The 72,089-nt window shown below is 42.4% G+C and overlaps 1 protein-coding gene across 1 annotated transcript; it reads left to right on the top strand.

The window, feature by feature from the left end:
* Positions 1-62,600: 62,600 nt before the first annotated feature.
* LOC147884711 (kiwellin-like) lies at positions 62,601-69,246 on the top strand. Its single transcript, XM_087397206.1, has 3 exons — positions 62,601-62,658; positions 65,068-65,127; positions 68,633-69,246. The coding sequence occupies exons 1-3, from the start codon at positions 62,601-62,603 to the stop codon at positions 69,244-69,246; spliced, it is 732 nt and encodes a 243-aa protein (XP_087253332.1).
* The last annotated feature ends 2,843 nt before the right edge of the window (positions 69,247-72,089 follow it).

Raw genomic sequence — 72,089 nt, 5'->3', positions numbered from 1 at the left:
CCATAGCATCCTTGTACGACTTGCATCTTACCAATATTATCAGCAAACAATCAGAATTTAAATATTGTAATGAAGTTACAGTGGTTTACCTCGATCTAGATGCAGACCACAAGCAGGGGGCCTAGTCAGATAAGTAGCACGGGGACCTTAGCTTTGGATGTTGCAGTTAAAGGTATTCTAGAGGTGATGGATGATTCTTGTAGTGTGGAGAGAGATCTTGTTCATGACAAGGGGGGATTGGCTAGTGAATGTGGAGACATAGAGGGGCCTGAACCCACATAGAAGGATAGCTTTGTGAGTGCTAACTTGGAAGTCAACAAGGAGAAGGTGTTGCATTAGCCTTATCACAAGCAAGGTCCATTCACTATTAATCTCTAACACCCAGCGACCCAAGTCATAGTTGTAGATCATCGACCTACGCGAGCAGCAGCTGCTTGTAGCCCTCAACTCAACAGCCAAACAGTGGGGACATTTGAGCTAACTCTAACACCCCCCCTCATCAATGTTCACCCGAAGATGAACTACGTGTTCGGCCCAATGCCGAGTCGATGTAGATGCCGCAACAATAAATCACTCCCAAGAGCCTTTGTGAAGATGTCTGTGCAATTGTCCTCTGTGGGACAATACTCCAGCTCTATGACTCCATCCTCGATGAGCTCTCGTACATAGTGATACTGGATCTCTATGTGCTTTGTACGCGCATGGAACACAGGATTCTTTGCGATGGCCATGCAACTCTGATTGTCGCATTTTAGAACCGTCGCATCTTTGATTGGAACTCCTATGTCTTGCAGGATCCTCCTTAGCCAAAACTGCTTCACAAGCAGCAATGCATGCTGCCTTGTACTCAGCTTCCGTCGAAGATAGTGCCACTGTTGGTTGCTTCTTGCTAATCCAAGAGAACACTCCTGAACCAAGTGAGAAACAATATCCAGAAACTGACTTTCTAGAATCACAATCTCCCGCCCAATCTGAGTCACAGTAACCCGCCAAGGTCTTCCCTGCTTTGTAGGTAATGCCATACTCCAGTGTACCTTTCACGTACTTTAGCACATGCATCCCTGCTTTCCAATGGTTCTCTCGAGGTTGATTTGAGAACCTACTAAGTACACCAACTGCAAAGCTGATATCAGGTCTAGTGTTGCACAGAAAAATGAGACTCCCCACAAGTTTCCTATACTCCTTGATGTCGACAAGTGGTGATGCATCCTCCACTGAGAGCTTACCATTCACCTCCATGGGAGAGACCACGTCCTTACACTCGGTCATATCGAATGCCTTCAAGATCTCGCGAGCATATCTCTGCTGAGAGATGAAAATCCTGCCAGGTTTTTGCTAAACCTCAATGCCGAGGCAAAAGTGCATGAGCCCCAAATCTGTCATCTCAAACTCGGAACTCAACCACTCCCTCAACTGTTGCAGCATCTTCTCATGATCTCCTCTGATGATCAAGTCATCCACGTAAAGGACTATTACCACATACTTGCCATCCTGCTTACAAACATACAGGTTAGCATCAGAAGCACTTTTTGAGAAACCAATAGATATGAGAAAGCTATCAATCCATTGGTACCATGCCCTTGGGGCCTGTTTCAGCCCGTACAATGCCTTCTTTAGTCTGCAAACCTTGTTCTCTGAATTGGGCACCTCAAATCCTGGTGGCTGGAACACATATACCTCCTCCTTGAGATGTCCATTCAAGAACGCAGATTTCACATCCATTTGAAACACCGGCCACTGCTTATGAGCAACCAAGGCAAGTACCACCCGAATAGTTGTCATCCTTGCTGTAGGAGCAAAGGAATCCTCAAAATCAAAGCCTTCAACTTGAGAGTATCCTTGTGCAACAAGCCTAGCCTTGTACTTTTCCAAAGATCCATCAGATTTGTACTTGGCCTTCCATACCCATTTGGTACCAATGATCTTCCTTTTTACTGGACGATCAACCAAGTCCCAAGTCTGATTCTTCATGATGCTGTCATACTCCTCTTGCATGGCAGCTTTCCAATTTGGATCGTCCATTGCCTCATCCAAATTCGTAGGCTCTTGAACTTTCATAATCTCAGCCATCAAGGCCATATTGACTATGTGTTCAGAAGCCCTTTTCTGCTCCTCTATCCTCTTTGATCGTCGAAGTCCATCTGCAGATGACTCCGCCAAGTCTGGAACCAGATTCTTCTCATCAAAGAGCTGCCTTGCCCACTTTGGAAGTGGCTTACCTTGTGGAGCCAAGGCATGTTGTGGTGTTGGTGGAGTCTGTTCCTCGAAGTACTCCTCCTCATTCTGCAACTCTGCTTTAGATACGGGCACAAGGTGAGTTACTTTTACGGCTGATGATAAAGTGGAAGGGCATACCTCCTCCTCCACTGTATGTGGCTGTTCCCAAAACACCACATCACGACTGACCACGATCTTCTTTGCCTCTGGATCATATAGCCGGTACGCCTTTGACTCCTGGCTATAGCCCATGAAGATACACTTTCTGCTCTTTGGATCTAATTTCTTTCTAGTGCTATCTGGAACATGAACAAAGCACTCACATGATCATCGTTCACCCCAGTATGTGCAGTCGTGAGTTGGCACTTAATGCCATTCTCATGCAAGTATGTGTCAAACAGTGATGAACTACGTGTTCGGACCAATGCCGAGTCGATGTAGATGCCGCAACAATAAATCACTCCCAAGAGCCTTCGTGAAGATGTCTGCGCAATTGTCCTCTGTGGGACAATACTCCAGCTCTATGACTCCATCCTCGATGAGCTCTCGTACGTAGTGATACTGGATCTCTATGTGCTTTGTACGAGCATGGAACACAGGATTCTTTGCGATGGCCATGCAACTCTGATTGTCGCATTTTAGAACCGTCGCATCTTCGATTGGAACTCCTATGTCTTACAGGATCCTTCTTAGCCAAACTGCTTCACAAGCAGCAATGCATGCTGCCTTGTACTCAGCTTCCGTCGAAGATAGTGCCACTGTTGGTTGCTTCTTGCTAATCCAAGAGAACACTCCAGAACCAAGTGAGAAACAATATCCAGAAACTGACTTTCTAGAATCACAATCTCCCGCCCAATCTGAGTCACAGTAACCCACCAAGGTCTTCCCTGCTCTGTAGGTAATGCCATACTCCAGTGTACCTTTCACGTACTTTAGCACACGCATCCCTGCTTTACAATGGTTCTCTCGAGGTTGATTTGAGAACCTACTAAGTACACCAACTGCAAAGCTGATATCAGGTCTAGTGTTGCACAGAAAAATGAGACTCCCCACAAGTTTCCTATACTCCTTGATGTCGACAAGTGGTGATGCATCCTCCACTGAGAGCTTACCATTCACCTCCATGGGAGAGACCACGTCCTTACACTCGGTCATATCGAATGCCTTCAAGATCTCGCGAGCATATCTCTACCGAGAGATGAAAATCCTGCCAGGTTTTTGCCAAACCTCAATGCCGAGGCAAAAGTGCATGAGCCCCAAATCTGTCATCTCAAACTTGGAACTCAACGACTCCCTCAACTGTTGCAGCATCTTCTCATGATCTCCTCTGATGATCAAGTCATCCACGTAAAGGACTATTACCACATACTTGCCATCCTGCTTACAAACATACAGGTTAGCATCAGAAGCACTTTTTGAGAAACCAATAGATATGAGAAAGCTATCAATCCGTTGGTACCATGCCCTTGGGGCCTGTTTCAGCCCGTACAATGCCTTCTTTAGTCTGCAAACCTTGTTCTCTGAATTGGGCACCTCAAATCCTGGTGGCTGGAACACATATACCTCCTCCTTGAGATGTCCATTCAAGAACACAGATTTCACATCCATTTGAAACACCGGCCACTGCTTATGAGCAACCAAGGCAAGTACCACCCGAATAGTTGTCATCCTTGCTGTAGGAGCAAAGGAATCCTCAAAATCAAAGCCTTCAACTTGAGAGTATCCTTGTGCAACAAGCCTAGCCTTGTACTTTTCCAAAGATCCATCAGATTTGTACTTGGCCTTCCATACCCATTTGGTACCAATGATCTTCCTTTTTACTGGACGATCAACCAAGTCCCAAGTCTGATTCTTCATGATGCTGTCATACTCCTCTTGCATGGCAGCTTTCCAATTTGGATCGTCCATTGCCTCATCCAAATTCGTAGGCTCTTGAACTTTCATAATCTCAGCCATCAAGGCCATATTGACTATGTGTTCAGAAGCCCTTTTCTGCTCCTCTATCCTCTTTGATCGTCGAAGTCCATCTGCAGATGACTCCGCCAATTCTGGAACCGGATTCTTCTCATCAAAGAGCTGCCTTGCCCACTTTGGAAGTGGCTTACCTTGTGGAGCCAAGGCATGTTGTGGTGTTGGTGGAGTCTGTTCCTCGAAGTACTCCTCCTCATTTTGCAACTCTGCTTTAGATACGGGCACAAGGTGAGTTACTTTTACGGCTGATGATAAAGTGCAAGGGCATACCTCCTCCTCCACTGTATGTGGCTGTTCCCAAAACACCACATCACGACTGACCACGATCTTCTTTGCCTCTAGATCATATAGCCGGTACGCCTTTGACTCCTGGCTATAGCCCATGAAGATACACTTTCTGCTCTTTGGATCTAATTTCTTTCTGGTGCTATCTAGAACATGAACAAAGCACTCACATCCAAATGTTCTGAAATGAGAAGCGGAAGGCTTTTTACCTGAGTAGGCCTCCAAAGGTGTTTTGCCCATCAAGGCCTTTGTGAAGCTTCAATTGAGGATGTAGACTGCTGTATTGACTGCCTCAGCCCAAAAAGACTTAGGCAATCCTTTACCTAGTTCCATGCATCGTGCCATCTCCATGACAGTACGATTGCGTCGCTCTACAACACCATTTTGTTGCGGAGTATGTGCAGTCGTGAGTTGGCGCTTAATGCCATTCTCGTGCAAGTATGTGTCGAACTCTTTTGACAGGAACTCTCCTCCTCGATCCGTGCGAAGCTTCTTTACCTTCAGCCCACTTTCATTTTCCACCATCTTTTGCCACTGTTTGAATTTTCCAAGAGCTTCAGCCTTATCTCGTAGAAAATACACCCACATGTATCTACTGTAGTCGTCGACGATAAGCATATAGTAGTTACATCCCCCCAAAGCTTGAGTCGGGAGCTTTCCCACTGAGATCAGCATGAACCAATTGTAGAGGAGCCTTTGCCCGATAGCCGCTCTCATGTGGAAAAGCCTTCCTTTGTTGCTTGCCCATCATACAAGCTTCACAAGGTTCCTGCACCTTTGAGAGTGCAGGCAAGTGTGCTACCATCCCAGTTTTCTACATTTCCAAAACAATAGGATAACTAAGATGACCAAATCTTTCATGCCATACCTTACTGATGCCCACTCTTGAAGAGACTGTTAGTGCCGTCAGCTCGTAGAGATTGTTCTTCCTTACTGCCTTGCCGACCACCTTGCCCGCTGCATTAAGGATTTCTGCTCCGGTCCTCTTGAAACGCACCTCCAAGTTGCGATCAGTTATTGCAGCAACCGAAAGCAAGTTCTTCTTTAGCTGAGGAACTAGTAATACATCAGAAAGCTCTTTAGTTTCACCCTCTTGAATGGAAAGAGAGATAGTACCTGTACCTTCCACAGGGCATTTTGCATTATTACCGACCGTCACGTTCATGGGCTCTTGTAGAGGCTTGAAAGAGCTATACCAGTCCTTCTTTCTGGTCATGTGACGGGACGCTCCACTATCAAGGAGCCACGAATCATTCGTTGTTGAAACTTCTGTTGAGGAGCATAATTCTTCAATTGCAACCCATAGCTCCAACTCAGTTTCAACTGTGTTGGCAGATTCCTTGCCTTTCGAAGAAGACTGTGTAGTGCCATTCTTTTCGTCCTGCTGCTTCTTTCTGCAATCCTTGATCATGTGACCGCTTTTGTTGCAGTAGTGGCACTTACCTGAAAACTTCTTCTTCTTACCATTCTTCTTCTCTCCACCCTTCCCTTTGGATGTGGTTGAGAATGCTGCATCACTTCCGCCATCGCGGGTCTTCATTCGCATCTCCTCCTCTAGAAGCATTGCGCTGAACTCTTCAAAAGTGAGGGGTGGATTTCTTACCTACGTGTTGAGTGTCGTGACCAACACATCGTACTTTTGTGGAAGGATCCGAATGCACCTTCTGGCCAACTCTTCGCTGGTCTTTGTAATCCCAATTGCCGCCATCTGATCACATAGATTCTTGATCCGTGTGATGAATGTCTCAGCTGATTCTCCATCAGAGCACCTCTCTGCAGCAAGCATATTCTCCAGATTTTGAATTCTGGTCTGATTCCGCGTTTCATACTGACCTTTCAGTATGTTCCAAGCCTCACTTGCCTTGTCTGTATGCTGAATCAGAGTCAAAACAGAATCACTTGAACTGGTAACAAGAGCGCAGAGTGCATCTGCGTTCCTTCGTTTCCATGCCCGAAGAAGATCTACATTCGGTGGCGTTATGACGTTGGGGTTGTTTGGATTCGGTGATCCAACCGGTTTTGGATCCAATCCCAGAATAGTATCCAGAAGCTCGTATGAATCCAAGATCGCGCTGATCTTGAATTTCCACAAAGTATAATTCGTCCCATCGAGCTTGCCTTCATTGAAGGCAGGTGGACGAATTCGCAACGGGGTTGGTGCAGCCATCACTCCTAGTAGCCTTTGCTAACAAAGCTCGTTGAACTTGCAATAAAGTCATTACTTAGATAGCCTGAGCTCTGATACCATGTAAGAAAATAGTACGCAGCGGAAGATAACAACAAAACGCAAGTACACGATGGAAAGCTGGAGAGAATACAAAAATTTTAATATACCAAACTGCTGATACAACTGATGGTTGGCTATCCACCCGTGCGCTCTACAGACAGAGCTTCGATGGTGATCTAGACAGATGCTGGACGGAGGACTATGAGCGTGAAGAACTGGTGATCTGATGATAGGGGATGGCCACTTATATAGTGTAAGTGGTTGACGGTCGGCCCTGTAATAGGCAGTCGGCCTAATAGATAGTCGGCCTGGAAGACCAGCCGACCCTTCAGAAAACATGCCGACGGGCAGATGAAGGATCGCGCATAGGTCATACCGTCGGGCCTGGGGCTACCGGCAGCCCCCGGACCCTGCCGCTGGGGGCTTTGCCCCCAGACCCCCACCGGGGGCCTGCGCAAGTTTCAACAACAAAACGCAAGTACACATCACGACCGTCACGTTCATCGTTCTGGAACCTCGTTGCTAACTCTAACAATTTGCATGGTCATCATGATCATATCCTTTATGTTTACACTCTTGAATATGTTGGTGAATCAAGAATGCCGTTAGCAGGCATAATGATAGATTGGGGATTGTTTCATGCACTGGCAGCTTGGTGTGAAGAAGAGTTGAGTCTTTGGGTCGTTTTTGACTATAACAATGGAGTGGTGATTCTCAATGCTTTCAACTTCTTTTGCTATGCAAATGATGAAAAGTATAATATCTTGAAGTTGTTATGTGCACTTCCAACTATGACAAGGGTGATTCTTGAATGCATGTATACACAATGTTTTCATGGCACTGGTTGGTCACTTATTTTTGAAGATTTTGTTAAGGATCACATTGTGTAGGGTTTTCAACAAGTGGTTATGCATAATAAGTTGGTCTTGGTATACTAAGGCTCTGTGGGACCTTGCTTGGATCTTGTTTGGGATATTATTTAGATCTTGGTGTTTCCTTTTTGTGTTTCATCATGGTGACAATTCCAGTGTTTTGAGGGACCCAAGGGGAAGACCCGGAGTCTTAGCTTTAGGATTTTGTTCAAAGATGCCATCTTTTTGGATGGTCCATGAAGGATCGGGTAGAGATTTTACTTGATTTTCTTGAAGGTGTAGCCTTGAGTTAGCATGAGGCCTTGCCGAACTCTACCAAGGAGGACTGGGACCAAGTGGTGGCTACAATGAACTTGCAGAGATTTGGAGCAATGGAGTCGCCAAATGCTTTGATGTTGCAGTTGGACCAGTTCTATCAACAAGAGAGGGTGAGATGGTCTCTGCGTTGGCTATCTGATATGAAACTTTATGGACAAAGTATGAAAGGGTAGCTTTGCGAGCGATGGCATCTACATCATCAGCCCCTCAAAGTCTCATAGGGATGGAGCACTTAAAGATGAGCAAATTTGTTATGGATTTGGAGCCTCATATTTGCTCAAAACTAATGAGTAAGGATCCAACAACATACATGGAGACACTTCGCATTGCGACCAAGAAAGAAGCTTCTCTAAAGATCGAGTCCTCTTTTGTGTATTCTTAATAGCTTCAACTTCTAAGGTGGAGGTAATGGGCACTCCTCAAGTACCAAAGTCCTTTGAGATCATAATATCTCCCAATTGATGGTAGAGTTTGTTGATTTGAAATTGCATTTGGTTAATGCACGACGATTTAGAGCACCAAATAATGAAGATAGGCCTCGAGATAAGAGTAGGGTCACTTGCTATGAATGTAATGAAAAAGGTCACTATCACCCCGAGTGTCCTAGATTGAGAAAGAAAGAAGAAAAACAAGTATCCTTGTTAGAAGCTTCTTCAGGGGATGAGGAAAGAGGGGTAATGATGGCTAAACAGGGGCATGGTAAAGCAAAAGAAGAAGAAGAAAGCGAGGAAGAAGTAGATGAGGAACATCAAGAAGAGGAATGCTGTATTAAGAAAAAGAGGGCATCTAGAAGGAGAATTAGCTAGTTAGAGAAAAGGAAGCTCATATCACCTTTGGTCAATTACTTACTTTGTCTCCAAAACTAAAAAAAGAATGGGGAAAGCTAGCGAGCACAAGAGTGTCAAAGAAGAAAAAGAAGAAAAGTGCTATCCCTATTGTTAAAAAGGTAGATATAGATGTTGCTGATGATGTACCTATGGTTGATGTAATCATTGATGGTCAATTGATTTCTAAAGCTTACATTGATGGAGGTGCATCGATTAATGTCATGAGTGAGAAGACCATGATAGATGTTGATTTAAAATACTCTAGTACTACCTCTCCTTATCGCATCAAATTGGCTGACAACACTAGGGTAAAGACCTTGGGAGTTGTGAAGAATCTAGAAATGGATGTGTGTGGAATTTCTATGCTGACTACTTTTCAAGTGATCCCTACCAAGCCACATGCATGTGCCTATCCATTGATTTTGGGAAGGCCTTAGCTATGCAAGGTGAAGACTCTTCAAAAGTGGGATACTGGAGAATTGATTTTGCAGGGAAATGATAAGAAGGTGCGCTACAACATCAGAAGTTGCAAAAAGGAAGTTGTCAAGGAGGAGTCTTCAACATCAGAGAGTTTGACCTCTAACTTAACTGATGAAGAAGAAGAGATAGGGTGTAGCTCCGAGGAGTCTAGCTCAGAGGGTGAGGTGGAAGGAGTGGCCTTTGGTCTTTGTCTTAGTGCTGATTGAGATGAGTCAGGAGGGAACAAGGTGGTGGTACAAGAAGATCCTATAGAGACACTTCATGTGGAGGATGTGGAGCACACTAGACGATGCCAATGCAATGAAGAGCTTCTTGGTGATTCTCTATCAGGTAGTGAGAATCTCTAGTACTTGGATCTACTAAATGATTTTCTATCAGGTAGTGAGAATCTCTAGTACTTGGATCTACTAAATGATTTTCCATGTCTCTTTGCAACAAGCTATTCATAGCTTCGACGAGTCTCTCTTGTGGAGCACAAGATTGAGTTGAAGCTAGAAGGTAAGCCAGTTGTGCAACGCTTATGGCGATTTGGGGTGATCCAAGCTGAGGCACTAAAGAAAGAGGTAACACAACTACTTGAGACGGGATTCATCTTTCCTATTGATGATTCAGAATGGATATCTCCTGTAGTTGTCACACCAAAGAAAGGAAATAAGTGGCAGGTTTGCATGGACTTTTGTCCTTTGAATGCATGCACTAAGAGGGATCATTTTCTTTTGCCATTTCAAGATGAAATACTAGACCAAGTAGCAGGGCATGAGATGTATTCTGTATGTGATGGGTATTCTGGGTAGTTTCAAATTTGTATTCGGGAGGAAGATCAAAAGAAAACATCATTTGTCACACCTTGGGGAGTTTTTGCTTATAGAGTGATGCCTTTTGGGTTGACCAATGCACTAGCTACATTTCAAAGGTTCATGAGTCAAGTGCTCGAGCCTTACTTGGGAAAGTTCATAAGGGTGTTTTTGGATGATTTTTGCATTTATTCTCAGTGCATAGATCACATGGAGAAGTTAAAGATGGCATTAGCTAGGATTGATGAAGCAAAAGGGTGTCTAAATCCTACCAAGTGTCATTTGGCTCAAACAAAAGTAGTCTTATTGGGGCATATTGTGTCTAAAGAAGGCGTGCAAATGGATCCTGACAAGGTTCAAGCAAGCATGGCATTGCTAAGTCTTGAGAGTGTCACTGGTGTTCGCAAAATTCTAGGAAAGAGCAAGTATTATCAATGCTTTTGTCATGATTTCATAGAGTTAGTGCATCCCATGAACTTGTTGACAAGAAAAGGAGTTTCTTTCCAATGGGGTGTGGAGCAACAAGAGTCTTTTCAGCAACTTAAGGAGGCCATGAGTAAGGGCCCAATATTGAAGCCCCCTGATTAGTGGTCTCAAGACTTTTATGTAAATCCAAGTATATCTTTGCATTCAGTTGGTGCTATATTGCTAGAAAAAGGAGAAGCGGGTAGAATGCAACCCATCTATTGCTATAACTCTAGTCTCCTCAAGCCTCTTGCATGAGCCTTCTCCCCCTCTTGTAGATATTCTCTTATGGAGACTCTTGAGTCCATCTCTCTCTAGTTCATTCTCTCTCTATGAGTAGTCATGGAGCTTCTACTCCCTCTTGTACATGTGAAACCTCTTCTTCTCCCTTGTGTTTATAGTATTTTCAATTGCATTGGAGTGGAGTCTCACTCTATTGGTAATGAAGGTCACTTTAGGTTCTCTCTCTTGAGTGTCTCTTTTCTTTTTCCATTGTTTTCTCTTCCAAAGTGCTCAAAAGTATTGTCTATTCGACCGCTCATTGTGCATACATGGTTTATCTATTTCCCAAGCCACAAAGAGAGCTCTTCCTTCCCTCCTAGGCAACCTCTATGGGACTTGGATCGTTGATGAAGTCTAAGCATGGAGGTAGTATTCTCCCAAGTCAGCACTAGTAGAAGGAGTAGGTGTTTTTCATGATAGTTTAACCCTCAGTATTTTGCTCATAACGTTTTGCTCCGTTGTCCAATTTAGACGAAACTTATATCAACAAAAAGCTCTCTTCAAGGAGCATCTCCTATGTCTTTAGTTATTGTAGTAGATTTCATATCAAAAATCTATGACTCTCTGTGTGTGACGGGATCATCGAGGAGCAAACAAACATTCTTCCCACTTGAAGAATGCTCAAACATATGAGCACACTCTTTGCTATGCATCCTATCCTCACTGATATCCTCATTCTCTAAATAGTCATAAGAAGTACATATTTTCTTGTCATTACCAACCACAGGAAAAATTCATGAGAGTATCATTAAGTAAAGCATCTAGCTTATCATCAACCACACTATCACTACCATCCTGCTCAATGTGCATATTGGTGTTTACATTCTTTTTCAAAGAGATCAATGCTAACATATCATCAAGTGCATCATCAAGAATGCAATCTAGCTCATCATCTAAATCACCATCATCCTGCAAACACTGAATCTTAACCTCATCATACACATCAAAGTCTGCATGCACACAATTAACACTTGTTGGTCCCACCCAAACTAAGAGTTTTAACTGCAGGTCTTTTACTTTATCATCAGTAATAGCCACATCAGCTTCATCATTGTCAGACATGATTGAGCTCTCATCTTCAGTGCTAGTTTCACACCTCTCTTCCTCACTTGTTGAATCTAAAATCTCAGCCCCTTCAATATGCACAATCATAGTGTCAACCATGAACTGATTCCCTTTAGCCATGTACTCCTTCCAAGCCTTGTATTCAAGTGGCTAAATATCTGCTGCAACATGACCAGCCAGCATATGCACATCATCACATGGAATTGGAGCATGACCACCATCTACTACTACACATACAAACTCATCTTTAACTGCCATTAATGGGCTCTCAACCTTTCTTCCATCTATGGTAGCAACCCCTTCATTCGGGCTCTCCTCTACCACTTCACATAGATCTAGCTAAGCAACACCCTCCTCCATAGCAATTGACAAGCCTCCATCCATAATAAGTGTAATGATTTTTAGCTCCCCTATATCATCACTATATGCATCCGGTTTCTTTAACAATGAAGACAACTGACTCTCTTCCTTTGATGAGATGCTCTCTTCCTCTGTCTCACTCTATGTATCTTCGTCTGTGACTGCCTCCTCAGGTTCCTCTTCCAATTCCAGCCTATAGCTCATATTACACTGCATGGGTACAGACATAATCTTTGGTATGGTCTCCGTTCTGATCAGACTTATTGCCTTTCCTTTCCCTTTATCCTCCCATTTCACACCACTGGTAGAGAGCTGATTCAGATCTTTCACCTCCATACTGTAGTCACTTGATCTATCATTTGTTCTCTACTGCTCAGGATAGACATCTCCCCCTACCCTTGCTGGCTTATCACAGTGAGGGATGATATGTCCCCACTCCCCACAATTCCAACATTGGACATTGCTGATATATCCCCCTCCTCTACCTATTCTAGCTGAACCTCCTCCTCTAGCCATAGCTTCTCTCTTGTTATTCTGACCTTTGCCTCTTCCTGTAGTCTCCATCCAATTTAGGCTGAGTGTTTTCATCAGCTCCACAGCTTCATGCAAATCCTTTTCCGAGGAATCATCCTACACAAGAACAGACACCGGTTCTCTCTCTGCATATGCCTTGATCATTTCTAGGCTACTAACCAGGGTTTTGGGCTCTTCATTCATGCCCAACTGCCTTAATCTCTTCACATTCCACTCCTTCTCCCTGGCCACTCTGACTGCATCCTTGAAGCTATTGATATTCCTCGGCTTCACCTTCATATGGAGTGAAGGCTTCAGGCTTGAAATGAAGCAGTCTCTCTTAATCATCTGAGGAGGCACCTCTAGTACAAGAGCTTCACATCAAAGACTCCATAATATCCCAAACTAAATCAAGTATTGGTCAACCTCCTACTCCTCCTCCTATCTCACTTTGAACAGCTCTTTCCAAACTTCATTAGGGCTCTTGGATTGTGCAAACCATGCAAGCCGCTCTCACCACTGTATACTCCGTATTTTGCTGCTGAGGATGAGTAGTCTTGAAGGTAGCCACTTGAGTTTGTAGCCATGCTTTTGCATCTCCCTGCAAGCAATAATTCATGATCTAAAACAAAATCTCACGGGTTGCCCTATCTTTCATAAGTGCTTTAAATTCCATCCTTTTTAAGAATCTGGTTGCATTTTCATATGGCAGAACCCAAAACTCTGGAAAGTCTTGTGCCATCTCTCTTAGCTCTTCAACACTACAACTGATTGCACAGCTTCACACTTATAAACTGAAGTGCATAGTCCTCCATGGAGGCACCCAAACATGGATGCAAAAAACACAGTAGAGCTATATATACCTTTATAGTCTATCACGTCCATAGTTCACATTTATTGAAGCCACCCAACAACATACAAAATGTACTTTTATTCCAAATCCTCATCTTTACATAATCCTATATAAAACTTCCTTAGGAATATTCTCTTGATCTGTGGCAAACTCATATCAATCCACTCTTCATCATTTACATGCAATATTAGATGCCGTGTATCTCCTGACACAACTGATAAGTGCACCTCATATTGAAAATTCCACAACTCACAAAACAACCACCCACAAAGTGACCATGGTCAAAAATCTTATTTTATCTTTCCCAAGATTATCAATCAAGCACTAGAAATGATGTAGCCCATCTCCTTCACATGATCATCCATAACTACAATTTCCCTTCCACTCACACACCACTACCCATAAGGACTCAGATACCTTCTAACAATGTCCCACTGCCTTAGAGAATTACAATAAACTCAATGTAAAGGCAAGATGCCATCCGCCTTGCTCTGATAAATTACGGCCTTCTCTATCAAAGCATCAAAATTCCTTATCCACTCTACAGTCCATAGTCCTATTGCCTCCACCAAGGCCTCTTCCCTTGTTCAACAATGAGCACCTTACTCGCTACAACCAACTGCCTCCAAGCTCCTATCGGTTTCACATAGTCTGTGATGAGCTATGCTCCCATGATGTAGTCCACCATCTCTGCAATTCCCAACAGCCGACATTTGCAGCTACAACTGAGCACCCACCTCGCACCTACCATCCCTCTTTACATGCTACATAACAACAATGTCATAGCTCCTATGACATCATCTCTTTGAAGTGCCAGAAGCAAGATAACTCAATTACACCCGGAAAACACCTGCTTTGCATGCAACTATCCACCATGAATCCAACGTACAATTACCCAAAGGTATCCCCTTGAGCTACAAACAAACCGTTTCCATGAAATGTACATAGAGATACTCCTTTGAAACATCGAAGAGACTGTGCAAGCAACCCGACTACTATCATTGCAATACCATATTTACACAATAAGCCACGACTCTTTACAAGACTAATCTATTGGGGAGCTGCCTCTTCACCTTGCTTTAACTTCGATCATAGACAATGGCAAGCTGTTTGTAACTTTGTCTACCGCCCACGAGCTCCCACTATCTAGCAAAGTAGCATCAAGATTCTCCTAATATAACCCATGAACTATTGGAATATCCTAAGCTTCCCTTATCAACTCGGCCATCTTGTAGAACTGATGGCACAACTCACAATCACGTGATGATAGCTTCCTTGCAGCTCCTCTCCCAAATAGTCATCAAGACACTCCTTCATGAAGCCCCCTCCAAAAGCTATAGTTGACCTCTCCAACCAGATCCCCAAGTCTCCCTCATTCTTTCATGTGAAGATAGTTGTCTCATAGTTGCTCTGCTGCTCATAGAGCAACTGTGTCGCCATGGTCCTCCAAGAATTCACGAAGATAGTCATAGCGACGCCCATCCTCCTCTAGCCACCATTAACTCCTTCTCCTTCCAAGACTCTCCAAGCTCTCACAACCACAACCCTTCATACCAGGATCATTCTCTTGCACAGTCATCCTCCTCCTCTAACAAGAGCCTCGGCCCTTTCCTCTATCATCATACCCACAACCAAGTCCTTCAACTCCCACACAAGCAACTGTCCCTCGTCTCCCTTCTTCACATCCCTCTTCTCTGTTCACGGAGCTCCCGTTGCCTATGGTTCTCTCGAACTCCATTATCGAGACCCCCCTCTCACTTAGCTCTCGAAGCCCATGGTCTCCTGTCTCTCATCTCCCTTCACACAACAATCGCTACTCCTAGAGCACTCCCCTCTTCTAAGGCTTCCTTGCTCTCTCTATCGATCCTTCTAGCCGCACAGTAGCAACGCCTAGCCAAATCCCAATGCTCCCTCCAAGGCCTCCCTCTCCCTATTCTCCTCCTCTCCTGCCAAGTACTCTAGCCCATGATATCCTTCTAGCATCCTCCTGCAAGGCTGCATCTCCACGTATATGACAACACATCCTTCCAAGAACTTGAAATCAAAATCATGTAGCCACCTTGCATGCATGCGTTTTTTGATATGAGCCACATCATCACATTATTTTTACCACTCGTCCACCCTTCCTTCAAACTATACAAAGGCCATTAATGCCCAAATCATCAACTATGCACATGCAAATGCATGCCACCAACACTTACTGCCTAATTGCCTAGACTACCACATATGGTGAACACAATCCTGACACAATGGATTTACAAGACAACCATGACAAAAAAAATGCTCATGCCCTCATACAGAAATGACTCGAGACAACCATGAAAGGCATATGTCATCCCACAACAAAACACCGTCACACTCTGGATACTATGATGTACTCGAAAGCTACTTACACAAAATTTGATTGAATGCCAGCAAGCACACACACAAGTTGACCATCACACATGTACACATGTACAAGATGAGTTTGGGGTTTTCAAAAATCTTCACACACTGGGTGGATTTAATGCTACTTTCAAAGGAGTGTCATCAACTAGGAGTGTGTTCATGGGATCATAGTCAATGTCATGCACAGCCAATGCACTAAATGGCTTAAGTAGACACATTTCATCCAGCCGTGTCGGGTGGCGGAATTCCTCCCTTGTACAACAATCCTCCAGTGCAAAGTTGAATAGGAACTTGAACTCCCTAAACTCATCATATCCCAATTTGCTTTCTATCAAAAACACTATGGGACTAACATTTCTCCTTGTCATACTACTCCATGTAGCGATCTCAAAATGTTCCCACAAAGATTTCATGAAATTGATCAATTGTGGCTGCAAAGAGATGACATGGTTGCCTAATTTATGAACATCACCACCTTGGGCCATTTTAGGAGCAGTTTGCCACCACCTCTTTAACAATATTCCATTCAAATCAAAGATTAACAACTTTTTTTGAGGCAGAACATCTCCATAGTCACCTAGAAGCAACAATAACACATATACAAGTCCATCATACTTGAGTTAATGAATTGCAAAAAGAATTTCATATCAACTTACAAGAAAATAAATTGCAAAAAGAATTTCATTAAAAAAACATGATAAATTGCAAAAATAATTTCATTCAAAAAACAAGAAAATAGATTGTAAAATAAACAAGAAGATAAATTGCAAAAAGAGTTTCATTTAAAACTTGCAAGACTAGCTCTCATACAATGTCTTTGCCCTTGCTATGGTTTCCATGCAAGTCCTACATGTCCAATCTTGCTATTGCTTCCTCCATAATCCTATCTGGTTGCTGCAGATTTTCTTCATCCAAGTTCAACAGATCATCTTCATCCAAGTGTTGATCGTCTTTGATGTCTCCAATTAGATTGTCTACAAAGAAATAAAGTCAAATCAAAAATGGTTTGAGCTACTATACACAGAAGATTGTAAATGTGCATCTTCACAAAAAAATGCATACCCTCCTTTAACTCTATATTCTTGCTTTTGTACAATGACCGCACAATAGATTTCTTCTTGTGTTGTATGTGGTGCTTCATCTTAGTAAGAGCTTCCTTAACTAGTAAACTTTCATTTGCCAAACAATATATAATACATGAATAGATGCAATATATAAAACAAGAATAAATGAAATAGATAAAATTGAAACTTATGAAAATAAATACCCTCTTTTGGCCACATAGGAAAAAAAAATAGTCCTACCTCTCTCCTCTACAACTTTCAGGTCCCCCTGTGCCACTGCCTGCTGCTTTTTTACTTTGTCCAACATTTTATCCTCGTCATATTCCTGATCCCCAACATCCTCCAAGGAGTTTTCATCTTCCAACTGACTTCCATTGAATAGTTGTTCATTGTCTTCTTTTCCACACAAGGCATGCCCTCTACCTATTGTTCTTTCTTGGTGTCTATGAACACATTTGAAATGTTAGGAGTTTTGTATTTCTCATTTTCAACAACTTCAGCTTGGTTTGTACCAGTCTTCAACTTTTTTGGACATGGTATTTCGGTGTCTTTACCTGTTTGTGTAAGGAAAAGAACAATTATTTGAAACTGATTTCAAAAGGTAAATAGACTATTTAAAGATACACAATAATCCAAAAAATAGTAGTATTTAAACTTGAAGGAAATATGGCCCTTGAGGGGTCCCTTTTAGGGGAAAGGGACATATTCTAACACAACCCTTACCCCTAAAGGGGACGCCTCAAGGGCCATATTTCCATTGGTTGTGTTGGAGTCTAGATGTGATTGGTACTAAATAGTACTAAATGCAAAGTGCTACTAATACTGCTATACTAATAGTGCTAAGTACTGCTACATAGTACTAAATACTACTAATACTACTAAGTACGAAATAGTACTAATGCTAATCCTAATACTAGTACATAATACTAAGTGCTAACTAAGGTACTCAATACTACTAATACTACTAAGTACGAAATAGTACTAATGCTAATCCTAATACTAGTACATAATACTAAGTGCTAACTAAGGTACTCAATACTACTAATACTAAATAGTACTAAGTGTTGACTAGTGCTAAATACTACTAAATACTACTAAATACTACTGATACTAAATAGTACTAAGTGCTAACTAGTGCTAAATACTACTAAATACTACTAATACTACTAAATAGTACTAAATGCTACATATTAAATAGTACTCACTGCTAACTTAGAGTGCCAAATAGTAGATGATAACTAGTATTAAATGCTAAATAGTACTGAATGCTGAATAATACTAAATGATGGATAGTATTAAATACTAAATTATAGTTTTAAAAACTAAATAGTACTAAATACTAAATAGTACTAAATGCTAGATGGTGCTAAATGGTACTGTGACACCAAAATTTGTTTTTTTTTTTTTGGCATAGCTATTGTTTTCTTCTATGTTTGATAAGAGTTTGAGTATCAAGTGATAGCCTAGCAGCTCTCACTTATTTCTATTTTCTAAGATATTGTATAGGATTGAGAGGATGAGTGGAATGGATCATTGTAGATACAAATGATAAATACCTTAGTATGGGGTGAGAGTTATTTGTGTATGGGATATTATGGGGTATTTAGAAAATAGGAAGAGTGAGTCATATAAAGAGGTGGGCTCATGTCCATGTGTTCCAATAATATAAGAAAGGCCACATGCCAAGTGTGTGGAAGGCATGTGGAGGAGTTTAGCATCAAGAGGAATCCTTCTAGAATTCCCACGTGGAATAAGGAGGATGTGGACATAAGAGAGGGTCCCTATAGGCTCCATGTGGGGATACCCTTGACTTTCTCAATATTTTAAGAGTCTTGAGCATCTTTTGATGGGACACATGGCAAGATTAGCCAAAAAGGACATGGATGGTGACATACGGGCTTATGTGATTGATGGGGAAAAGAATCTACAGGTAGCAATTGTAAATGGGTGAAGGAGGATGAAAAATCTTCTATAAAAGGAGCCCTCCTCTCCCTTGTTCTATTGGGATAAGTGTGATCAAGGGCTTGCTCTATCGTGCATGTGTGCATCTAGGGGAGTCACATGTGTGTTTGTGTGCTACATGTAGAACTTGCATATAGAAGTCATATGTAAAACTTGTATGTAGGAGTTGCATCTAGAACTCACATGTAGAACTCACATGTAGGAGTTGCATGTAGAAGTTGTATGTAGAACTTGCATGTAGAACTCGCATGTAGGAGTTTCATGTAGGAGTTGTATGTAGAACTCGCATGTAGAACTCGCATGTGGAACTCACATGTAGGAGTTGCATGTAGAACTTGTATGTAGAACTCGCATGTAGGAGTTGCATGTAGAGCTCGCATATAGAAGTTGCATGTAGAACTCGCATGTAGAACTCGCATGTAGGAGTTGCATGTAGGAGTTGTATGTAGAACTTGCATGTAGAACACGCAAGTTGGATTTTTAAGAGGGATTATTTCTAGTCTCATGTAACTACAAGCGAAGCTTTGCCACTACTCTACACACATTCTGTTCTACCTAAGTCCATGTTGGCACAAAGACAACAACACACATGGTTCATTTATTTTCTGAGCCACGAAGGGAGTTACTTACCCTATTCTAGGCAAAATCTATGAGTGGTGGATTGTTGATGAAGGTGGAGTCTTGAAGGAGCATCATGCTCAGGTGAAATTAGCATGGGTAGAGCACAGTTTTCATAATAGGTTGACCCCCTATTAGTGTTTCGCTCATTAGTCTGATTATGATGAAGCATATATCAGCATGAAGCTCTCTTCAAGATGCATGTCTCTGTGATATTAGGCCTTGAATCAGATACTACAGCAAAAAGTTGAGTCTGTGTTTGACAGTCTGTTTTCATGATAGTTTTTACCCCTATCTAGTAAACCACCCATAACTTTCTGGCCGCTTCTTTGTTTCTTACGAAACTTATATCACCATGAAGCTCTTTTCAAGCTGCATGTCTTCATGTTGTTAGACCCTGAATCAAATACTATAACAAAAAGTTATGAGTCTCTGTGTTTGATAGTCTATTTTCATGATAGTTTTTATCCCTGTCTAGTAAACCATCCATAACTTTCTGGATACTTCATTGTTTCTTCTAAAATATATATCAACGTGAAGCCATCTCAAGGCACATCTCTATATGTGTTTGAATCTTTGGTATCATTTCTCTAATTAAAGTTATAGGCCTCTGTGTATAATGACAATTTGTAGAGTGTTTTGAGCTAAGTGTAAAGGTATCTATGAAGGAGGTGCAATGTTTCCTCAGAACCTACCCATCCGACCCAATCAGCCCCTTCAAATTCCTTGATATATATGAGTTCATGTCATGTTGCACCGCAAGATCTTCTCTCAACAACGTATCACTACTCTTCGATGCAAACTGGCTTGCTGAGATTATGGCCTCTATTGATCCTTTCCTTCTCCCTATTCTTGAGTACAACATCACTTGGGATGTTACCATCTTCATTCTCATATAAGGGAGGAAATTATAGTGTGGTATATTGGCATAAAAGCTTCTTTTTAATGTCCTTTTATCAATGATAAATATATTTGTCACTCAGTTCAAAAGCCGGTGATGGGTAGGTTCCGAGGAAACATCGCACCTCCTTCATAGATACCTTTACACTTAGCTCAAAATGCTCTACAAACTATCATTAGACATAGAGGCCTATAACTTTGAGTAGAGACATGATACCAAAGATTCAAACACATATAGAGATGTGTCTTGAGATGGGCTTTGCGTTGATATACATTTCATAAGAAACAAAGAAGTGAATAGAAAGTTATGGGTGGTTTACTAGACGGGGTTAAAAACTGTCATGAAAATAGACTGTCAAACGCAAAAACTCATAACTTCTTGCTATAGTATTCTAATAACACAAAGACATGTGCCTTGAAGAGAGCTTCGCACTGATATAATTTTGTAAGAAACAAAGAAGCGGCCAGAAAGTTATGGGTGGTTTACTAGATGAGCGTAAAAATTATCATGAAAACAGATTGTCAAAAATAGAGACTCATAACTTTTTGCTGTAGTATTTGATCTAATAACACAGAGACATGTGGCTTGAAGAGAGTTTCATGCTAATATAAGCTCCATCAAAATCGGATTGACGAGCGCAAAGTTATGAGAAAAACACTAAGAGGGGGTTAAACTGTCATGAAAACTACCCTCCACCCATGCTACTTTGGCCCGAGTAGGATGCTCCCTCAAGACTCCACCTTCATCAATGATCCACCACTCATAGATTTTGCCTAGAATAGGGTAAGTGACTCCCTTGGTGACTCAGGAAATGGATGGATCATGTGTGTGCAATGAGAAACCGAATAGAAAGAACTTTTAAGGCTTTGAAAGAAAGAAAAAGGAAGAGAGACTCAAGAGAGGGAATACGAAGTGATCTTCATCGTCAATAGAGTGAGAATCCACTCTTATGCAACTCAAAATACTATAAACACAGGGGAGAAGAAGAGATTTCATACATACAAGAGGGAGCGAAAGATCCAAGACTACTCATAGAGAGAGAATGAACTAGAGAGACATGGACTCAAGAGTCTACATAAGAGAATATCTACAAGAGGGAGAGAAGGCTCATGGAAGAGGTTTAAAGAGACTAGAGCTATAGTAACATGAGGCCTAATGGTGGAAGAGATGATGAACAAGGGAGAGGAGGGCTCCTTTTATAGAGACTTTTTTACCCTCATTCACCCATTTACAATTGCTGTCTGTAGATTCTTTTCCCTATCAATCACATAAGCCTGTATGTCACCATCCATGTCCTTTTTGGCTACTGTTGCCATGTGTCACATCAAAAGATGCTCAAGACTCTTAAAATATTGAGAAAGTCAAGAGTATCCCCACATGGAGCCCATAGGGACCCTCTCTTTTCCATATGTCGACATCCTCCTTATTCCACATGGGAATTCCAGAAGGATTCCTCTTGAATTCACACTCCTCCACATGCCTTCCACACACTTGGCATGTGGCCTTTCTTATATTATTAGAACACATGGACATGAGCCCACCTCTTTATATGACTCACTCTTTCTATTTTCTAAGAGCCCCATAATATCCCATACACAAATAACTCTCACCCCATACCAAGGTATTTATCATTCATACACATGGTATTTACAATGATTCATTCCACTCATCCTCTCAATCCTATACAATATCTTAAAAAATAGAAATAAGTGAGAGCCACTAGGCTATCACTTGATACTCAAACTTTTATTAAACGTAGAAGAAAATAATACCAATGCCAAATAAAAAGTATCAATTTTTAGTGTCACATCTTTCCCCCCCACCAGCAGCAGATCCTCTCTAGTGACAGAGAGGGTCTACTAGCCCTCAAGGTGGTCGAGAATAAAAGAATTTAAGGTGATACTTATTGGTGTGGCGGGTATCATTATGCCATTAACATCATCAAGCTGATAGGCTCCATTTGTGAACTTCTTTTTGACTCGATATGGTCCCTCCCATCGGCCAATAATCTTTCTGTCTAGACTCTTGTCCAGATGGCTATCAAATCTCATGACCAAATCTCGTTCTCCAATATCTTTCTTCTTCGTTAATTTGGTGTCAAAATGGCCTTGCACTTCTTTTGAGAAGCTTCCAAGCTTTGTAAGGCCTATAATCTGCATTCATCTAAGGATTTTAGCTGTACCAAGCATTGAGCATAGGCATCCTCCTATCCTTCTTTTCTTGCAACAGCGGTGCAAAGACTATGTATGTCCAATTCAATGGGTAAAATGGCTTCTCCAATATCTCTATAAAAGGAGTCCTCCTCTCCCTTGTTCATCATCTCTTCCACCATTAGGCCTCATATTACTATAGCTCCAGTCTCCTCAAGCCTCTTCCATATGCCTTCTCTCCCTCTTGTAGATATTCTCTTATGTAGACTCTTGAGTCCATCTCTCTCTAGTTCATTCTCTCTCTATGAGTAGTCTTGGAGATTTCACTCCCTCTTGTACATATGAAACCTCTTATTCTCCCTTGTGTTTATAGTATTTTGAGTTGCATTAGAGTGGAGTCTCACTCTATTGACAATGAAGATCACTTCGTATTCCCTCTCTTGAGTCTCTCTTCCCTTTTCTTTCTTTCAAAGCCTTAAAAGTTCTTTCTATTTGGCCACTCATTGCACACACATGGTCCATCCATTTCCCAAGCCACCAATGGAGTTACTTACCCTACTCTAAGAAAAATTTATGTGTGGTGGATGGTTAATGAAGGTGGAGTCTTGAGGGAGCATCCTACTCAGGCAAAATTAGCATGCATGGAGGGCAGTTTTCATGACAGTTTAACCCCCGGTTAGTGTTTTTCTCATAACTTTCTACTCGTCAATCCAATTTTAATTAAACTTATATCGCAAAAAGCTCTCTTTAAGACACATGCCTTTGTGTTATTAGACCTTGAATCAAATGTTCCTACAAAAAGTTATGAGTCTCTATATTTGACAGTCTGTTTTTATGATAGTTTCTATCCCTATCTAGTAAACTACCCATAACTTTTTGGGCACTTCTTTATTTCTTACAAAACTTATATCAGCACGAAGCTCTCTTCAAGATGCATGTCTTTGTGTTATTAGACCTTTAATTAAATACTACAACAAAAAGTTATGAGTCTCTATGTTTGATAGTCTATTTTCATGATAGTTTTTACCCCCATCTAGTAAACCACCCATAACTTTTTGTTCGCTTCTTTGTTTCTTACAAAATGTATATCAGCACAAATTCCATCTAAAGGTACATATATATATCTGAATCTTTGATATCATGTCTCTACTAAAAGTTATAGGTCTCTGTGTTTAATGATAGTTTACAGAGTGTTTTGAGCTAAGTGTAAAGGTATCTATGAAGGAGGTGCAATGTTTCCTTGGAACCTACCCATCCGACCTAATCAGCCCCTTCAAACTCCTTGATATATATCAGTTCATGTCATGTTGAGCTGTAAGATCTTCTTTCAACAATGTATCACTCTTCTCTTTGGCACAGACTAGCTTGTTGAGATTATGGCCTCTGCTGATCCTTTCCTTCTCCCTAGGCTTGAGTACAACATCACTTGGGATGTTACCATCTTCATTCTCATCTAAGGGAGGAAATTATGGTGTGGTATCTTGGCATAAAAGCTTCTTTTTAATGTTCCTTTCTCAATGATAAATATCTTTATCACGCAGTTCAAAAGCAGTAGGAAGTGAAGAGGTGTGTGAAGTTTATTACCCCCAACTTCATGTCACACCTTTTTGGTGGAGACAGCGGGTACATTTGGTATTGGATTCATCCCAGCTTACTAAATGGTCTCGGGTGTACTTGATTGCATGTTATGCCTAGTATAGGCATGTGTTTCTAATTTGATAAAGAAGATGCCTGGAAGAACTCCATTAGAAGAGATTGCAGCCCCATTCAGAGAACTAGAAGATTGTGAAGGTGATGCTCAAGCTATTCGCACGGTCATCATGATCATATCTTTTATGTTTGCACTCTTGATTATGTTAGTGAATCGACAACACTGGCAACAGGCACAATGATAGATTAGGGATTGTTTCATGCACTGGCAGCTTGGTGTGAAGAAGATTCTTTGGGTCGTTTTTGACTATAACAATGGAGTGGTTATTCTCAATGCTTTCAACTTCTTTTGCTATGCAAATGATGAAGAGTACAATATATTGAAGCTGTTATGTGCACTTCCAATTGTGAGAAGGGTGATTCTTAAATGCATGTATACACAATGTTTTCATGGTGTTGGTTGGTCACTTATTTTTGAAGATTTTGTTGAGGATCACATTGTGGAGGGTTTTCAACAAGTGGTTATGCATAATACATTGGTCTTTTGTATACTAAGGCTCTGTGGGATCTTGTTTAGATCTTCTTTGGGATATTATTTAGATCTTGGTGTTTCCTTTTTGTGTTTCATCATGGTGAAGATTCCAGTGTTTTGAGGGACCCAAGGGGAAGACCCGGAGTCTTATCTTCGGGATTTTGTTCGAGGATGCTGGCTTTCTGGGTGGTCCATGAAGGATCAAGCGGAGATTTTTCCTGCTTTTCTTGAAGGTGTAGCCTAAAGTTGGCATAAGCCCTTGCCAGACTCTACCAAGGAGGACTGGGACATAGTGGTGGCTGCAATGAAGCAAAGATTTGGGGCAGTGGAGTCACCAAATGCTTTGATGTTGCAATTGGACCAATTCTATCAAGGAGAGGGTGAGATGGTCTCTGTGTTGGCAATCTGATATGAAACTTTATGGAAAAAGTATGAAAGGGCAACTTTGCAAGCTATGGCATTTGCATCATCGGCCCCTCAAAGTCTCTCAGGGATGGAGCACTTAAAGATGAGCAAATTTGTTATGGCTTTGGAGCCTTGTCTTCGCTCAAAAGTAATGAGTAAAGATCCAACAACATAGGTGGAGGCACTTCGCATTGTGACATGAAAGAAGCTTCTCTAAAGATCGAATCCTCCTTTGTGTCTTCAACAGCTTCAACTTCTAAGGTGGAGGTAATGGGCACTCAGGTACCAAAGTCCTCTGAGTAAGATCATAATATCTCCCAATTGATGGCAAAGTTTGCTAATTTGAAATTGCATTTGGTTAATGCATGACAACCTAGAGCACCAAAGAGTGACGATAGGCCTCAAGATAAGAGTCGGGTCACTTGCTATGAATGTAATGAAAAAGGTCACTATTGTCTTGAGTGTCCTAGATTGAGAAAGAATGAAGAAAAACAAGTATCCTTGTTAGAAGCTTCTCTAGGTGTTGAGGTAAGAGAGGTAATGATGGCTAAACGGGGGCGTGGTAAAGCAAAAGAAGAAGAAGAAAGCAAGGAAGAAGTAGCTGAGGAACATCAGGAAGAGGAACACCGTGGTAAGAAAAAGAAGGCATCTAGAGGGAGAATTAGCCAGTCAAACTTTACTTTAGGACAAGGCATTAAAAGCTATGGCTTGTTGCCCGACCTTAAAGGAAAGGAAGCTCATATCGCCTTTGGTCAATTACTTGCTTTGTCTCCAAAACTATAGAAGGAATGGGGAAAGCTAGCAAGCACAAGAGTGTTAAAGAAGAAAAAGAAGAAAAGTTTCATTCCTATTGTTCAAAAGATAGATATAGATGTTGCGATGATGTACCTGCAGTTGATGTGATCATTGATAGTCAAGTGATTTCTAATGTTTACATTGATGGAGGTGCATCAATTAATGTCATGAGTGAGAAGAACATGATTAGATGCTGATTCAAAATACTCTAATACTACCTCTCCTTATCACATCAAATTGACTGACAACACTAGGGATAAGACCTTGGGATTTGTGAAGAATCTAAAAGTGGATGTATGTGGAATTTCTGTGGCAACTACTTTTCAGGTGATCCCTACCAAGCCAGATGCACATGCCTATCCACTAATTTTGGGAAGGCCTTGGGTACAAAGGTGAAGGTTGTTCAAAAGTGGGATACTGGAGAATCAATTTTGCGGGGAAATGATAAGAAGGTGCACTACAACATCAAAAGCTGCAAAAAGGAAGTTGTCAAGGAGGAGTCTTCAACATCAAATAGTTCAAGCTTAGACTTAACCAATGAAGAAGAAGAGATAGGGTGTAGCTTCGAGGAGTCCAGCTCAGAGGGTAAGGTGGAAAGAGTGGCCTTTGGTCTTTGTCTTGGTGCTGATCAGGATGAGTCAGGAAGGAACAAGGTGGTTGTGCAAGAAGATCCCATAGAGACATTTCATGTGGAGGATGTGAAGCACACTAAACGACACCAACACAATGAAGAGCTTCTTGGTGATTTTCTAGGTAGTGAGAAGCTCTAGTACTTGGATATGTTAGATGATTTTCCATGTCTCTTTGCAACAAGCTATTCACGGGTCTAACCAGTCTCTCTTGTGGAGCACAAGATTGATTTGAAGCCAAAAAGCAAGCCAGTTGTGCAACGCTTAAGGTGATTGGGGATGATCCAAGTTGAGACACTAAAGAAAGAGGCAACACGACTACTTGAGGTAGGATTCATCTTTCCTATTGATGATTCCGAATGGATATCTCCTAAAGTTGTCACACCAAAGAAAGGAAATAAGTGGCGGTTTTGTGTGGACTTTCGTCCTTTGAATGGATGCACCAAGAGGGATCATTTTCCTTCGCCATTCCAAGATGAAATACTAGACCAAGTGGAAGGGTATGAGATGTATTCTGTATGTGATGGGTATTCTGGGTACTTTCAAATTTGCATTCGGGAGGAAGATCAAAAGAAGACATCATTTGTCACACCTTGGGGAGTTTTTTCTTATAGAGTCATGCCTTTCGGGTTGACCAATGCACCAGCTACATTTCAAAGGTTCATGAGTCAAGTCCTTGAGCCTTACTTGGGAAAGTTCATACGGGTGTTTTTGGATGATTTTTGCATTTATTCTCGGTGCATAGATCACATGGAGAACTTAAAGATGGCCTTAGCTAGGATTGATGAAGCAAAAGGGTGTCTAAATCCTAGCAAGTGTCATTTGGCCTAAACAAATGTTGTCTTGTGGGGCATATTGTGTCTGAAGAAGGCCTTCAAATGGATCCTAACAAGTTTCATGCAATCATGGCATTGCCAAGTCCTGAGAGGGTCATTGGTGTTCGCAGAATTCTAGGAAAGAGCAAGTATTATCAATGCTTTTGTGATGATTTCATAGAGATAGTGCATCCCATGAACTTGTTGACAAGAAAAGGAGTTTCTTTCCAATGGGGTGTGGAGCAACAAGAGTCTTTTCAGGGGGCAACTTAAGGAGGCCATGAGTAAGGTCCCAATATTGAAGCCCCCTAATTGGTCTCAAGACTTTTATATAAATCCAAGTATATCTTTGCATTCAGTTGGTGCTGTATTGCTACAAAAAGGAGAGGTAGGTAGAATCCAACCCATCTATTATGCCAGCTGACAGCTTACAGAGGTGGAAATAAGGTATGAAGAAATGGAGTAGCAAGCCCTCTCTTTGGTGTTTTCAGCACAAAGTTTCACTCCTATTTATTACCTCAGCCATTTTTCTTCCTTACCTCTCAATCTATATTAGCATATCTAGTCTGCAAGCCTAATCCTTGGGGGAGATTTGCAAAATGGTTGTCAAAGCTTCAAGAATTTTTTTTCTCTTTTGTCAACACTGAAAATACCATTAGGTCCACTATGGCAGATTTGCTCACTGGACGGCAGGATCTAAGAGAAGAAAAGAAATATAAGGAAGACAATAATGATGAAAGCATTAGGGGAGAAATGGGGTCTCAAAAGGGCCTCCAACTAGTATTTCCTAATTTCAAGGGATTAGAGAGGGATTTGAGGTGTCCCAATGAGAGTGCTCCTTTATGTGGGGCAATGGCATGTTGAGGTGGCATCCTGCACTTACTATGCCTAGGTCATAGGTGGTTTCAATTCAAAAAAGGTGGTTTTTATTTGAAAAAGCGGGAGAGAAAACCATGGATTTTGGGAAGAAGACCACTCAAAGTGGGGAGGGAGCACCATGTGTCCTAAGATTTAAAAGGTTGGGAGGACTTTTTGAAGGCAAATGCATGTGGGACTGCAAGTGGGCTGGAAATGGCGGCGCATTGGGCATGAAATGAGGTATAGAGTAGGCCACGGGTCACGCGAGCATGCCACATGTCCAAGAGCTCCCACTTGCATCCTCCAAAAAGTAAGTGGACTTTGCAAGCACGCCAAGAATGGAACCCACAACCTCATGGCCCCCACCCTTGGACCCTTACCACTAGGCCAATAAGCCAATCATGTAACACATTGACTGACATCTTGGTTATATGTAGACGTTTCCCATAGCTTTTTTGGCTCCCCCCTCTTAAGTGCCTACAAAACCATCCCTAGCCTACCAAAACCATCTAAGCCTCCATTATGAGCCCTCCACATAGGATTGGATTAAGTTTTTAATCCCTCTCCTAATCCATTCCTTATGAGGCCCTTTTGAGACCCCATTTCTCCCCTAATGGGAGACACCACCAATAGCTTTTGTCTTGTATTTTGATGTCACTTCTAGTCCTTCATGCCAACAAGGAGCCGGGGGGATAGTCTTGATGAATTCTGAATTTCAAGAGGTGTGGGCAAGAGGGACAAGAGCTTCTAGGTATCACAACTAACAATGCAGCTGAGTATAATGCTTTGATTCTTGGTTTGAGGGTTGTCTTCAAAGTCAAGTTAAAGAATTGGAAGTAAGAGGAGATTCTCAGCTTATTATAAAGTAAATGCAAGGGCATTACAAGATAAGAAGTCCTCATTTAAAGGAGCTTAATCAAAAGGCTATGGCACTATGTAGTCAATTTGATTTTTACAAGTTTGTTCATATAAATAGAAAAGAAAATCAAAGGGCAGATGAGTTAGCTACTCAAGCCATTGTAGTACAAGACCAGCGGGTGGTTTATTTGGTAGACACTGGATGGCTAGAACTGCAAGATGTTTAGCAACATGTGGAAGAAGGCATGTTTCCTCAAGGGTTAACTCCACAATAGAAGCAGAGATTGGTAAGAGAAGGTTGTCCCTATACTATTGTTGATGAAATTCTTTGCAAATTGGGAAAAGACAAGGTGCTCCATCAGGTGGTCCATCCCATAGAGAGTAGGAGAATCCTAGAAATGTGTCATGAATGCTCTGGTCATTTTGCTTCAGCAAGCACAACTAGGAGAATTCTTAATGCAGGTTACTTTTGGCCACGCCTCCATAAAGATGTATATGAATGGTTTCAAAGTTGTAAAGTATGCTAAAAGTTTGGAAGGCTACAGTTGATTCCTGGGCCCTTGAAGCCTCTCCTAGCATATGGACCATTTGAGAGGTGGGGGTTGGACTTTGTGGGACCGCTCTGTTGCTCATCTTAGGGCAAGCATTATTTACTAGTGGCCACAGATTATGTGACTCGGTGGACAGAATTTCTTAATATTTTAAGAGTCTTGAGCATCTTTTGATGGGACACATGGTAAGAGCAACCAAAAAGGACATGGATGGTGTCATATGGGCTTATGTGATTGATGGAGAAAAGAAACTACAAGCAGCAATTATAAATGGATGGAGGTTGAAAAAATCTCTATAAAAGGAGCCCTCCTCTCCCTTGTTCATCATCTCTTCCACCATTAGGCCTCAGGTTTCTATAGCTTTCTCCTCAAGCCTCTTCCATGAGCCTTCTCTCCCTCTTGTAGATATTCTCTTATGTAGACTCTTGAGTCCATCTCTCTCTAGTTTTCATTCTCTCTCTATGAGTAGTCTTGGAGCTTCCGCTCCCTCTTGTATGTATGAAACCTCTTCTTCTCCCTTGTGTTTATAGTATTTTGAGTTGCATTGGAGTGGAGTCTCACTCTATTGACAATGAAGATCATTTTGTATTCCCTCTCTTGAGTCTCTCTTCCCTTTTCCTTCTTTCAAAGCCTTAAAAGTTCTTTCTCGGTCGCTTATTGCACACACATGGTAAATCCATTTCCCGAGCCACCAAGGGAGTTACTTACTCTATTCTAGCAAAATCTATGAGTGGTGGATGATTGATGAAGGTGGAGTCTTGGGGCAGCATCCTGCTCAAGCAAAATTAGCATGGGTGGAGGGTAGTTTTCATGACAGTTTAACCCCTGTTAGTGTTTTCCTCATAACTTTTCTCTCGTTAGTTCAATTTTGATGAAACTTATATCAACATGAAGATCTCTTTAACCTGCAAGTTGTTGTGTTATTAGCCTTAAATCAAATACTACAACAAAAAGTTATGAGTCTCTATGTTTGATAGTCTATTTTCATCATAGTTTTTACCCCCATCTAGTAAACTGCCCATAACTTTCTGGTCGCAAAAAGTTATTATACCTTGAATCAGATACTACAACAAAAAGTTATGAGTCTCTATGTTTGATGGTCTGTTTTGATGATAGTTTTTACCCCTGTCTAGTAAACTGCCCATAACTTTCTATCCACTTCTTTATTTCTTACGAAATGTATATCAGCGCGAAGCCCATCTCAAGGCACATCTTTGTATCTGTTTGAACCTTTGGTATCATGTCTTACTGAAAGTTATAGGCCTCTATGTGTAACAATAGTACGCAAAGTGTTATGAGCTAAGTGTAAAGGTATCTCTATGAAGGAGGTGCAATATTTCCTCAAAACCTACCCATCCGACCCAATCAGCCCCTTCAAACTCCTTCATATATATTAGTTCATGTCATGTTGAGCTGCAAGATCTTCTTTCAACAATGTATCACTCTTCTCTTTGGTGTAAACTGACTTACTGAGATTATGGCCTCTGCTAATCCTTTCCTTCTCCCTATGCTTGAGTACAACATTACTTGGGATGTTACCATCTTCATTCTCATCTGAGGGAGGAAAGTATGGTGTGGTATCTTGGCATAAAAGCTTCTTTTTAATGTCTTTTTCTCAATGATAAATATCTTTGTTACTCAGTTCAAAAGCAGTAGGAAGTGAAGAGGTGCGTGAATTTGGGGGTAATAAACTTCATGCACCCTCTTCACTTCCATCGGCTTTTGAACTGAGTGACAAAGATATTTATCATTGAGAAAGGGACATAAAAAAGAACCTTTTATGCCAAGATACCACACCATAGTTTCCTCCCTTAGATGAGAATGAAGATGGTAACATCCCAAGTGATGTTGTACTCAAGCATAGTGAGAAGGAAAGGATCAGTAGAGGCCATAATCTCAGCAAGCCGGTCTACGCCAAAGAGAAGAGCAATACGTTATTGAAAGAAGATCGTGTGGCTCAACATGATATGAACTGATATATATCAAGGAGTCTGAAGGGGATTATTGGGTCGGATGGGTAGGTTCCAAGGAAACATTGCACCTCCTTCATAGATACCTTTACACTTAGCTCAACACACTCTACAAACTATCATTATACACACAGAGGCCTATAATTTTCAGTAGAGACATGATACCAAAGATTCAAACATATATATATATATGCGCCTTGAGAGCATTAATATACATTTTGTAAGAAACAAAGAAACAGATAAAAAGTTATGGGCAGTTTACTAGACGAGGGTAGAAGCTATCATGAAAACAGACCTTCAAACACAGAGACTTGTAACTTTTTGTATAGGCCTCTATGTGTAATGATAGTTTGTAGAGTGTTTTGAGCTAAGTATAAAGGTATCTCTATAAAGGAGGTACAATGTTTCCTCGGAACCTACCCATCTGACCCAATCAGTCCCTTCAAACTCCTTGATATATATCAGTTCATGTCATCTTGAGCTACAAGATCTTCTTTCAACAACGTATAGCTCTTCTCTTTGGTGCAAACTGACTTGTTGAGATTATGGCCTCTGCTAATCCTTTCCTTCTCCCTATGCTTGAGTACAACATTACTTAAGAGGGTTACCATCTTCATTCTCATGTAAGGGAGGAAAGTATGGTGCAGTATCTTGGCATAAAAGCTTCTCTTTAATGTCCCTTTCTCAATGATAAATATCTTTGTCACTCAGTTCAAAAGCTGTAGGAAGTGAAGAGGTGCATGAAGTTGGGGGTAATAAACTTCATGCACCCTCATCACTTCCATCGGCTTTTGAACTGAGTGACAAAGATATTTATCATTGAGAAAGGGATATTAAAAAGAATCTTTTATGCCAAGATACCACACCATAATTTCCCCCCTTAGATGAGAATGAAGATGGTTACATCCCAAGTGATGTTGTACTCAAGCATAGTGAGAAGGAAAGGATCAGTAGAGGCCATAATCTCAACAAGCCGGTCTGTACCAAAGAGGAGCAATACATTGTTGAAAGAAGATCTTGCGGCTCAACATGACATGAACTGATATATATCGAGGAGTTTGAAGGGGCTGATTGGGTCGGATGGGTAGGTTCCAAGGAAACATTGCACCTCCTTCATAGATACCTTTACACTTAGCTCAACACACTCTACAAACTGTCATTATACATAGAGGCCTATAACTTTTAGTAGAGACATTATATCAAATATTCAAACACATAAAGATATGCATCTTGAGATGGCCTTCACGTTAATATACATTTTGTAAGAAACAAAGAAGCGGATAAAAAGTTATGGGTGGTTTACTGGACGGGGGTAGAAACTATCATGAAAACAAACTGTCAAACATAGAGACTTGTAACTTTTTGATGTAGTATTTGATTCAAGGTCTAATAACACAAAGACATGCACGTGAAGAGAGATTCACACTGGTATAAGTTTTTAAGAAACAAAGAAGCAGCCAAAAAGTTATGGGCAGTTTACTAGATGGGGGTAGAAACTATCATGAAAATAGACTATTAAACAAAGAGACTCATAACTTTTTGTTGTATTATCTTATTCAAGGTCTAATCACACAAAGACATGCGCCTTGAAGAGAGCTTCGTGTTGATATAATTTTTATCAAAATCGGATTGACGACTAGAAAGTTATGAGCAAAATACTAACAGGGGGTCAAACTATCATGACAACTACCCTCCACCCATGCTAATTTTGCCTGAGCAAGATGCTCCCTCAAGACTCCACCTTTATCAACGATCCACCACTCATAGATTTTGCCTAAAATAGGGTAAGTAACTCCCTTATGGCTCGGGAAATGGACGGGCCATGTGTGTGCAATAAGTGACTAAATAAAAAGAACTTTTAAGGCTTTGAAAGAAAGAAAAGGGAAGAGAGACTCAAGAGAGAGAATACGAAGTGATCTTCATTGTCAAAATAGAGTGACTCCACTCCAATGCAACTTAAAATACTATAAACACAATGAAGAAGAAGAGGTCTCATACGTACAAGAGGGAGCGAAAGCTCCAAGACTACTTATAGAGAGAGAATGAATAAGAGAGAGATGGATGCAAGAGTCTACTTAAGAGAATATCTACAAGAGGGAGAGAAGGCTCATGGAAGAGGCTTGAGGAGACTAGAACTATAGCAACATGAGGCCTAATGGTGGAAGAGATGATGAACAAGGGAAAAAAGGGCTCCTTTTATAGAGATATTGGAGAAGCCATTTCACCCATGGAATTGGAGATACATAGTCTTCGCACCGCTATTGCAAGAAAAGGACCGGAGGATTCCTATGCTCAACGCTTAGTACAGATAGAAGCCTTGGATGAATATAGATTACAAGCCTTAAAACTTGGAAGCTTCTCAAAAAAAGTGCAAGGCCTGTTTTGACACCAAATCTTCCATAATTTTGTGTCAAAATGGGCCTTGCACTTTTTTTGAGAAGCTTCTAAGTTTTGTAATGCCTGTAATCTACATTCATCCAAGGCTTCTAGCTGTACCAATCTTTGAGCATAGGCATCCTCCTATCCTTCTTTTCTTGCAACAGTGATGCGAAGACTATGTACCTCTAATTCAATGGATAAAATGGCTTCTCTCCAATATCTCTATAAAAGGAGTCCTCCTCTCCCTTGTTCATCATCTCTTCCACCATTAGGCCTCATGTTGCTGTAGCTCTAGTCTCCTCAAGCCTCTTCCATGAGCCTTCTCTCCCTCTTGTAGATATTCTCTTATGTAGACTCGTGTCCATCTCTCTCTAGTTCATTCTCTCTCTATGAGTAGTCTTGGAGCTTTTGCTCCCTCTTGTACGTATGAAACCTCTTCTTCTCCCTTGTGCTTGTAGTATTTTCAGTTGCATTGGAGTGGAGTCTCACTCTATTTTGACAATGAAGATCACTTCGTATTCCCTCTCTTGAGTCTCTCTTCCCTTTTCTTTCTTTCAAAGCCTTAAAAGTTCTTTCTATTTGGCCGCTCGTTGCACACACATGGTCCATCCATTTTTTGAGCCACCAAGGGAGTTACTTACCCTGTTTTATGCAAAATCTATGAGTGGTGGATCGTTGATGAAGGTAATCTTCAGGGAGCATCCTGCTCAAGTGAAATTAGCATGGGTGGAGGGCAATTTTCATGACAGTTTGACCCCCTGTTAGTGTTTTGCTCATAACTTTCCCTTCGTCAGTCCGATTTTAATGAAACTTATATTAACGTGAAGCTCTCTTCAAGCCACATGTCTTTGTGTTATTAGACCTTGAATCCAATACTAGAACAAAAAGTTATGAGTCTCTGTATTTGATAGTTTATTTTCATGATAGCTTCTACCCCCGTCTAGTAAACCGCCCATAACTTTCTGGCCGCTTTTTTGTTTCTCACGAAACTTATATCAACGTGAAGCTCTCTTTAAGGCACATGTCTTTGTGTTATTAGACCTTGAAATGAAATACTATAGCAAAAAGTTATGAGTCTCTGTGTTTGATAGTCTATTTTGATGATAGTTTTTACCCCCATCTAATAAACCGCCCATAACTTTTTGGCCGCTTCTTTAGATACTACAGCAAAAAGTTATGAGTCTTTATGTTTGACAGTCTATTTTCATGATAGTTTTTACCCCCGTCTAATAAACTTCCCATAGCTTTCTGCCACTTCTTTAGTTTTTATGAAATGTATATCAACGCGAAGCCCATCTTAAGGCACATCTCTATATGTGTTTGAATCTTTGGTATCATGTCTCTACTAAAAGTTATAGGCCTCTATGTATAATGACAGTTTGCAAAGTGTTTTGAGCTAAGTGTAAAGGTATCTATGAAGGAGGTGCAATGTTTCCTTGGGACCTACCCATCCGACCCAATTAGCCCCTTCAAACTCCTCGATATATATCAGTTCATGTCATGTTGATCTGCAAGATCTTTTTTCAACAACGTATCGCTCTTCTCTTTAGCGTAGACTGGCTTGCTGAGATTATGGCCTCTGTTGATCCTTTCTTCTCCCTATGCTTGAGTAAAACATCACTTGGCATGTTACCATCTTCATTCTCATCTAAGGGAGGAAAGTATGGTGTGGTATCTTGGCATAAAAGCTTCTTTTTAATGTCCCTTTCTCAATGATAAATATCTTTGTCACTCAGTTCAAAAGCAGTAGGAAGTGAAGAGGTACATGAAGTTTATTACCCCCAACTTCATGTCACAATACTAACTGGTTAGTAGTATTTAGCCTTTTAGGCTATCCTTTTAGTACTTAATGATATATAGTACTACATGCTAGGTGGTGCTAATATTACTAAATGTTGAACGGTTATAAATGCTAAATATTACTAAATGCTAAATAGTGTTAAATAGTACTACATGCCAAGTACTATTAAATGCCAAATAGTGTTAAATGTTAAATAGTGTTGAAACACACAGTATGAGTAGTGCTAGATAGTGCTAAATAATACTAAATGCTTAGTAGTATTTAGCCTTTTTAGCTAACCTTTTAGTACTAAATACATAGTACGAGAAATGCTAGATAGTGCTAAAACACAACTATACTAGCAGTGCTAGATAGTGCTGAAACACAATTATACTAGCAGTGCTAGATAGTGCCAAATAGTACTAAATGCTTATGCTTTTAGTACTAAATGCTAAATAGTACTAAATGCTAGGTAGTGCTAATATTACTAAATGCTAAACACTCCTAAATGCTAAATAGTACTTGATGCTAAATAGTGTTGATGAATAGTACTAAATGACAAATACTACTAAATGCTAAATTATGTTAAATGCTAAATAGTGCTGAAACGCACAGTACTAGTAGTGCTAGGTAGTGCTAAATAGTACTAAAAGCTAAAAAGTACTACTTAATGCTAAATAGTGTTGAATACTCTACTAAATGCTAAATAGTACTAAAGTCTAGATAGTGCAAAATGTTACACATTTCTAAATGCCAAATAGTTCTAAATCCTAAATATTGCTAAATCACATAAACAGTACTATTTAGTACCAAATAATTGACTTCAAATGTTCAGCATGTACAATATTATATTACTCTATTGAGAGTAATAAGTAATAAGAAAAAAAGAGTGAAGAAAATATACTTGCTTTGTCAAAACCCATGGCAGCCAACCATGCACTTGACACCAATACATTGCAGGACCAATGAATACATTGTCAGTTCTCAAAAAAATGGAATATTACGCACATGATGTGGTATGTGTGTAAGCATGGTGCAAAAAGCACATCAATAGTTTCCTGAGAAAATCCAAGCCCACAAAAAACACACCTGGACATTTATTGAAAGGGTAAGTACACACTACTTGTAAGAGGACCCAACTCTATAAACTAAAACATCGAGTTGTACATGAAAGTTAAGAATCTCACCATTTAATATTCATGTTCATAGTTGCTGCTGCAGAGCCTATGGGATGGGGAGTTGGTGCTAGATTCAAATCTCCAGGACCCTGACTTGGGAGCTTCTTAATTAGATGTTGCACATTGCTCAAAAAACTTGAGCTTGCTTTGTAGTGCTCTCCAATGCTGATTTGCTGCCTTTTTGCTTATTCAAATATTAATTTTGTTGCATCCAGTTCTACCTCAAGTTTTGCTACATCCTTTAAGAACTCATCCTACAGTACACTACCATGTAATAAATTGTCTACTTTACCACGCTATGTACAATTATCCAACTTTTGTGAGAGCTTCACCCTTAGTTGTAGTAGCAGCATCAAAACATGCATGCAATCTTGCATTCTCCTTTGACACTATATCCTTCCACTCATGCAGTATACCTTCTTGCTCCATGCTGAACTTCTGTTGATCCTATAAACTTACAAGCTCCCATTTTGTTATCCCTACATTAAGTTCATGCTTGATACACGTGCTATCCAAGCTAGCCAAGTGTAGATTCACGTCTCCCAATCCACATGTACTCCATGAGTAGATGTAGTGAATGCCCACGCCAACACTATACCAACTTCAGTTTTCGAATTGTAAATCCTATAGTAAATCTTCATAAAATGGTTCAACAATGATTTCTTCAGCCAACATATATGAAAGCCACGTTGGCTCTCTTTGTCATTGTTTCCCCATATTTCTCAGATCCAGGTGTCCAACTCCAAATATGAGTCTAGCTTCGCTCTCAGGAAAAATCTCCATCCAATACTGACTCCATTCGAAATTGCTATTGGTTTGTTGTCCTTAGTCTTTGGCTTCTCTTTGGTTGGAGTCAAAATAGAAGCCACTTTGCTATCCGTAGCCTTTGCCTTCTCTTTGGTTGCAAACTTCCTGGATGGAGTGTTTCTTATTGGAGAAAGGACATCGGGCTTCTTGGAGGCAGGAGATGTGAACCCTTTGGGCTTTCTTGGAGACATGGCGGTCTTTAACTACTACTACTATAAAGAGAGTAGAATTTTAGTACTAGGACTCACACTAAGATGAAACGGAGTAAAATAACAAAGAGAGAGAGAGAGAGAGAGAGCAACAACAAAAGCAGAAAGTTTGCATGTTGAGAGAAGGAATGGCAAAAGACAATCGCATGTAGGTCCGAATATTGAATTATGGGGGGAAAGCATTTAGAGAATGGAGGAAAAGCAAAGAACAAATAGAGAATGGGGGAAAAGAGAAGAACGAATAGAGAGAGAAAGAGAGAGAGAGAGTACTCATGAGAGAGTGATCTGCATCAATGTCCTACCAAAAAATTCGAGGTGGAAATCAGAAGTTCGAAAGTGGAAGCTGGAAATCAAAAGTTCAAAAGTTTGAAAGTGGAAGTGATAGATTGCAGGTTCAAAAGTGAAACACTTGAGAGGAGACGTAGTGCATGAAAATGTGTGTATGACCATGAGAATGTGTACATGAGAATATCTTGTGCATGAGAATCTATAATCAATAAATATATTACTGCACATTGATTCAAGAAATCTCTCCATATTGCACACTACTTAGTACTATCACTTTGCCAATAGTACATAAACCATAGCATGCTTTCACCCAAAGACACTAGTAAATTCAGAGGAATTTAAGGTACGTGTACACACACACACACACACACACACACACCTTTTATTGCAAGTATCATATGTTCTTTCTTTATTCTAATTAATTTAACTACATCTTGACATTGTTTTTCAGAGATTTAAAAGAAATAAGAGAAATAGAAAGTCCCAAGGAAATGTTACGAATTTAGGTTGAAAGGGTTTTGTTGGAATGAAACAAGAACTTGTAAGTTTAATAGTTTTCTTTCTTTTCATAATTCATGTTTTTATAGTAGTACTCTTTGATAAATCCACATGTATGACAAATATTTTAAACATGTAGATCTCTTGAATTCAAAGGTCTTCTTCATATCGAGAGGTGTTTTTAGAAGCTCATACCTTGAAAGGATATGGGATTAAAGGAAGAGGAATACTATTTGACTATGCATTGTCTAAAGAGACCAATGGTGTTTTTTCATTAGAGGTACTTCATGTTCTCTTTGTTTTATGGATAGAAATTATTAATTAATGAAATATAATATCAATTTGATATATTTCATGTTTTTTATTGTGTAGGATCCTAATCCAAATGACAATGGGGATAATAACATTTCTAGTCCAAGACTAGTTGTACCTATTAAAAAGACTACTTGTGGCAAAATGTTTTTTGCAATTGGTGATTTAGACCAAGTGATACATGAGAAGACTACTGAGTTGCAAAAAAGGCTTCATGAAAAGGATAAGGCTATAGATCTATGCCTTGCAAGAAAAACTTAATGATTTGAGGAAAAGCATTTCTGCTCTACCTTTGGTAAATTTCATGCCTACTTCATGATAATTTTCACAAAAAAGATGGTTCATGTTCACACACACACACACACACATACACGTGTGCCTGTAGATATTGTTTTTGAAAAGGTTTATGGATATTTGAGTAGAGTAGAAAGCATTCACATGAAGCATTATTAAGTATCATATTTACTCTCTATTTACTTTATTTGAAAAAGGTTCATCAATCAACAATTGGAGTAGAAAAGGCAGCAGCACAAACAAATGACATACATGTTTTCCAATTAGGTTTTTTTTTTTTTAATTTAGTATGGCAATGACCATAACGTTTTTGGATATTTTTCATAAAGCTATTTTAAACAAATATTCTACTAATGATCTCTTGAATGTATCTTTGTAGGTTGATGCTTTTCAAATGGGACAACGAGTAAAGATCTTACATAAGGACTCAAAAGACATAGTTGGAATAGGGACAATTATTAGTTTGGATCCTTCATTTAGAGTTCATACTATACCAATAGGAGTTGGTTATGTAGCAGTACGAGTTGATGATGCAATCATTAAGGATTCTTGTATATTTAAAGAAAATGATGAGATTTAGACATTGTGTCAAGATCCCTATCCACTAAAACAAGTAGTGGTAGCACCATGGCTGTAGGTTTTGATTTCATTTTTCTCTTAAGGTTGGGAACATGCACTTCATTGATGCTTCGTAGTTGAAGTGGCCTTTTTCTGATCTTGGGACCAATGGGAGGTAGTTCAATACAATTGATGGGTAGCTCACACGGCAAAGGATCGACCATCTTTGTCTTCTTACACATCTCGCAGGTAGCATTATCTGAATTCTCACCTTGTGGAGCTAACAAGGGTGCACCTGGACTTGAGGGCACAATCTCAGCTTCACTTAAGAGTTGTTTCTTTTTTTTTTTCCTTTACTACCTTTTGTTCTTGTGTCTTGCATAGAAGGTTCTTGAACTGGCTCCTCTTCACTTGAATCATTAGTGTCAGTGTCCACATCTTCTTGCATCTCTTCATCTTCATCAGAGGTACTTGAAGAATCTAAACCACCAAAAATACTCTCCATGTGCTCCAAAAATGCTTGACCAAAACTCTAAAATCCAACAAGAAAATAGGAACTTAGGAAAAGAACATGCAAATTATAGTTAGAATAACTAGGAGATGAAGTGGAAATTTTCTTACCAAACCTCTTATTTGCATCGCATCTTCAAAAAATTATTGTGTGCTTGGGGGATTGACCTCTTGTAGCTCAAAGTCCTTTTGAAAAAGGAGTACAACAACTTCAGTTGATCCTAGTTCACACTCAACCAGAAAGAACATCTTTTTTTATCTTTGCTCCATTACATTTAGGATACATCCAGCCCGTTGGAATTGATTAGTATCACTTGATAAACCCTTACATTTAGTCACAAGCAAAAAGTCAGTAGTAAGCTCAACTACTATCCTATGAACGCTAGGAACTCCCATGGTCAATGTCCAACCATGCCCATACTTTGATTTTTTATTCTTTCCCTCAAAAGAATCATTATTGCCAGTAGGTTTTGAAGCCTTTAGAATGGGAACCTCCATCTCATTTGAAGAGCGCTTTCCTGTATGACCTTTTACTCTTGATGGTGTCGAATGGCTTTGCTGTGGAAATTGTTCTACTACAAGAAGAGGCTTTTTTTTAGACACTCTCTCCCTTGTTGGCATGACCTCACTTTGCTGTAGAGATTGTTTAGGTGCTAGAAGCTCTCTCCTTGATGAAGTATTTGGTGAGTTGATCGATCTTGTCTTTGCAAATGTTGGACTCTGGTGCTTGCAAACGAGAAGGAGTCAAGGAGCCTGAACACCCCAACCTTCCTCTTCCATCACCTCCCACCTCAGAAGGTGATGTATTTTTTGACGTTTTGGACTTTTTCTTGGAGTAGAGAAGCTGGGATTGTGATGCCATTGCCTGGAAAACAAATACTGAGATTAAGAAAACAGAGAAATAAGTAAAGAAGTGCTTGTAGAAAAGTCACATTAGCATGACCCATCACGAAACACATTAGAAATTGGATTCTAGGATCAAAACTAAACAAAAGAAGTTTAAAGAAGAACTAGTGAAGTGGAAAGTAGCATGGACATGAAGAACAGAGTTGCAAATGTAAGAGGTAGGATTCCAGAATCCTAGTTTGAAAGGTGCAGAAATATGAATGCGCAATATTTACCAAACACATCTCAAATATAGAAATTGAAGAGAACATTGCAAAATCTCTCCAAATTCACATAAATTTTGTGAAATTGGGAGATAATAACTGTAATATTTTGACCAATAGAGCACTTTGCTCATTTTAAACATATAGAAATCGTTGCTTTCACTTGTTTAGAAAAGCAAGAAAGATGTTAAATAAAGAACATTTATCAAGAAAAACCCAGGAAATTTCAACTTTTATAGAATTTGTAAACTAAACATGGTTCTTTTTGGGATTCTCACCTCTTTGTAAAGAGTGTCAGTGGATGGAACTTGAGCCCAAGGAAGTGTTGAAATTACATTTGCTGAACGAGGTTTTTGTGTGTTGAATGTAGAGTAAGTGAAGTTAAACTGAAGGATGGAATTTGATCCACTAAGACTCATGAATACATTGGAGAGGTGAAAGGAATAGAAGATCCACAATCGTAACCACTTTCCCTTTTTCGTCTCTTTTTGACACGATTTGCAAGATTTCATAAAACCTGCTAGGTGTTTCCCCTAGGTATAGAGAACTCGGATTTTAAAATATGATCTCATGAAAACAAAGGGCCATAGACGAGGGCAATAAACAATAGTTTGAAGCTTTTGCATGACGTAAAAGTTGTTTGTGTTGGTGTTAACATAACCATGCTGATTTTTGGGATTCCAGTATCCCAAGTGTAGAGAACTGGGATTTTGGAATCCCAAGTGCAGAGAGCTGGGATTGTAAAAATCAACCTTCAAAGGAAAACAATAGCTGCAAAGAAGGATTCTTTTGCACTATATTCTAGATGATTGTGCTCCTCCCTAATGCAACCATGTTGTTTTTTGGGATTCTGGTATCCCAAATGCAGAGAACTAGGATTCTAGAATCCAACTTCAAAGCAAAACAACAAGCTTAAACAAGGCGAACACGCTTATATGTCCCTTTTTTATTTTTTGCACTGTGTTGCAACTGATTGTGTTTCATTTTGGGATTCTAGTATCCCAATTTTACTAAAATAGAAGAGGCACTCCAAGACCTCGCCACTGGGGGCATTGACCCTAGACCCCTCAGGGGGCTGTTGCCCCCCAAACCACCTGCTATCAGGGGAATCACCACATAACCCCCATTGATGCTTGAAGTCTAAAAAACCTTCCACTACATGGCTTTTTGTTTTGGGATTCCAAAATCTTTCACATCTTAGTTTGACTCTATAAGTCCACTCTTCCCAAACTTTGGGATCCCAGAATCCCAAATAGAGCTATTTTGTTTCTTTACAACCAATGTAAGCTTTAAGGTTAGGTTCCAAATCCCAATCTTCATATGAAGTGGATTCTAGAATCCTACTTTCCTTTTCACTAGTTCTAAAGAACCATTTCTTGAAAATAAGACTTCCAAGGTTTGGATTCTGGAATCCTAATTGATTTTCCTTTTGGAATAAAGGACTCATCTTGAGAAGAAAAAAAAATTTCCCTTTGGATGTTGTGTACTTTCAAATTTAATGATGTTTCAATAATTACAAACAATTGGCCCAAAGTTTATAGACAAGAATATCTCCTTATAACTGACTCTATACCTCAGACTAGCAAAATTTGTTCCTTATCTTTTCCAAACATATGAACATTCATAAAAACTACCTTTGTGGAATCCCAAAACATTAATCACAAATTAAGTAATCTTCTCTTAAAAACTATACTTTTAGAATGTAAAATAAAAAAGACAAGTAAAAGACCAACCTTTGCTTAAAAGTTGTACAAAAATGTGTGCAAGCCTCTATAGTGCTCTCGAGCTCCAATTCCAACTCTTGCAATTGAGAAATAAGGCCCTCCACCTCCTTTTAAAGCACTCTTTCTCCATTTTTAGAAAGTTTGGATATTTTTAAAGTTTAAGTAACTAAATTCCATTAAAAAAGGTTACACAAACTCTTTCCATGTCTCTAAAGCCTCATTTACAAGGTGCAATATTTCATTTGTGTTTAGTGATAGAGTGGTAACATGGAGCTCATGACTAGTCCTAGCAAGTCCTCCCTTTTTTGTTCATCTCCTTCACAAACTTCCACTTTTAGCAAGGATATTGAAGAAATCGACCACACCCCCTCCTCAAAGAGACTTTGATTTCGGCAATCAGCATGCACATTGAGCATCGACGCCAGTAATGCTAAGCAAAGAACTTCAAGAGGTACAAGGAGGGAAAGGATACTTTCAAGAATTTCCATACGTTATGCAAGTAGAGCATTTTTCTATAGAAACAATTGCTTGAGGTCACTAGGATTTAAAAAAATCTCCTCCTTGGCAACCAAGTACTTTATTAGTGATATGATCTGGTTTGCAAAGAAAGCTTCATGAAAGTGTTTTCCATTAGAGACTTAAGAATGGGGAAAATAATCTCAAGAAAAGGACTTGAGGAGTTTCATCCAACTTGTGGCTCTCAAGAAACACCATAGCTTTCATTGTTGAGAAAATGGCTTCAAAGTTTTGTCTTGCTCAATTGGGAAGTCCTCCCAAATTCCACATCAGCCGCACCAATTGGAGAAGGATGCTTCCTTGCCAGACAACCAGGACCAGGATATCCATCTAGTACCACCACCACCAACAGACCAAACTCCCCCAATAGTGCTTGGGACGATTCAAGATAAAGAAGAGGAAGAAGAGCCTGGAGAACCACAATGGCAATAGCCATTCCCGAAGTGGGTAAAGTAGCTTTTGGATAGTAGAGAACCTCCAGCCATTGAGGAGGAACCATCCGAACACCACCGGTCCAAGAGATTAGAGGAGCAAAGAAGGGTGCAGGAACACTTGGTCAACTATGCTTTGATGATAGAGGTGATCCGTGCTGAAGAACCCAAGTGTCTTGAAGAGGCACAAGGTGATGATAAGTGGATGGAGGATATGTAGTCAGAGTATGGCTCCATAATGAAGAAAAACACTTGGGAGCTTGTGGATCGACCACCAAAACGCAAGGTAATCGGCACCAAGTGGGTGTACAAGACCAAGTACAAGTCCGAGATGCGTTGGATAAGTACAAGGCTCAGCTCATGACAAAAGGATTCACACAGGTACATGGTTTTGATTATCAGGATACTTTTGCTCCCACAGCTCGACTAACCACAATTCACAGTGTTTTGGCTTTAGCAGCATAAAAAATTTGGCCCGCGTTTCAGATGGATGTAAAATCCACCTTTCTGAATGGAGATCTCAAGGAGGAGGTATAGATGGAACAACCACTAGGTTTTGTGATCCTCGGTTTAGAAGGTAAAGTCTGTAAACTGAAGAAGGCACTTTACAGGGTGAAATAGGCCCCACGAGTGTGGTACTAGCAGATTGATGCCTACTTTCTACAAAACGGGTTCAGGAGGAGCCCATCTGATGCAAATTTGTATATCTACAGAGAAGGAGGTCGGTGTATGATCATAGTCCTTTATGTGGATGACCTGGTCATAACAGGGAACCATGAAGAAAAGATCTCGCAGACAAAGAAGTTAGGAGGAGAGTTTGAAAGGATAGACCTCGGACTGATGCATTTCTATTTGGGGATTGAAGTTTGGCAAGAGCCAAAACAGATCTTCATCTCACAGCTAAAGTATGCTGGAGAGATACAGAAGGCATTTGGCGTGGCTGAGTGCAAGACAGTTGGCACCCCTATGGAGGTTAACATGAAGCTCTCAAACGAGGATTCATCACCACTGGTGAATGAAGCGAAGTACATAAGGCTTGTGGGCAATTTAATTTACTTGTGCAACACGCGGCCGAACATCAGCTTTGCGACTTATGTACTAAGCAGGTTTTCCAATAAGCCCCGGGAGAACCATTGGAGGGCAGGGATGTGAGTGCTGAATTACATCAAAGGCACACTTGATTATGGCATCACCTATACCAAGGGCATCCCCTTGACCGGATTCTATGACTTGGATTGGGCGAGATCAGTGACAAGTTACTGATCTGGAGCTGTGTAATGGGTCAGCAAGAAGCAACCCACAGTTGCTCTTTCTTCTACCGAGGCTGAGTACAAATCTACATGTTTTGCTTCTTGTGAGGCAGTGTGGTTGAGGAGGATTTTAGGGGACATGCATGCAGTGTAGAACAAGCCTATGCATTTATCATGTGACAATCAAAGTTTCATGGCAATTGCAAAGAACCTGTGTTCCATGCTCGCACAAAACACATTGAGATTCAATATCACTTTGTACACAAGCTCATCATGGATGGAGAGGTTGGCTTAGTGTAGCTACACAGGAACCAACTAACTCTACTTATAAGCCCCCCATATGAGGAGAAGGCATTTGAGTAGCTAGGTTATCCGGTAGGTCCTCATTTGGACACCAGATGCGGGCCATGTGTGGCCTGATGGCTGGACGGCTTCAGATAGAGTTGGCACACTGCCAACTAGGCTACATGCAAGTGCAAGAAGGCATCCCATGATTGACCACACTGAGGGTAGATAGAGCATTTCCCGGGGTAGCCCACTCTTGAGTTGCAGGGCCCGTTTGGAGCCCTAGATGATCTTGGATGGCTCTGGGCCGAACTGTGACTATAGGATTGTTGCTCTATTCTGCGCCACGGTTCTAACATGTGGCTGGTGGCCTATTTCGAGACCAAGTTGGCCATTTTGGGATGACTGGGTCGGTCTCCCAATGGGGTCTAACCAACTATGGCTGGTGGCTATATAAGAGCAAGCCTGTGAAGCCCATTATCATCACTGGCTATAGCAACCCTGATTTCTTAACATCCAACAGCCTCCATGCTCTACTGTTTCTTCTCACACGAGAGTGCACAGCTAGGAGGCAGTGCCATCTATTGTATCAGTTTTACAATAATCAAATTTTTGATTCTCCATACTATCTGCTTTTCTATCTTGCGTAACATGCTAGTGCACAGAGGGATTTTCAAAAAAATTAAAATTGGGTTCTTGTTGGTGGGACACACACATGATCAGATTGATCAGATGTTGAGAAGATTCTCCGTCAAACTTGCAAAGGAAAGTGCCTTCGATCTTATGCAAATTTGCGGTGTGCTACAAGATGCATATGTTCCAAAGCCTATCATTGAAGTAATTGAGGAGACATATGATTTTAGATTATGTGCAACTAGACAAGGTGTCTATGATGCATCATTTGTGTAGGTCAATGATCATAGCTTTCAACATCAATTTAAAATAGAGAAACAAGATGAAAATACTCTCATGTGGACCAAAAAAAATTCCAACTCCAAAACTTGGCTCCCACAAGAGGGACTCAAGTTCTTATTGTCCATTCTAGCATGTGCAATAGTTTGAGCTAAGCACATGCTACTCTCTTCCACAAGTGAGACAGCAAGGTCCCAAAAAGATAATTGTTCAATGGATTTTCTTTAGTACTTAAATGAAGTTAAGGAGGCAGTGTATCAAAGTGCAGATCTTACTAGCCTAATCTATCACTTCATGAGCATTAAGATGCACAAAGATCATGGAGGATCAAACCAAATACGAAAAGCCATGGAGAGAGAGACATGAAGTATGAAACACTCAATCTATTCCAATGTGCTACATCAACAATACACGATAGGCCTCTTATATAAAGAGTGCCCTTAGAATAGTCAACACTTGTGGGATCCTTTGATCCACATCTCTCCTTGTGGATATCCTTGATCCACATCTCCATATCATGTAGTCCACATCCTAGGGTGGCTACTTTAATTCTTTCCTATACCATACCTTAGCATTTAATCTATGTGCTCATGGCACCATATCTCAACATCTCCCCTTGGTGCCATGATCCATTGGCTACTGTAAGGTGGTTAGATGTGATTCAGATTCCATCACCTCCCCTTAGTGCATGCATTGCTACTTAAGGTGGTCAAGTCTGGCTTTCACAAGATCAAATCCCCCCCTAGGTGCTTACATGGCTACTCTCAGGTGGTCAAGCTTGATTTACAAAACATATGGACTGAAGGTGGAAAGGATGTTGCTTCTCAATGCTTGATGTCGATGGCATTGTCTTCTTTGCTTGACGTAGCTTGAAGCATGATGCTTTATTCTACCAGGTGCCTTGATGCTTTATGTGTGGATGCCATGTTTCAGGCTATGGTCATCTCATACACTTGTGCTTTTGGCATGCTTTTTGCATTCATGCGTTCCTTTTCCATCTGTTGTTGCAAAGGTCTTACCATGACTTTGTTTTGCTTCAATGGCAGTGTCTAATTGCTAACATGATTTTGACTTTACAGGCGCATAGAGCTTGAAAAGATGATCACTCTAAATTTTTGGAGCATGTCCAAATTCTTCTTGGATTGGAAGTTATGTCTTGTCGAAGTTTTTGTGAAGAAGAGGGCCTTTGATGATGTGGCATAAGGCTGTTCAAATGCTGCACTCACATTGTGCTTAACAAGGGGCTCTGTGCTTAGGTGGCACTTAACTAATCCTACCCCTAACCATGGTTATTATGAATTGACCCTTTAGGGATTGGCTTGACCAGCCCTATCTACTTGCTGACCAAGGCTAATTCTACCCAGGTTAAGTTAACCAGTAGTCAATGACCACACCCAACTAACCAAGGTTCACTGTGGTTGGATTAACTTAACCACAATTAAGTCTTATCCTACCACGTGGCTTTTTGTGGGAACCTTAGAAACCTTTTGAAGAAATCTCAGCGGGAGTTTTGACAATGGTGATGCGAAGGAGATGATGGTGCACGGCGATGGAGATGAGAGTCAACTACTACTTCAATCGAGATAAAAGTTGTTCTGGATAAGATCGTAGATGCTTTTCTTGAGTAGCTCAGTATCAAGATGATCGGGTGGAGCCTTGGAGCAGAGAGCTTAGCGTTGAGGAGCCTGTTCCGTTGTTCCTTTGAACGGTTGTAGTAGGTTGTTGTAGAGGGCGTCTTTGGAGCTGAAGGCCTGGCATTTAGTTCATTGTTTGGCCGTTGTATGCTACCGTTAATGGAAACCCATGAAGGTGCAATTTGATGGAGGTCTGGCACTTCGTAGTCATTGTGAGAGCTTGGAGGTCGTAGGTGTAGCGAGCTTTTGAAGCGAACATTTATGGGCTATAGCTTTGGGCTTAGAGCCTTAGAGTGAGGAGCTTTGACTGTAGGGAGTGATGGCACGATAGAGTTGGAGAGCAACGAAGGCTTCGAAGCATTATTGGCCTCTGATGAGAAGGGGCTGGAGAGATGCACGTCAGATTACTAGAGTTGTGCTGGAATTTCCCATGAGCCGCCAGTCATTGTTGACTCTGTGCCAACATGAACTTATGAAGAAAGAGAAGGTGATACAACTTTGTGATACAACTTTGTGTTACAACTTTGTGTTACAACTTCTAGACACAACTTTATGTTACGACTTTGTGTAACAACTTTGTGTTACGAGTTTGTCTACATGAAGAGAGAGAATGTGTTACGACTTTGTGATACAACTTTGTGACACAACTTTGTGTTACAACTTTGTGTTACAACTTTGTGTAACAACTTTGTGTTACATCTTCTACATGAAGAGAGAGAATGTGTTACGACTTTGTGATACAACTTTGTGACACAACTTTGTGTTACAACTTTGTGTTACAACTTTGTGTAACAACTTTGTGTAACGACTTTGTGTTACATGCAGAGAGAGAAGCTCTCCAACTTGTATAAATACCCCATAATGGAATGAAGCCCACACTCTTGGGGCATTGTGTTGAGTCTACATTGGTATTCCAAGCATTTGTCTCAAGTGTCCATGCTTCCTTGCACTGCATGTCCAAAAGCATGTCCTAACCTTGCAACCCTTCTCCCCTCTCCTCCAACCCTGCAACCCATCCTCTCCCTCTCCTCCTCCCTTCTCCCTCCTCCTCCTCCTCCTCCTCCTCCCTCCTCCTCCCTCCTCCTCCTCCTCCTCCTCCTTCCTCCTCCTCCTCCTCCTCTCTCCTCCCTCTCCCTCCTCCTCTTCCCTCCTCCTCCTTCCTCCTCTCTCTCTTACTTCACCCATGCTCTTACACCTTCTTCCTCTCCCACTCCTATGCTTTCCTAAACCCTTAAACTCCATGATCTACGAGGGAGACGAGTTCTCCACCATGTACTCTATTCTGAACCTTGGACCCTCCTTCTAACCCTGGACTCCTTCAACCCCCTTCTAAACCCTGAAACTCTTTCTAACCCTGAACTCTTTCTAAACCCTGGATCCTCCTTCTGAACCCTTGAACTCTTTCTAAACCCTGGAACCTCCTTCTGAACCCTTAAACTCCTCCTGAACCCTACAACCCCCAATGAAGACGAAAGCCTTCATTACCCCAACAACAATGGTTTATGTGCCTTTTACACATGCTTGCATTATGTTTACTCACCACACTTAAGCCTACGTCTCTCACCGGAACACGACTCGAGGTCCTAAGCTACATATATACTACAACGACAATCCCAATATATCTGTAGGTGACAAAAGCCTCGGAACCCTGCAACATAGAATACCCAGCTCTTCCTACGAGAGCGGTAGGATAGAGTCAACATTTGGCGCCGTTGCCGGGGAGACTAGCGTCTCAAGTAGCGACGAGTAAACATGCGTAGGTAGGTGTAAAAGCCACATGATGTACAATTAGGCTAGGTAGTGGACACGGTTGCGTAGAGCTTTCAATTACGATCATTTTACCTTTTTACAGAAAGGCAAACCGAGCTCTCCATAAAGAGTTATGGCTCGAGAAGAGTTTAGGGTTAAACCCTAAACCTAAACCCTAAACCTAAAATCCAAACCTATAAAAACCTACTCCACCCCCCCTCATTCTTCATCTTTCACTTTTGCCTCCATTCTCTTCCTCCTTCCGAGCCCCACGCAAGACACTCCTCCCTCTCCATCGACCGCCCCCTTACTCCTATCCTCGCCATGTAAGTGACATCGAGCCCTTCTCGCAGCGATGACCTAGCCTTCCACCCACCGTCCATTGTTCCGCGACAATCCCGTTCCATCGAGAAAGACTTGGAGAGCGTCAGGTAACCACTTCGCCTTGCTTTTCAATTTCCGTCTTTCAGTTTTTTTTTGTTGCTCTTTTACCCCTCCCCCTCCACCACCATCTCCCCCTCTCCCCCTCCCCCTTCATCTCCACCTCCCCCTCTCCCCCTCCCCCTCCACTACCACCTCCCCCCTCCCCCTCTTCCCCCCCCCTCCACCACCACCTCCCCCCTCCCCCTTCATCTCCCCCTCCCCCTCCACTACCACCTCCCCCCTCCCCCTCTTTCCCCCCCTCCACCACCACCTCCCCCCTCCCCCTTCATCTCCCCCTCCCCCTCCACTACCACCTCCCCCCTCCCCCTCTTTCCCCCCCCTCCACCACCACCTCCCCCCTCCCCCTTCATCTCCCCCTCCCCCTCCACCTCCTCCCCCCTCCCCCTCTCCCCCTCCCCCTCCACTACCACCTCCCCCTCACCTCACACTCTCCCCCTCCCCCTCCACTACCACCTCCCCCTCACCTCACCCCCTCCCCCTCTTTTCCCCCCCCTCCACCACCACCTCCCCCCTCCCCCTTCATCTCCCCCTCCCCCTCCCCCATCCCCCTCTCTCCCCCTCATTCTCTCTCCCCCCTCCCCTTCTCTCTCTACCATCATCTCCCCCTCCCCCTCCCCCTCCCCCTCTCTCTTTTCTCTCTCCTCTCTCCCACTTCCCCCCCCTCATTCTCTCTCCCACCCCCTCTCTCTCTCACTCTCTCCTCTCTCCCCCTCGTTCCCTCCCCCACCCCTTCTCTCTCTCTCCCCCTTTCCCCCCTCGCCCCCCCATCCCCCTCTCTCCCCCTCCCCCTTACCCCCCTCGCCCCCCATCCCCCTCTCTCCCCCTCCCCCTTACCCCGCTCAACCCCCCCATCCCACCCACCCCACCCCACCCACCCCCTCGTTCCCGCGGCGGCGCTCCGCAGAGACGCCGCCGCCGCCCCCGCCCACCCCGCCCGGGCCGCCGACGCCCGCCCGCCAGCGGCGGCGCCCGCCCGCTCCGCCCCCGCGGCCATCCCTGGCCGCCCTCGCATCACCCCCGCGTGCCCACCGCCCCGCCCGCGCCGCCCACCGCCCCGCGGCGCGGTGCCACCCCCGCGCGCCCGCACTCGCCCCGCGCCCCTCCAACCCTCGCCACCCCCGCCGCCGCCCCGCGGCGGCGACCCCTCGCACACCCCTCACACCCCCTGTGCTCCCCCCTCCCCCACCCCCTGCGCTCTCCCCTTCGCACCCCCCTCACACCACCTGCGCGACCCCCTCCCCCTCCCCCTGCGCTCTCCCCTCCACACCCCCCTCACACCCCCTGCGCGCCCTCCCCCTCCCCCTATGCTCTCCCCTCCACACCCCCCTCACACCCCTTGCGCGACTCCCTCCCCCTCCCCCGCCACTCCCCTCCACACCCCCCTCACACCCCCCCCGCGCGCCAGCCCCCCTCAGCAGCGCCGCCGTCGGGCAGCCCCCTCAGCACCTCCAAAAAAAAAAAAAAATAAAAAATAAAAAAAAAAACCTAACCTAAAACTAACCTCGGGTTAGTTACTAACTACGGTTAGGTTAGTCGATTAACCCTAGGTTCGTTAGACCTAACTACAGTTAGGTTAGGTTAGTTCGGTTAGCATTAACTAGAGTTAGGTTAGGTTAGAGTAGGTTAGTTCACCCTCGGTTAGTTAGGTTAGACTAGTTAGGTTAGTTTAGGTTAACCCCCAGTTAGGTTAGACTAACTCTTCAGTTAGTATCTAACTACAGTTAGTTCAACCTCCCAGTTACAATAACTGGGAGGATCTAGGTTAGTTAGTCTAACTAGAGTCACTTAGTTTCAACTCCTCGGTTGGACTTAAAGTCCCTTCACACCACCATTAGGACCCTCCAAAACGCCAAATTTAGCCCTCCTTTAACCCCTCGAAACTCCTCCGTTTGGGACCCAAATTGAACCCCGTTTGAACCCAGATTTCACACACGGAAACACCACGTTACGGGGTATTTTTCCAGCCCATTGCACACCATTTCGGCATCCCTCGCACACGTTCGTTCGCGCCCCCGTGTGGGCCTCATTTTGCATTTATTCACTCGTATTTTCACGCCGCGACCTCCGATTAACGATCCGTCTGCACTGGCACATTTTCCTACACACGTAGGACAATCCTAGGCACATTATTAACACGACGGTCCCTACACAAACTAACATCACTCTAACTCTCCTAACGACACCACCTCCACACCCACACTTGGGTAGCGATCCCCTTAGCCAATCACGCACCATCTGCATGCAGTTACGTTCCGGCCAACGACTTCGACTCCAACGCTCGTCCGATCTGCAACTTACTCCACTGCAACAACCGCCCCCGCCAATCCTCTACCCCGAATCCCCCCCTGAGGTTCAACAACTTCCTTTAACTCCTCCACGCCCCAACATGGCTGGACGCCGTCCTGAGCATGATGGGGACATCGAGCTCGATGCCGAGGCTGACAACTTCTTCAATCGACGAAATCACAACAATCACGGCCGACGCCCCTTGGGAAAACTGGAACTTCCCAAATATAATGGTAGGGGAGACCCTGCTCGCTTCCTCCAACATTTTGATGCCGCATGTCGAGCAGGTGGTGATCAATCCCATGAAACTAAGGTGGCTTGGTTTCCAATGGCCTTAACTGATGAGGCGTCAGAATGGTACCTCGACCTTCTTGTGGAAGAACGTGCCACATGGGACCTACTTCAAACCGAATTCAAACGTCGCTTTCAAACGGAGAGGCTACAAGATGATCCCGCTCTCCAACTCAGCAAGATTGAACAAGGCCGGAGGGAAGATGTATGCACATACCTGGGAAAGATGAAGAGATTGATCGCCAAATGTGACCCACGCCCAGATGCAAAGTACCTCACGGCATGGTTCATAGCAGGTCTAAGAAAGAAAATCCGCAAGGATATGAAAAAGATAAGTAGCTATGAAACATTCAGTGCTGCTCATGCGGCAGCCATTGACATCGAAGATGGCATGACAGATTCAGACACTAGCAGTGATGATGCCAGATCAAATACACGAGATAAGCGCTCGAAAAAAGGTAAATCAAAGGACACTGCCGAAACATCCAATGAAGATCGCCTCGAGGCCATGACCTTGAAGCTGAAAGAAGATATGATGCAGGCCATGGATTAAAAACTTCACTTGTCTCAGCCGCCAACTCAAACATATCCACGGCGAGAAAATGTCTAGTGCCCACACTGCTTGGCCAATCATACAGCAAATGAATGCCCAGTCCTAAGAGCAAGAATCACTACACAAGCAAATCCACTGCCACGGTTGTGGTGCCATATCTGTGTCGTCGGCGGCCATGATGAGACCAGTTGCATCTTCAACATGCGCAACAATCCGCCTCGACCACCACAATACCAAGCGGCACCCATGCTAGTATACAGGCAACCGGCACTTGCACAAGCGCCCCCAGCTCCGAGACTAAATCCTGTACCCATTCGGACACAAGTCCCCCAACTACTCAGGAATCCGAATCCACGACCGTATCCAAGAGCAGCAAACCCAGCTCCTCAGGCAGTTCCAATACATCAATTACAAGCCGAGGAAGTCGACTCGCTATTTGAGTATGAAGCAGAGTACCCAGTGTACTACGTCGAAGGTGCAGAGGGTTTAATACCAGTCTATGCAAATCAAGTGCGACCCAACACATTTCGCGCACCAATCAAGTGTTACGGTTGTGGAGAAAATCATAGAATCGCAGAGTGCCCTCATCGCGGTAGCCCAGCCACTTTCCAACCAGTCTGCAGAGATTGTGGCATAGGACATGCCTGTATGGATTGTCCCATGAAAAATAAGGTCCCAGAACAAACAGAGGTTAAGCCTGACATCCCCATCGGCATCATTGGGGTGGACCATCAAAGTCTGGGTCCGGCAAGTCTAAGGTCACAACCTATCAATGTAATTACACGCCAACAGAAAGCGGCCACAAAGGAACCTATCATTCCAATCCAACCGAAGCGACTTCTGAGAAAGAAAGCACAAGTGCCTCCACCTCCGCCAAGCAATGAGCAGCCGAGTTCATCCACATCAACTCCCGAGCCTCGAATAAAAGAAGCTCCATTCCCGAATGCAGAGGTGGAAAAGGCTCGTTTTCAGGCACTTCAGCAATGGGTCCAAAATGAACAAGCTCAATTTGAGGCTCAGAAACAAGCTCAAGACCCACTCCATGACTTGGCCCCACAAAGTATTGATACTGTACTCGAGCCCTTGGTCCAACAGCAAACTCCACAACAGAATGTACCGCCACGTCAACTTGAAGGAGCTGCACTCTCTAGCATCCTAAGTTGCCCTGTGTCCATTCCCATCGGAATCCTCTTACGAAATTGTCCCAATCTCTGGGAGAGTTTCAAAGGATGGATTGAACTCGCAAATCCCCCTCCGCCTATGAACGACATTGATGATATCCCTGTGCGGATGGGTGAGAAAGATGACATACGCAACATCACTGTGCCTTTGATCCACAAGGCATATAATGAAATCCAAGCCATAGTGGATGGTGGAGCAGGTGTCAATGTCCTATCAAAGGAGCTTTACGAAGAATGGGGTCTCCCACCAATGCAAAAGGCTAATTTCAACATACGCCTTGCCGATGATTCACGGGCTAAACCCTTGGGAATAGTGAATGGCGTGTCCACAAAGATCGCAGGAGTCCGCTTTTCCCTTCAATTCACAATCTTGGATCTCCCCAAAAAATCCTATCAAATCTTACTGGGACGTCCTTGGTTATGGGAAGCATCAGTCCTCCATGACTGGGGAACGGATAGATTGACAATCCAGAATCGAGACACTGCAGTCAGGGTGAATGTGGGGACAGGAGTTATTAAACCAATTGTTCCTAGAGCATTGGATGACACATCTTCCACGACGATCTCGAGCAAATCAGATCCCTTGCAACAGCATGCCATAGCAGGTGACTCACAAAGCAATGTCAATAACTGGATACAAACATTGGCAACCATCGACAACTGCCATTCATTAGACCCCATCTTCTCACAGATAGATGTTAACACACTACAGGTCGATCCTCCACCGACACATGAAGAACCAATCGATCTAGAGATGCCTTTCTTTATGGCTGACCTCGAATGGGATAATGAACCTGAAGAAGGTACCCATACCAATGATGACTCAGATTTTCCTTGGGACCTTGAAACAGAGGCTGCGAATGCTGAAATTGAAGATCAAATCTTTGATAATGACCTAGCCATTCTGCATGCCCTAATGGCAGTTGAGCTCCCAAAAGTTGAACCTCCACAGTTGCATAACAGCAGAAGATCCCGCAAGAAAGCTGCCGGAGGAAATCGCAGAAAAGCCAAGGCCGAGCACTTCAATGAATTCGAACGAGTCCAAACACGGATTGTGGAATTGTATCTTGCAAAGGCAGTCCCCTCAAAGTCAAAACCACCACCTCTTGAATGGTCCCCTGAAGGACTGGAAGGAGTATGTGCAGCACATGAACCCTTACTTGGAAACACCTTACCAGTGGAAAAGTTACCCCACAGTTCCCAACGTAAGAAGTTTCGGAAATATAAGCCACATGTGCGGATGAAGCTCGATCAAGAGACTTCAGAAAAAGAAAGGAAGGAAGAGCCTAACAAATTACTAAAAGCAACTATGCCACCCAGTACTCATGACACATCTCAGGCTAGTTCAACCCCATCAGAGGCCGATCTTCGAGAAGTGCCGGAATACTTTAAGAATTATACGAGTGGCAGTGCACCAATAGCAATGCCAAGACCATCAGAGAATCTGAAGTTCAAGAAACTGATAGCATTGGAGAAACTCCAATCTATGAGGGACCGGCAAAAACACGCACAATAAACCTCGCCCTTGAAGGGGAGGAAGAAAAGTTAGTTTTCATTGGGAAACAGCTCCGTCAAGAAGATGAAATCAAACTCAAAGACCTCCTAATGGAATACCGTGACTGCCTAGCATGGTCATACAAAGAGATGAAAGGAATTTCACCAGAAGTGGCAGTTCACACGATCCCTATAAGGGAAGGTGCTCGCCCTAAGGTATGTGGACCTTATCGCACAAATCCTAAATATGGCACCATGGTTTATGATGAGCTGGAAAAACTCCTAGATGCCGGATTCATCTACGAGATAGAGCACACTGATTGGGTTTCACCCATTGTCATTGTGCCTAAACGCAACAAGAAGCTCAGAATATGCGTAAACCTGAAAAATGTGAATGCCGCCACAATTAGGGATCACTACCCCCTACCCTTAACAGAAACAGTGTTGGAAAAGGTGGCAGGATCCGAAATATATAGCTTCTTGGATGGCTTCAGTGGCTATAACCAGGTACAAATTGCTCCTCAAGACCAATCAAAAACAGCATTTGCTACAGAATGGGGTATTTTTGCATATAGAGTCATGCCATTCGGCCTTTGTAATGCCCCAGCCACATTCCAGCGAGTCATGTTCACAGCTTTCAAGTCATTTTTGAATAAGTTTTTACAGGTCTTCTTGGATGATTTGTGCATCCATTCAACCAAACAGGACCACTTCAAATGTCTGGAAGAAGTACTAATCAAATGCAGGGAGTATGGCATCTCCCTAAATCCAACAAAATGCCAGTTCATGGTCACCCACGGAGTTGTTTTGGGACACATCGTCTCTCAACATGGGATTGCAACTGACATGGACAAAATCAAGATCATCATGGAATTGCCTCCTCCTACAAATTCCAAAGGTGTACAGGTCTTTATGGGACATGCCGGCTATTATAGAAGATTTATATTGCGGTATGCCATGATAGCTAGACCACTTTACAAGTTATTAGTGGAGTTCTTATGGACCGAAGAGTGCGACCAAGCCTTTGAGCTTTTAAAGTGGCGCCTAATCACAGCACCCATCCTTCTATCTCCCAATTGGGATATTGATTTTCATGTTCATACTGATGGATCCAAGTATGCAATTGGGAGTGTGCTTTGTCAACCTGGTGAACATAAGAAAGACTACCCCGTCTACTTCGCCAGTCGACAACTCAATGATGCAGAGATCAACTATACAACCACAGAAAGAGAAGCCCTCGCAATGGTGTACAGTGTAAAGAAATTTCGGCACTATCTACTCGCAAATGATTTTGTCTTCTACACCGACCATCAAGCATTGCTTTATCTTGTGAACCGTCCGTGTACCACCAGAAGAATAACCAGATGGCTCCTCTTGCTGCAAGAATTCAACTTCAAAATTGTGGTCCGCAAAGGTGCCCAACACTACATTGCCGATCACATGTCTCGAGTCAAGACAGGAGAAGAAGCCACTGGAATAGAAGATGACTTACCAGATGCCACACTATTTCAAATAGATGCTGTTCCAGAATGGTGTGGAGATATCATTGGGTACTTGATGGCAGGAAGACCACCCCCTGACATGAAAGCAGTAGATGCCAGAAAATTGATTCTAAAGGCTGCACCATATCAACTCATTGCAGGACAACTATACAAGATGGGCAAGGACCAGATATTAAGAAGATGTGTAATGCCTCATGAGATCCTGCCAATCCTGAGTGAAGTCCATGAAGGCATTGCAGGAGGACACTTCCAAGGGGAAGCCACAGCAAGAAAAGTTCTCCTCGCAGGCTACTGGTGGCCAACACTGTGGGCAGATGCCTATGAATATGTAAAAGGCTGTGATGTATGCCAACGAACTATTAAACCACAACACAAAGATTTCAATCCCCTAACAACAGTTGTTGCACAACAGCCATTTGAAAAATGGGGGATTGATTATGTGGGTCCCATACATCCAGCAGCAAAAGGAACACAGGCACGCTACATCATTGTGGCCACTGATTACTTTACAAAATGGGCTGAAGCTAAGGCAGTCAGAAAGGCAGATGCCAAAAGCACAGCAAGATTCTTGTATGAACATGTGATCACCCGATTCGGATGCCCCCTTGAAATTGTGTCGGATAGAGGCACACATTTTGTCAATGAGGTAATCCAAGAACTCTTGTCTGGCTTCATGGTCATTCATAGAAAAAGCACACCCTACTACCCCCAAGGGAATGGACTAGCAGAATCCACAAATAAAATCATATGCAATGTCCTCACCAAGGTAGTAGAACCACAGCGTTCTGATTGGGCAGAGAAACTGAATGCAGCCTTATGGGCATACAGAACCACATTCAAGGTCAGTACAGGGAACACACCTTTTCAATTGGTGTACGGCCTTGAAGCCGTGGTCCCACTTGAATTTGTAATACCAAGCCTGCGCATCGCAATACAGGAACGCATGGGTGATCATGAGTCCTTGAAAGAAAGGCTCTGTCAGTTGGAGACGCATACAGAGACAAGACTAGTCGCTTATCATGCCATGACAACAGAAAAACGTCGAAGAAAGGCATGGTTTGACAGGAATCTGAAAGCTAAAGACATCAAGGAAGGCGACTTAGTCCTGTTATACAATGCCAAAGTACACAAGGGAAAACTGAAGTATCTAGGTCAAGGACCCTACCGAGTACGCAAGATGAATCCCATTGGAGCTGTGCTACTTGAAACACTAGATGGAGTCCAATTCAACACAACAATAAACGGGAGCCGACTAAAGCGCTACTACATCAACACGCGAGCCATCCCCGACAAAAACGAAGATTTGGGAAACCAAGTCTTCCTTAGTTAGGATTAGATTGTATCACAAGCACTCACTCGCATATGCACGTTTTTGCACATATAGTTTGCACTAGATTCTTACACGCACACTCATTGCATACGCATGTTTTTTGCACATTAGGGATGTTTGAGTCTTAGTTTCCCTAACAAATCCCACGAATAAGCATATAGTTAGACACATCACATGCACTCACATGATTTTGCATAGGCACATAATAGATTGCATAACAAATAGTATCACACACTTTCATTCCATACTCTCAAAGCATGCAATGAATTCACACGCACTACACACAGCTATGCCAAAACTCAAGATAAATTGGAAACAGAGTCTGCAGCCTCCGCAATGAGACCCCCGCCAAACATCACAGCCGTCTCCTATATGCAAAAATATCAAACTTGCATACTAATTATCTACAAGCTCAATGCTACGGGTGCAATCGCATCCAACATGTATGCAAGATAGCAAGAAATGACAGCCTCAACAACGAGACCCCCGCCAAATCTCTTCCCAAGAAGATTCGATGGCAGCGTCCGCAACCTCAGCAACGAGATCCCCTCTGACATTCATAATCATCTACCCCTCCTTAAGTGGAGACAAGCTTCTTGACCAACATCCTTTATACCAATCCTCCACAACGAGACCCCCGCTAAACCTCTTCCCAAGAAGATTCGATGGCAGCATCCGCAACCTCAGCAACGAGATCCCCTCTGGCAATCATAGTCATCTACCCCTCCTTAAGAGGAGATAAGTTTCTTGACTATTGACTACAAATTGTGTGGTGCAAAAGCATTATAGCAGGAATGACTCGCATAACACAAGCTAAATAGCCACTGAATTATGCACATGGCAGCCCAACTCTGAAATCAAAATAAGCCATAACCCGAGGACGGGTAATAAAATGGATCCGGGAGTATGTTGACTCTGTGCCAACATGAACTTATGAAGAAAGAGAAGGTGATACAACTTTGTGATACAACTTTGTGTTACAACTTTGTGTTACAACTTCTAGACACAACTTTATGTTACGACTTTGTGTAACAACTTTGTGTTACGAGTTTGTCTACATGAAGAGAGAGAATGTGTTACGACTTTGTGATACAACTTTGTGACACAACTTTGTGTTACAACTTTGTGTTACAACTTTGTGTAACAACTTTGTGTAACAACTTTGTGTTACATCTTCTACATGAAGAGAGAGAATGTGTTACGACTTTGTGATACAACTTTGTGACACAACTTTGTGTTACAACTTTGTGTTACAACTTTGTGTAACAACTTTGTGTAACGACTTTGTGTTACATGCAGAGAGAGAAGCTCTCCAACTTGTATAAATACCCCATAATGGAATGAAGCCCACACTCTTGGGGCATTGTGTTGAGTCTACATTGGTATTCCAAGCATTTGTCTCAAGTGTCCATGCTTCCTTGCACTGCACGTCCAAAAGCATGTCCTAACCTTGCAACCCTTCTCCCCTCTCCTCCAACCCTGCAACCCATCCTCTCCCTCTCCTCCTCCCTTCTCCCTCCTCCTCCTCCTCCTCCTCCTCCCTCCTCCTCCCTCCTCCTCCTCCTCCTCCTCCTTCCTCCTCCTCCTCCTCCTCTCTCCTCCCTCTCCCTCCTCCTCTTCCCTCCTCCTCCTTCCTCCTCTCTCTCTTACTTCACCCATGCTCTTACACCTTCTTCCTCTCCCACTCCTATGCTTTCCTAAACCCTTAAACTCCATGATCTACGAGGGAGACGAGTTCTCCACCATGTACTCTATTCTGAACCTTGGACCCTCCTTCTAACCCTGGACTCCTTCAACCCCCTTCTAAACCCTGAAACTCTTTCTAACCCTGAACTCTTTCTAAACCCTGGATCCTCCTTCTGAAACCTTGAACTCTTTCTAAACCCTGGAACCTCCTTCTGAACCCTTAAACTCCTCCTGAACCCTACAACCCCCAATGAAGGCGAAAGCCTTCATTACCCCAACAACAATGGTTTATGTGCCTTTTACACATGCTTGCATTATGTTTACTCACCACACTTAAGCCTACGTCTCTCATCGGAACACGACTCGAGGTCCTAAGCTACATATATACTACAACGACAATCCCAATATATCTGTAGGTGACAAAAAGCCTCGGAACCCTGCAACATAGAATACCCAGCTCTTCCTACGAGAGCGGTAGGATAGAGTCAACAACAGTCATGGAGCTGGCCTTGTTGTTGCTAGCAAGCAGAATATGGAGATGCTAAGGGTGTTTTGTCATCGGCTAGCTGTAGGGGGCCTAGCTATGAGCCCCCCTGGGTGCTTTCATAGCTACTCTCAGGTGGTCAGGCTTGATTACAAAACATAGGCAAGGTTGGCAAGGTTTTTGCTTTTCAATACATTCCATTGATGTCACCTTTTGGCTCATGGCTTGATGATGACTCGTTTGCTTCTTTGTTTGGTGTAGCTACCTGCATGATGCTTTGTTCTTCCATGTGCCTAGATGCTTTATGTGTGAATGCCATGCTTCGTGCTATGGTCATCTCATGCACTTGTGCTTTTGGCATGCTTTCTGCATTCATGCGTTGCTTTTCCATTCGTTGCAAAGGTCTTACCAATTGATTACTTTCAATATTGGCAGTGTCTAATTGCATACAATAATTCTGACATGACAGGTGCGTGGAGCTTGAAAAGACGATCCCTTTTCCTTTTTGGAGCATGTCCAAATTCTTCCTGGATTGGAAGTTATGGCTTGTTGAAGCTTTTGTGAAGAAGAGGGCCTTTGATGATGTGTCACAGAGATTCACATGCTGAATTCAAACTGTGCTTAACAAGAGTGCTAAGTGCTTAGGTGGCACTTTAACTAACCCTGAACTTAATCTAACCATGGGTTAGTGTGGGTTGAGTTGACCAGACTTGGGTTTACTTAACCATTGACCAAGCTAAGTTACATTTAACCATAGCTACATCTTATCTTGCCACGTGTCTTCTCCATCTACTGCCACGTGTCTCTTGTAGAAACCTTAGGAAAAATGAGAGAGAAACTTGGAATCTGCTACGACGATCGACGCGGTGGAGATTCGGAGAAGGCGACGTTTCGTTGACGAAAGCTTGTCGGTGGTCATTGGCTATGGCATTGTGGCTCGTTGGAGCCAGTAGACGAGAATCTTGGAGCCTTGGAGTGCCTTTGATACAGAGCTGAAGTTTCGCTACTAAAGGTCGTGGAGAGTCCGTCGGTTGCCGATGGAGGCGAGGACATTGGAGCCAAGTTTGATGCATAGGAGGTATTTGATGTCGTTGGCGGCAACTACTAGGAGCTCACGTTGGAGGAGCTATTGAGCCACTCTTACTCTATCGGCTGCCTTGCTGGAGTCGCTTGTTGGAGTCGCTGGAGCTTTGCAGTCATTTAGTTGGCTGTTGGCTGCCTATTTGCAGGAGCATCTCGTTGATATGAGCCATGGCGCGCTGTTTGTTGGAGTTGAATGGAGCCTTCGTTGCTGCAGAAGGTGTCGCAGGTCATTGAGGAGGCTCTGTTGATGAAGGTCGGGCTGCTAATGTGCTGATGGCGACTGTTGGCAACGTTTGGAGAGGTCGTTGAGGTCATAGATGGCACGCTGGGCTAGGCTAGAGCACTATAGAAGCTGCTTGGGAGTTGTTCGGGCTGAGCATCAGATCTTGTGTGTGCAGGGCGGTCGACTGCAAAGCGTTGCTCGTAGGAGATGGCTTTTGTGTCACAACAGTTAAAGATTTGGAAGCTGGAGCTAGCCCGTGTGCATGGAGCTGCCAAGAGATACTGTAGGAGGTTGGTTCAGTAGAGGTCGTGCTGCAGCACGTCAATGGAGAGCAATCTATGGAGGCACTTGATAGCTTGCTCTTGGAGATGGGGAGCTGCAGAGTTTGTTGCTCATTGGAAGGAGCGCTGTCTTGCTTGTTGAAAGGAGCGCTATCACTCAGACTAAAAACCTTCACCTCTCTATCTCTCTCTCTCAGCACAAAGAGTGGACTCACAAGAGCTCTCTCTTTTTCACAATGGAACTCTCACAAAACAATTGAACGGAAATCTTCAACTCTCATGGACGGAATTCTTTCACAAGAAGAATGAATCTAGATGTCTCTCACTATTCACGAAACACTCTAAAGAACTCTCTAGATCTAAAACTAATCTTACATTCTGAAACTAATCTAGGAATGGGAGCAATCCTAGTGAACTACTAATAAGCTAAACTAGGAGAGCTAAACCTATGCTCTGATACCATGACAAAACATGTGTGCCTCAGGATCTGTGGAGCACTCTAAGCCTGGATGGAACCTATGTGGAAACATGATGAAGAGAGTGCTCATGACATGTATCTCAAGTCAATTAGGTTCCAAGATAGATTAGCTTGGACTCATAAAGAGAATCTTGAGATAGTGCAAAGTGCTTGATTGATATTACTTCAAATGAACCTCCCTTTTATAGGTGAGGGTACTTACATCCATTTTGCTTGCTCACATGTGGGATATCTCCTCCATGCCATGTGGCAGCTTATCCTTTGCTCATACCTTTGCTCTACATGTGCTCATGGCACCACAACTCTCAACACCCATTTCATAGATGACGCGCATCTTGCATTCTGCTACTCCATTTTGCTGTGATGTATGTGGCGGGGGTTTCTGCCTCTTGATTCCATGACTTTTGTAGTAACTTTCGAATTCAGTCGATGTGAACTCTCTACCTCTGTCTGATCTCAGCTTCTTCACATTCCTCCCCGATTCTTTCTCGACCATTACATGCCATTCCTTGAACCTACTGAAAGCCTTGTCTTTTGTCTTCAGGAAGTATATCCATATCCTTCTACTGTAGTCGTCGATCAGTGTCATGAAGTATAAGGAACCACCCAAAGCTTCTGTCTCCATCTTTCCACAAAGGTCCGAGTGAATGAGCTCTAGAGGAGCCTTTTCTTTGCTGGCCTCTTTAGGAAAGGGTTGCTGATGCTTCTTGCCCATCAGGCAAGCTTCACATACATCGGGCAGATCTCAAATTTTTGGTAGGTCTGCAATCATTCCACTTTTATGCATCTCCTTCAAAGACCTAAGGTTTAGATGACCAAACCTCTCATGCCATAGCTTAGTGTTCTTCACATCTGCTCGAGCACTGAAAGCTGAGAGTTCTTAAATGTTGTTGTGCCATGTACTGTGATGCCAAAAATTGATATTTTTAATTTGGCATTGGTATTGTTCTTCTCTATGTTTGATAAGAGTTTGAGTATCAAGTGATAGCCTAGTGGCTCTCACTTATTTCTATTTTCTATGATATTGTATGGGATTGAGAGGATGAGTGGAATGGCTCATTGTAAATACCATAGGTATGAAGTATAAATACCTTGGTATGGGGTGAGAGTTATTTGTGTATGGGATATTATGAGTTTTTTAGAAAATAGGAAGAGTGAGTCATATAAAGAGGTGGGCTCATGTCCATGTGTTCCAATAATATAAGAGAGGCCACATGCCAAGCGTGTGGAAGGCATGTGGAGGAGTGTGAAGTCAAGAGGAATCCTTCTAGAATTCCTATGTGGAATAAGGAGGATGTGGACATGTGGAAAAGAGAGGGTCCCTATGGGCTCCATGTGAGGAGACTCTTGACTTTCTCAATATTTTAAGAGTCTTGAGCATCTTTTGATGGGACACATGGCAAGAGTAGCCAAAAAGGACATGGATGGTGACATACGTGCTTATGTGATTGATGGGGAAAGGAATCTACAGGAAGCAATTGTAAATGGGTGAAGGAGGGTAACAAAATCTCTATAAAAGGAGCCCTCCTCTCCCTTGTTTAGCAAAATCTCTTCCACCATTGGGCCTTATGTTGCTATAGTTCTAGTCTCCCCAAGCCTCTTCCATGAGCCTTCTCTTCCTCTTGTAGATATTCTCTTATGTAGACTCTTGAGTCCTTCTCTCTCTAGTTTATTCTCTCTCTATGAGTAGTCTTGGAGCTTTCGCTCCCTCTTGTATGTATGAAACCTCTTCTTCTCCCTTGTGTTTGTAGTGTTGAGGTGGATTCTCACTCTATTTGTAATGAAGGTCACTTCAGGTTCTCTCTCTCTTGAGTGTCTCTTCCCTTTTCTTTCTTTCAAAGCCTTAAAAGTTCTTTCTATTCGGCTGCTCACTGTGTACACATGGTCCATTTGTTTCCCGAGCCACTATGCAAACTTCTTCCCCTCTTCTAGGCAAAATCCATGAGGGATGGATCGTTGATGAAATTGAGTCTTGAGGGAGCATCTTGCTCAGGCGAAATTAGCCTGGGTGGAGGGTAATTTTCATGACAGTTTGACCCCCTGTTAGTGTTTTTCTCATAACTTTATGCTCGATAGTCCGATTGTAATGAAATTTATATCAGCGCGAAGCTCTCTTCAAGGCGCATGTTCTTATATAATCAGATCTTGAATTAGATACTGTTGCAAAAAGTTATGAGTCTCTGTGTTTGACAGTCTGTTTTCATGATAGTTTTTACCCCCTTCCAGTAAACTGTCCATATCTCTTCAACCGTCTGTCTGTTTTCAATGAAACTTATATCAGCGCGAAGCCCATCTCAAGACGCACCTCCTTGTGTGCTTGAATCTTTGATATCATGTCTCTACTGAAAGTTATAGGCCTCTGTGTCTAATGACAGTTTGTAGAGTATTTTGAGCTAAGTATAAAGGTGTCTATGAAGGAGGTGCAATGTTTCCTCGGAATCTACCCATCCGACCTAATCAGCCCCTTCAAACTCCTCGATATATATTAGTTCATGTCATGTTGAGCCGCAAGATCTTCTTTCAACAATGTATCGCTCTTCTCTTTGGTGCAAACCGGCTCACTGAGATTATGGCCTCTGCTGATCCTTTCCTTCTCCCTATGCTTGACTACAACATCACTTGGGATGTTACCATCTTCATTCTCATCTAAGGGAGGAAAGTATGGTGTGGTATCTTGGCATAAAAGCTTCTTTCTAATGTCTCATTCTCAATGATAAGTATCTTTGGCAGTCAGTTCGAATGCTGCAGGAAGTGAAGAGGTGCGTGAAGTTTATTACCCCCAACTTCATGTCACATCTTTTGGTGGAGACGCCGGGTACGTTTGGTATTGGATTCATCCCACCTTACTAAACGGTCTCGGGTGTACTTGATTGCATGTTATGCCTAGAAGAGGCATGTGTTTGTATGAGATAAAGAAGATGCCTGGAAGAACTCCGTTAGAAGAGATTGCAACCCGATTAAGAGAACTTGAACATTGTGAAGGTGATGCTCAAGCTATTCGCACAGTCACCATGATCATATCCTTTATGTTTGCATTGTTGAATATGTTGGTGAATCGACAACACCGGCAGCAGGCATAATGATAAATTGGGGATTGATCCATGCACTGGCAGCTTGGTGTGAAGAAGAGTTGAGTCTTTGGGTAGTTTTTGACTATGCTTTTGACTTCTTTTGCTATGCAAATGATGAAGATTACAATATCTTGAAGCTTTTATGTGCACTTCCTATTGTGAGAAGGGTGATTCTAGAATGCATGTATACACAATGTTTTCATGGTGCAGGTTGGTCACTTATTTTTAAAGATTTTGTTGAGGATCACATTGTGGAGGGTTTTTAACAAGTGGTTATGCATAATAAGTTGGTCTTGGTATACTAAGGCTCTGTGAGATCTTGTTCAGATCTTGTTTGGGATATTATTTGGATCTTGGTGTCTCCTTTTTGTGTTTCATCATGGTGAAGATTTCAGTGTTTCGAGGGACCCAAGGGGAAGACTCGGAGTCTTATCTTCGGGATTTTGTTCGAGGATGCCGGCTTTCTGGATGGTCCATGAAGGATCGGGCAGAGATTCTACCTGATTTTCTTGAAGGTGTAGCCTTGAGTTGGCATGAGACCTTGCCGGACTCTACCAAGGAGGACTGGGACCAAGTGGTGGCAGCAATGAAGCAGAGATTTGGGGCAGTGGAGTCGCCAAATGCTTTGATGTTGCAGTTGGACCGGTTTTGTCAAGGAGAGGGTGAGTTGGTCTCTGCGGTGGCAATCCTATATGAAACTTTATGGACAAAGTATGAAAGGGCAGCTTTGCGAGCTGTGGCATTGGCATCATCGGCCCCTCAAAGTCTCTCAGGGATGGAGCACTTAAAGATGAGCAAATTTGTTATGGCTTTGGAGCCTCGTGTTCGGTAATGAGTAAAGATCCAACAACATATGTGGAGGCGCTTCGCATTGCAACCAAGAAAGAAGGTTCTCTAAAGCTTGAATCCTCTTTTGTGTCTTCAACAGCTTCAACTTCTAAGGTGGAGGTAATGGGTACTCCTCAAGTACCAAAGTCCTCTAAGTTAGATCATAATATCTCCCAATTGATGGCAGAGTTTGCTGATTTGAAATTACATTTGGTTAATGCACGACAACCTAGAGCACCAAAGAGTGAAGATAGGCCTCGAGATAGGAGTGGGGTCACTTGCTATGAATGTAATGAAAAAGGTCACTATCGCCCCGAGTGTCCTAGATTGAGAAAGAAAGAAGAAAAACAAGTATCCTTGTTAGAAGCTTCTTCAGGGGATGAGGAAAGAGAGGTAATGATGGCTAAACGGGGGCGTGGTAAAGCGAGAGAAGAAGAAGAAGAAAGCAAGGAAGAAGTAGATGAGGAACATCAGGAAGAGGAACACCGTAGTAAGAAAAAGAAGGCATCTAGAAGGAGAATTAGCCAGTCAGACTTTCCTTTAGGACAAGGAATTGGAAGCTATGACTTGTTGTCCGACCTTAAAGAAAAGGAAGCTCATATCACCTTTGGTCAATTACTTGCTTTATCTCCAAAACTACGGAAGGAATGGGGAAAACTAGCAACACAAGTGTGTCAAAGAAGAAAAAGAAGAAAAGTGCCAATCCTGTTGTTCAAAAGGTAGATATAGATGTTGGTGATGATGTACCTGTGGTTGATGTGATCATTGATGGTCAAGTGATTTCTCAGAGCCACAACCCACAGCTCGCTTCAAGTACTTGGACCTACATTAAGTGCTCTATTCAATGCTTGAAGCTAATTTTGAAATTAGCCGTGTGAGAACAAAACGAAGGTTGTTCACTAACTCCGCATTTCTTACTACCAAACGTTTTTTCTATAGCAATGAAAGTTCAACGTTGGAGGCGTTTGAATGTTGACCACGTGAACGCACGTTTAAAGTTGAAACGTAATTGCCACTGGCCAACCATGGTCGGCCTCCTTCTACTTTACCACTCAAGCTTCGAAGTCCATCAACAACGTGACTCCCACGGAGCCTTCCAACTTCCACCACCCACCTTATAAAACCATCTTTCCCTCGTCTCACCACAACATTATCCAGTTGCCTGTAGCTTCCTTCTTCGCCTTGCCTTCCATCTCAGCAATTCCCTCCTCCTCCTCGACCATTTCAAGATCCTATCTCAATGGCCCTAGTCCAGCACCGCCTCTTCCTCCTTGCCCTTGCTTCTTGCCTCCTCCTGCATGTCGTTGTCGCCCTGAAAGGTTGTGGAGGATCATGTTCCAGCGATAATGACTGCCAGGGGCAGCTGGCCTGTATGAGTGGCAAATGCGGTGACGATCCGGGTGTCGGGACGCACATTTGTAGTAGTACATCATCGCCTACACCCTCTGGCTCTTGTAAGGTGTCCTCCAACCTTGTGGGCACAGGCCACTCTTGCAATACCCAAGACTCCTCCGACTGCTGTGTCTCCGGGAAAAAGTACCCCCAATATCACTGTTCGCCCCCCGTCTCATCTAGCACCAAGGGCATTCTCACCTTAAACAGCTTTGAGAGCGGAGGAGACGGTGGCGCTGCTTCAGAATGCGACGGAAAATTCCACAACGATTCCGAGCTCGTGGTGGCTCTGTCCACAGGTTGGTACAACGGTGGCAGTCGATGCAATAAGAAGATCAAGATCTCTGGGAATGGGAAGAGCGTATTGGCAAAGGTAGTGGACGAGTGCGACTCCGTCAACGGCTGCGACAGCGATCACGACTACCAGCCTCCCTGCCCTTACAATGATGTAGATGCTTCAGCTGCAGTGTGGAAGGCGCTAGGAGTATCTGAGAATGACTCCAACTATGGAATGATGAGCATCACTTGGGCAGACGCTTGATTCTGCCTTCGCCAGGCCGGAGAGAAGAAGAAGATAGCAATCACGAGACCAACGACAGCGGATATGAATAACTTGGCGATCCAAAAAGTATATAAATCTTCATATTTTTCAAAAGACAACGTTCTGTCTTGTGATTTTTCTTTGAATACGTACTTACAAGTGACACTCTTATGACTTTTGTAACGCTCTTTTCATAACTCTAACCTCAGAGTGAGAACTCTAAGAGAATCTTGGGAATAGTTTTGTTAGACTAGGCTAGGTATACGGTCTCAATATGCTAGTGTACATAGGTTCATGGTAATTAGCTAAAAGGCTTTGATCAACCATGCAATGTTGATTATGATTTTATGCTAATTTTCAAAAGCAAAGTCCTCGCATTCCATTATGTAGGTTGATCCCCTATGCACGAGTACGAGGACTACGTGATGATGTGTCTTCACTAAAAAGCGCATTCCAAGTGGAGGGCTACTTTTCAGAGAAAGGATCTTTCATAGTGTCCGTTTGCAAAAGTGATGGAGAGGAGGTAGTACTGACAGATGATATGATGGAGAGGTGGTCTCCCACTTGGAGAGATGTTGATGAAGAGTTTGAGAATGACTTGCTATCAAGTCATGAATTTAAATTTATGTCAAGAAGAATGTTTTTTGTTTGGGAGGGAAATCATAGGACTACTGCTTGGATGAGTGTTATAAAGGATATCTTTCCTACAAACAAAAAACGACACATAAGAGTGGTTTGCACAATAATTGATCCTAGAAAAATAAGTGAGATTGCTCTATTGGCTAGCCTACAGTGCATGAATTCGTAAGTACTTTGATACCTTTTTTTCTTCCATTATTTTGTCTTGTATAATTCTTTACCTTCATTATTTTTATTTTGTACAAACGAACTAATCTTTTGATGTATCTTGTAGTATGAATGAGCATGCCATCGTCAAACCTAGCCTCCAAGACACACTTATAAATGCACACAACATTTGTGAGTGTGATCCTACGATATTTATGAAATCATTGTCTCCTAATGAAGTGAAATCCATAGAGAACTGGAGGGCTCATGAGAGTAAAGGAAAAAGGCCCTGGTTTCCATTGACAAGAGGCTATCTTGCAAGATTGGTCTTTCAGGTTTAATGCTACACTTCTCTTGGTGCTTATTCTCTTTCATTCCTTTTCTTTCTATAAAAGGAAATCTTTTGTGTAGGTTGAGTACAATACAGAGCTTAAAAAAGCAATTGATAAGATATCCACAAAGATGCCTATAGACCAAAGAACAGAAGCTGAAGGAAAGCAACGCATCCTGATTCAAAAGAGAATTGCTGACAGGATGGGAAAGGTGAGGGTTTAATTCTTCTTGTTGTTACATTTTTTAATCATTTTATGCATCTAACATGCAATGCTTGGATAGCTTTTGAATTGCATAGATCCAGGCTTGGGTGAGGCCTGGTTGGAAAAGTTATTTGCCTTGCGATTTGATGGTCTGGACTCTTGTGTAACTTTGGAGAAGCTGCAACTCATAGCAAAGTCTGATTTGAGATTGGAGAAAAAAATCATTTTTCTTTCCTTGTTGGAGGCTACTAAACCAATGAGGGATATGTATTTCATGCCTGTGGGGGATGTGGAGTATAGAGGGTGAGTTGTTCCTTTCATAAATAAACTTATTTTGCAGTGTTTGTATGTATTATAGAAGTGCCATAAGTCTTAGTTGTGTGAACACTATGTTTTTCACTTGTGTAGATGGATTAATAGAGAGATATTTCTTGAGAAAGTAGAGACCCAGGCTTTGAAATTTCTTGATGACTTGAGGATTGTAACAACCATGGGCGTTCCTTTAGAGACACCAAAAGATTACACAATGCAACAGTACATGGAGGACATAAAATTAGAAGGAAGAAAGCATTTGTTCTTAGCTCTACGATCAAAGGATTCAAAGATTGAGAGTAACGGAGGAAAGAAAGCAGACGGTCTCTCTGAGTTGGACATGGCTGCTCACAGGGTCAGGTTGGTCCCTTTTAGTTTTAATGATGGTGCTTTTCTATATGTTTTGTGAAGCTTATAACAACATTGAACTTGACAATCATTTTTATTTGTCTCAAATTTTTTGTGAATCTTTCTTTATATAGGAGGTCCAAATAATTAGTGATTGTTGATTTGTAGGTATCTTGCTCATTTGGCAAGAGAGAGAAAGATCTTAGAGATTCCAAATTTGTGCAAGAGTTGGGTGGAAATTGGTCATGCTGCTTGTATGTATCCTCCTGGCATGCACAATCACTCTCAATGGGAACTTGCAAATTGTCCTTGGTGGATAGACTTCCCCAAGGGACAAGTCTTGGTGTGTGAGAGAGACTTTCACAAGAAATATGCCTCATCTAAGGACATTGAAGAAAGTAAGGATAAAATGGGGGGAAGCTCTAGAAAAACAAAAACACAAGAACAAAAACAAGAACAAGCTCAAAAGAAAGGTAAGAAATATACATACATGTTGAGTTTTTAATGTTGTTTATGATGAGGGTTTGGAATAGTATACTAATGTTATTCTTTCCTATCCATTTAGATGAGGAGCCATCTAGTCCACCAAGGCAAGATAAGGATCAAATGGAGCATGCAAGTAAGGTTCTAGTTTATTTTTGTTCTTACTATCGGTGTTTCAAAATTTCCTTTGGTTGTGTTTGATAAAAAATTTCCATGTAGGTTCACAATCTATCACAAAGTTGGTACAACATTATGTATTTCATAAGGCACAGTCACCAGATAGTCTATCGACTCGTGGTATCACTCCATTATATGCTTGTATGGTGGGTGATTACATAACCATGGGCATGGACTTTTCACAGTCCAAGAAAAATGAAA

The sequence above is a fragment of the Dipteris shenzhenensis genome, chromosome 26, assembly GCF_047967505.1.
Source record: "Dipteris shenzhenensis isolate YYH24624 ecotype China chromosome 26, Dip_SZ_1.0, whole genome shotgun sequence".
Lineage (NCBI taxonomy): Eukaryota > Viridiplantae > Streptophyta > Polypodiopsida > Gleicheniales > Dipteridaceae > Dipteris > Dipteris shenzhenensis.
The sequence above is the reverse complement of the archived record's forward strand: the minus strand, read 5'-3'. Positions and strand labels throughout refer to the sequence as shown.

What these genes read in the sequence shown, in the direction of transcription:
- LOC147884711 (XM_087397206.1), top strand. Translation starts at nt 62,601, where the DNA reads ATGGCGCGCTGTTTGTTGGAGTTGAATGGAGCCTTCGTTGCTGCAGAA. An exon ending in TGCTGCAGAAGGTGTCGCAG is followed by an intron (nt 62,659 to 65,067) that starts GTCATTGAGGAG and finishes TAGACTCTTGAG; the next exon opens with TCCTTCTCTCTCTAGTTTAT. An exon ending in TGGAGCTTTCGCTCCCTCTT is followed by an intron (nt 65,128 to 68,632) that starts GTATGTATGAAA and finishes TCGCCCTGAAAG; the next exon opens with GTTGTGGAGGATCATGTTCC.